This window comes from Apodemus sylvaticus, chromosome 2 (genome assembly GCF_947179515.1).
Source record: "Apodemus sylvaticus chromosome 2, mApoSyl1.1, whole genome shotgun sequence".
Lineage (NCBI taxonomy): Eukaryota > Metazoa > Chordata > Mammalia > Rodentia > Muridae > Apodemus > Apodemus sylvaticus.
In genome coordinates, this window is record NC_067473.1 from 22,253,642 (window position 1) to 22,320,362 (window position 66,721).

The following is a 66,721-nucleotide window of genomic DNA, read 5'->3' on the forward strand; positions in this document are numbered from 1 at the left end:
GTATGAATTTTCCAAAAAAACAAAAAATCAAATAAAAGAAAAAATCCAAAAGGAAATGCTTAAAATTCTGATTAAAACAACTCTGTTCTAAAGTATTTTTAAATCAGATTATGAGTTATATAGTGAGTCATGTGTGACTTTGATGAGTAACACGAACAATTCTCCGGTGCTGCTGACATTAGGGGTTTGCCTACTTTCATCTTTAGAGAAGCACATTCCTGGGAAAGTGTGTTCCTCTCCTAACAGAAATGCTAGTATTTTCATGCAGTACTGACCTCTGGATGATCCCCTGGGTCACCTAATGCCAGGTTTTAAAGTATTTAAATTATATGTGCATGTGTTCAGGGTTGAGGAGGGTTGTGCACATGCACGCATGAACACACACACACACACACACACATCTGTGTGATGATATATGCATATGAGATATGAGTGCAGGTGCTTTCATCAGCCAAAAGGGGGGGGGGCGTCAGATGCCCTGGAGCTGTTATTACATGATCCTGGGTATTAGGATGGCTTCTGGTCTTCTAGAAGAGTAGAAAATGCTCTTAACCAATGAATCATCTCTCCAGTCTCACCTCAGGTCAATTTTAATAGCATTTTTTAGGAGAGTGAGTTTAGAGATTTAAAAGGTTTCTTCTACTATCTTATTATCAGAATTATAATAAAATATCCTTGCTCTGATAATGTTTTGTTTAAGGTATAGGTATTTTTCCTTTGTTTACATCATCAATGGTCCTTAGCATTTTAGATATCAATGTCTCATTTATATTTTATTTATTGCTATTATACTCTGTGTATGTTATGGGAAAGAGAATGGGCCTGTATTCAATAATCAGAAATAAACATTAGAAGGTGTATCCATTAGGCTAAACATTCTGCATAATTCAAATGGCAGCAAATTTTCTAGATTTAACAGGAAAAGTATGATAACAGCAACTTAATATTCTGGTTTTTAAGTATATTGGTTGAGGCTAACACCTGAATTGACCTGATATTTAGGTCAATATTGAATGTTAGCCTACATAAGTTAAAACCAAACAAACACCTGACTGTTACAGGCTAAATGAAAATGACAGCTTCAAAGTCCAGTAAATAAACGAATCTAGATAGAGCAGTAGTTTCCACACTGTGTACTTCCAAATAGGTTTCTTTAATAAGAGTTGAAGAAGCTGTCCTATTAAGGTATGGAAATGTGGGGAATAAGATAACAGAGTTAAAAAACTAGTAAAAAATGAAGTTGTTTTAATATACCATTCTGCAGAAAGGGATGCCAGCATAGAAAAGGAGTGAAAAATGTCTAATTTTGGCTAAAGTGAGTGATTTGGCTCAAGAATAGGGTTTTTAGTTTAGTTTAGTTTTTTGTTTTGTTTTTTTGTTTGTTTGTTTGTTTGTTTGTTTGTTTGTTTTAAATCCCTTGGTCTGGAGAAATTCCTGCCCTCTCTTCCCATATTCTAGGACTCGTCCCTTTCCCAAATTCCCCATTCATTCTATTGTTTAGGGTGCAGAACCTTATCTAAATGAATTGGAGCCCTGTTTTCTAGTCTAGGACTCAGGCATGTAGCAGATTACCTGTAACTACATTTTTCAGAGTTTCAAGACTAGCGTTTGCCAGGTTCCAGCTCGGGAATCGGCCTTAGAGGCTTAGGGCCTCGGGCTCTCTTTAACTAACTTTGAATGTACCTCATACTGAAAACTGAACATAACAATTTCTTACAGTTACTCTCGGCTGCACTGCCCTAGCCAGTGACCGTGACTGAGCTGCATTTCGCCAAGGATTCTAAACCTAATAATTCTAGTGATAGAAAATAATAAAATGAGCAGTGTAGGGAGACCCCTCCGGTATGCTTGCATGCATTTTTCACCCAAAAAACTTGGCAGAAAGGTGGTGAAATGGGCCTGCCATTTGATGATCTTTTCCCCAAAACTGGAATGTAATCTCTTGTGTTCTCACAAGGACAGCCTTCAAATGATAGGTGAAAACTCTTGGCTGAGTCCAGGTTGGGGTTTATGTTTGCCTCCACTGCACTCCACTCATGATTCTTTGTAGAGATCTAGATCATCCGTCCGTTGCACTTCTTTCAATAGTTCTGTGCTACAAGTTTTAAGTGACCAGTTCCTAAAGTTAAAGCCTTGGCTAAAAAAACCTACTCAAGTCATCACCCATAAGGCTCTCCTGATAGAGGGTTTTTTTTTTCAACGTGAGAAAATCCTGTCACCTCAGGTTCTTCAGCTACTATAAAAATGTTTGGCCAGGCAGTGGTGGCGCATGCCTTTAATCCTAGAGGCAGAGGCAGCAGATTTCTGAGTTCGAGGCCACCCTCGGCTACAAAGTGAGTTCCAGGACAGCCAGAGTCATACAGAGAAACTGTCTCAAAAAACCAAAAAAAAAAAAAAAAAAAAAAAAAAAAAAGTTTGTTAGGCAGGTCAGTCTCCAATGCATAGAGTTCAAAACGTCAACTCCAGAGACTCCTACCCTAAGCCCTGCTGTCCCTTGCACACAACTTACAGGAATCTCCACTTTGCACTCTCCTTCCTGCACCAGGAGGCTCAGGAGTGCCTACAAAGCACACGCCCACCTTCCGCGAGTGCTCTGCACCACGCACGCGCGGATCAGCTGAGACGTCACCTCGGCGACCAGTAGTGACGTCAGAAGGCGCGCCGGACCGAAGTTTGTCGGGATTCTGCAGGCGAGAATCCTGCCCCTTGGAGCTCATGGTGCGCTGCGGTAGCGCGTTGCTGAGAAAGGTCCGTGTCGGGGATCGTCCCCCAATCTTCAGTGTCTCTTACTCTCCTCCTGGGTTGTCGTTCCTCGGTTCCCGCTGTCCTGGGAGGAGACTGTGTCTCTGTGACACGCTTACTCCCGTTTGGGGTCCAGCTTTAGGAAATTATTCCCCAAAGCACATGGGAGGCTAGTTGGGGTACCTGCCTGCGGTTTAGACAGGGCATTACGGTGCACGTGCTGCGCAGCGGCTTTTTTGTTTGTTAGTTTTGGTTCTCATTGTTTAAAAGAGCGCTCATAAGCTGCTTTTATACATTTCTCCTCCTTTGCACTGTTTTTACTATCTTTCTGAAGACTTTTTTTCTGGAAGCCAAAGCGTGTAATCACTGTGCCTCGTACAGCGATATTATGTTAGTTTTTATGCAGTGCCTGTTGTAGAATCCATTTTTTTTTATAACAATCAGCAGCCAACTGCTTTGATTTAAAATAAACCACCATGAGCTAACTAGCAACGGTTTGTGAAACTTAGAAGTCGTCTTACATGCATAAACTGTTGTTATTAACAACCATGTATGATAGATAGCCCTTGTGAATGATATTCCCCAATAAATAGATAAATCACATATTGAAAACAGCTTAAAACACCTTACTAAGAATATCTCAGGGTGGTCAACCTATAGTTTTTTAAAACCCACAGATATTTTTTGATACCCAAAACTATTGCAGATTACCAAAAATGCAAATATGAATTTCAACGATTACTCTGTAACTTGAAAGCCTGGGATTAAAACATAAGAGCTTTGTAAGAAGTTACTTATTTAGTGAGGGAAGCTACCAGAAGGTAAAATACCAGAAAGTATAATACAATGTCTAGGGAAGCCCACAAAGTCAGAAAGAGTTTAATAGACTGATATTCCAAGGATGCCTCAAATCATAAAACCATAAACCTTATTTTAGTTGAATTTGACGGTACATTGCAACTGACACCAGAAAATGGGTTTATGATAGAACAAATGATAATCCACACAGAGGAAGAAATGTGAATATAGAGCAGCAGTGAGTGTGGGCAGTGCACAGAAAGAAAATAAAAAGAACCAGTAAAGCTATTACAAATGATAACCATCCTGGTGAGATCCGGTGAGGGCTTTGAATCCAGCACTGTGAACTTTATTATTTCATAAGAAGTAAAAACCCCAAAGTCGTCATTGTTTCTGAGTAAAGAGAAACATAGACATCAGGTTCATTCAAGGGGGAAAAAGATGCTCTTGACTCATGGTGTTGGATGCGTTAAGAAGGAAGGATGAGACACTGAAAGACCATTTGGAGTTAACAGTCAAGATTCTGCGTAGATGGTGGTCCTGGAAAGGAGTTTGGCTTCTTGGAAAGCAAAAATTACAGGGAAAAACCATCCATGTATTCAGTCTTGGTGAGCAGATGAGCTTTGATAATTAACTGAGGGAACAGATTCTTGTTGTTGCTGCTGCGGCTTTTAAAACATTTTGTTGTGGAGGGAAACAGCCACTCTATGGATACCCACCAACAAGTTACTTTTATTTAAAGGGTTTCAAATGTAAGTGAAAGGCAGTTCTGCTTTCAGTTGTTTTGAACTTTAAAAGCTTAACATTTTCCCTGTGTGGAGCAGGGGTGGGTGGGGCGGGGAGTTACTAGTACCTACTGAAATCACCCTGGAGAGAAGGTTTGGAATGAAAGCAAGAGAAAGGGCAGAGACCTCAAGGCTGAAGCAATTGATCATTGAGGGAGAACGTGGGAAAGAACATAAAGGGCTATACAGTGCTAGGCACACAGCTTTGGTTCTTTTCTGAAAGAAACCTTAATAGAATCAAACTAGAACCATTTAAGTTAATAGAATTTTTGATGTATAAATATCCTCTCTCTCTCTCTTTCTTAAGTATGGAAATTTCATTGATAACCTCAGAATCTTCACCAAGGGAGGAAGCGGTGGAATGGGTTACCCTCGTTTAGGTGGAGAAGGTGGAAGAGGTGGTGACGTCTGGGTTGTGGCCCATAAAAATATGACCTTAAAACAACTTAAAAGCAAATATCCTCAGAAACGGTTTGTGGCCGGAGGAGGGGCAAACAGTCGGTAAGTGTTTGTGGGATGGTAAGAGAAGTCAGACACTTCTGGGGAAACCAGAATAGAGAACTTTACTAGTAACCCACATTACTTTCTGTATTCTCATCAAACAGAAGTCTAACATGACTCTCTTGGTAGTTTTTGACCTTTGTCCATCTATTCTCCCCATGTCCCTTTTGTACTTCTTCCTGGGAATAAATGCTATCTGAATCCCTACTTTGCTCCAGATTTACCTTGGACAAACTTTAAGTAATACCCCAGCAACTCCCCACTATAGAGAGATTTTGATTTATAATTCTTCCACCCACATATAACCACTATTTGCTTTGACTTGACTTTTCTAATACAGTATGGTTTTATAAATGTAATTATGTGTTTGTGTATTAAGTCCAGCCTAAAGAAATAAAATACCAGAGCATAGTATTTACAATGCCCCCCCCCCTTTTTTTTAACTTAACCTGTTCATGCCTAAAAATTATTCAGGGAACTGTGATTCACAATATCAGAGTAATATTTTATCACTTGCTAGTTTAGGCTAGTGTTGGTACTGTCCTTTTTTTTTTTTTTTTAAACTGCCATAGCCACAATGCTTTAATGATATCCTGTGAGGATGTTCTTTACATGTTTAATTTTTTTGATAAATTTCTACAAGTGGAGTTACTGTTAGAAGACAGTTAAGGCCAGCTGTTTAGAAAAGTGATACTCATTAGACTTGCTGGGCCTTTCTACTTGATTTGTATTGTAGAAATAATCTTTGGATTTCAGATATATAGCATGTCAAATTGAAATGACTTTAGTGGTTAACTTAGTTTGAACTTACTTCCATTTTTATAGGACACGTTAGTATAAAATGTAAAATCTAGGAATAATCTGGTTTTTTTTTAACGTTTTAATATCTCTTTCAGTAAGAAGGACTGATTGTTAGTGATTGTAGTTGTAAGTCATTTAATTTAGTGGTGCTTTGTTTTGTTTTGTTTTGTTTTATAGAGTTAGCGCACTGAAGGGCTCCAAGGGGAAGGACTGTGAAGTGCCTGTTCCTGTGGGTATCTCAGTAACTGATGAACACGGCCAAGTGCTAGGTGAGGCTCTGCGCCTTCTACGCCTGTGAGAGACTGAGCACATTTTCCAAAGTTAGTGCAGGAAATAGCATACAAGCTCCCTAACTTGTGATGAAAATGTTCTTCAGTATTAAAATTACATTGTTGATTTTGTGCATTGGGAGCCCGACAAGTGAAAGTTGGAGGCCGATTTACAAGAATCAGTTCTCTCTTCCTCCCATCCTGTAGATTCTGGGGATAAAACTCAGGCCATCAAGGTTGGTTGCAAGTGCCTTCACACATTTCACAGAAGTCATTTCATAGAAGAAAGTCTCTTAACATTTATAACTTTAGCTACTGCCTTATTAAATATTTTTTAATGTATATATAATGTATTCAAAGACTTACTGCTAGATTTAAGATGGCTTTAAAGAGGTAAGGATACTTACTTGGTTTTAAAACATATAATCAGCTTTCTTTTAGCTGTGTACAAAAGTGTTTTTCTGGGGTATTTATTTGCCTTGTGTCAATGACAGACAAACACTTTACCTCCAAGCCAGCCCTAGAGAGTTGCTTTTACAAGTGTTTTGTTTTGTTTTGTTTTGTTTTGCTTTGTTTGTTTTAAGAAATTTAATCTTACAGTTTATCCCTTTAGATTTTTAAATTGGAATTTCTTGACATATTTATGCAACAAAACAAAACATACTGGTTTTATTTATTAAATTTTGTTGTCTTTCCTCTTAAAGGAGAACTCAATAAAGAAGAAGACAGGATTCTGGTTGCTAAAGGTGGCCTTGGTGGTAAATTACATACAAACTTCTTACCTTTGAAAGGCCAGAAGCGAATAATTCACCTGGACCTAAAAGTTATAGCTGATGTAGGCCTAGTAGGGTAAGTATCATTTATATTCTTGTAATATGCCCATCAGACAGTTCAAGACTACAAAATAAATGTAAATAATAATTTGGGGAATAATAAAACATTCCTAGTTTATGTAATTTGTATATTAGTACTTTGTGCTAAAAATACAGTTAACCCTTAAAAATTTAAGAGTTGAGGTACAAATTTCATCACTATATTCCTGCACTAAAAAGTCTGTATACAATTCCTTTTTTTCTTCCTTCCTTCCCTTCCTTTCCTCCATCTCTCCCTTCGCTCGGTCACTCGCTCACTCGCTCGCTCGCTTGCTTCTTGGATCTCTATGTTGCACGTGTTGGTTTGGAAAGTACCATACAGTTCTGGCCAGCCTCAGACTCACAAACCTGCTCTCAGGTGCTGGGTTGGTGGTTTTAAAGAGAACAGTCCTCATAGGTGCATATTTGTATGCTTGGTCCTCAGTTGGTGGAACTATTTAAGAAGGATTAGGAGATATGGCTTTGTGGGAGGAGGTGTGTCATTGGGGTACAGGAGGTGGTGCTGGTGCAGCTTTTAAGGTTTCAAAAGGCCACACTGCTCCTAGTTAGTTCTCTTTGTGTCATGTAAACTCAGATACTCCTACGGGCTGCCTGCTGCCGTGCTGCCTGCCATGATAGCCGTTGATGGTAATCTTTTGGAACCGTGAGCCCCAAAGTAAACTTTTTTTTTTTAATGAATTGCCTTGGTCATGTTTTGTCATGGCAATAGAAAAATAACTAAGACAACAGGCAGGAGATGCACACATATGCCCACCTGGGCCTCTCCCACTTTATACAGTCCACGAACCAAACCCAAGGAATGGTGCCACCCACTTTCAGCCTAGGTCTTTCCTTATCAGCCAGCACAATCAAGACAATCCCTCACAGACTTACTACAGGCCAACGTAATGTAGATAATCCCTCACTGACACTCTTCTCAGCTGACTCTAAAGTGTGTCAGGTTGACAATTAAACGTAAACCGCAGTCAGCATGCCTGGATCAGTGTATAATTGGATTCCCAGGAAACTTAATTGCTAACAGCCTGTGGTTGACTTTTTAGTTCTTCTTTTGTGTTGTTTGCATGTTACATGTTATATATACTAGATGTGGTAAACATTGCATACATTCATTATATGTTTTATACTAGTGTGTGTGTGTGTGTGTGTGTGTCTTGACTGGAGAGCTGGATTGGTGATTAAAAGCATTTGATGTTCTTACAGAGGACCTGGCTTAGTTGCTAGATCCCAGCACCCTCATGGTTGCTCAGTTCATTTTCATTTAGTTACAGGAAATTATTTTTTCTTATTTATTTGGCCCATTCACCATTCACTAATGAGTTGTTTAATCTTTATGAGTTTGTGTATTTACTAGAGATTTGTTTGTTGTGCATTTTAAATTCATTTGTTCATTCATTCATTCATTTGCTCTTTGGCTTTTTGAGACAGGGTCTCCCTGTGTAACAGCCTTGGCTGCCCTAGACTCGATTTATAGACCAGGCTAGCCTCAGTCTTACAGTGATCTGCCTGCCTCTGTTTCCCTAGTGCTAGGATCAAAAGCTTGCGCTACTGTGCCTGGTGAAATTTTAAATGTTATTGCTCTATGATCACATAGACTACAAGGAATTATTTCAGTCTCTTTGGATTAGTAAAGATTCGTTTTGTGTCAAGGGATATAGAATGGTTTAGAAAGGCAGTATGCTGCTGAGTAGAATGTATATTCTTTTGTGTTTGAGTGAAACACTCAGTAAATATATGTTAAGTCCATTTGAAGTATGATGTGAATTAATTCTCATGTTTCTGTTTAATTTTTGTCCAGATGATCTGTCTAATAGAGAAAATGGGGCATTAAGATCATCTACTATTAATGGACTGATAAATCCTTTAAATCCAGAAATATTTGTTATGAAATTGGCTTCTCCAACATCTGGTACATACATGTTTAGGATAGAGATGTGTCTTGGTTAGTTCTTTCCCTGATCAGAATGAAGTGCCCCTTTTTATCTATTCTGACTAGTATTAGGTTGAAGTCTATTTTCTCAGATACTAGGATAATGACTCCTGCTTGCCTGGTCCTGTTTGATTGGGATGCTTTTGTCCATCCTTTCAGGCTATGCATTGCATATTTTTAAAGATAAGGCATGTTTCTTCTAAGCTACAGATGGATATTGTTTCTTGACCCCTTCAGTCAGTCAGCCTATGTGTTTTGATGAAGAACTGAGGGCAGTGATATTTAGAGTTATTACTGAAATGTGTGTGTTGAGCAGTCATTGTGTGGTTGGTTTGGGGCTTGTTTGTGTTCTCAGTGGTGTTTTATGGCTTCATATTTCCTTTCACAGTCTCTCTGCTGTGCTCATTCCTCTCAGCAGCTGCAAGTATTACTTCCCGTATTCTCTTTAGGCTTGGATTGTTGGATATAATTTTTAAGGCTGTTTATATCATGGAAAGTGTTTCTTTATCCTTCAATTATGACATAGTTTTGCTGGGGCTGTTATCTAGCCTGGCCTTCACAGTCCGTTAGGACTTGGAATGCATTGCTCCAGACTCTTCCTGGCCTTCAGAGCTTCCCTGAGAGAGCAGCTGTCACTCTGTTGAGTTTTTCTGTACATGTGACTCGTGCTTCTTCTCTTGCAGCTTTCAGTGTGTTCCCTTTGTTCTGTGTATGCAGTGCTTTACGCTGTAACTGTGCTGTGCCATGGAGGCTTTCTTTTCTGCTCTCGTTCATTTGTGTTCTGTGGGGTTCTTGTCTTTCTATGCCTGTGTCTTTTCTTAGTTTGGCAAAGTTTTCTTGTGTTATCTGATTGAAGCTCTAGCCTATCTAATTGATTTGGGATTCTCCTCCCTTATCAATACCTATACTTCAAAAGTTTGGCATTTTTTTATGGTGTCTTGTATTTCCTGTGTTCCTTTATACCCTCCTTCCCCGTCTGGTCTGTGTGTGTGTGTGTGTGTGTGTGTGTGTGTTTTAATTTTTCATATTTCTTGCCTATTTCATTTAGTTCCTTAATTTTATCTTCCATTCCTGATTCTTCCCTCTGTTTAGTAATTCTGCTTTAATGGCTTTCCTTTTAGCTTACTAGTTGAGTTGCTGGGTTTTTCACTTCCATCATCATTTCAGTTTGATCCTCTTCGAGTCCTGGGTTGTCTTGTCTGCTCCATCATCTTTGCTTTTCTGTTGCCTTGGGCATCTCTCAGGTGCTTAGTCCCCTTTACTTCTTTCTTCTTAATTTCACAGAGCTGTTAATATTTTCTTTAAACTCAATTGACTTCTTTGATGAAGCTTATGGTTGTTCTTTTAAATTCTGTGTCCTGAGGCTCATCTACATAACTCTTACTGGTAAACATTTCTAAAGGACTAGTAGGTTTTGGAGTGAAAATACTGGCTTGATCATTTCATATCATTGATATTTTTGCAATGAAATCTATGTATATAGATTTTTGTTGGTTTAGGCATGTGGACTGTATTAGTCAGGGTTCTCTAGAGTCACAGACCATATGGGCAGTCTCTATATAGTTAGGGAATTTGTTGATGACTTACAGTCTGTAGTCCAACTTCCCAGCAACGGTCAGCAGCAGCTGTGGATGGAAGTCCAAGGATCTAGCAGTTTCTCAGTCCCACGAGGCAAGCAGGCAAAGGGAATGACTCTTCCTTCTTCCAATATCCTTATGTAGGTCTCCAGCAGAGGGTGTGGCCCAGATTAAAGACTGTGCCTCCGTACCTTTTTTTTTCTTTTTTTTTAATTTATTGATATATTTATTTACATTTCAAATGATTTCCCCCTTTCTGGACCCCCACTCCCCGAAAGTCCCATCAGTCCCCTTCCCTCCCCCTGTTTTCCCACCCAACCCTTCCCACTTCCCTGTTCTGATTTTGCTCTATACTGCTTCACTGAGTCTTTCCAGAACAAGGGGCCACTCCTCCGTTCTTCTTGTACCTCATTTGATGTGTGGATTATGTTTTGGGTATTTCAGTTTTCTAGGTTAATATCCACTTATTAGTGAGTGCATACCATGATTCATCTTTTGAGTCTGGGTTACCTCGCTTAGTATGATGTTCTCCAGCTCCATCCATTTGCCTAAGAATTTCATGAATTCATTGTTTCTAATGGCTGAATAGTACTCCATTGTGTATATATACTACATTTTTTGCATCCACTCTTCTGTTGAGGGATACCTGGGTTCTTTCCAACTTCTGGCAATTATAAATAGGGCTGCTATGAACATAGTGGAACATGTATCCTTATTACATGTTGGGGAATCTTTTGGGTATATGCACAGGAGTGGTATAGCAAGATCTTCTGGAAGTGAGGTGCCCAGTTTTCGGAGGAACTGCCAGACTGATTTCCAGAGTGGTTGTACCAATTTGCAACCCCACCAGCAGTGGAGGAGTGTTCCTCTTTCTCCACATCCTCGCCAACACCTACTGTCTCCTGAATTTTTAATCTTAGCCATTCTGACTGGTGTAAGGTGAAATCTCAGGGTTGTTTTAATTTGCATTTCCCTAATGACTAATGAAGTTGAGCATTTTTTAAGATGTTTCTCTGCCATCCGAAGTTCTTCAGGTGAGAATTCTTTCTTTAACTCTGTACCCCATTTTTTTAATAGGGTTGTTTGGTTTTCTGGAGTCTAACTTCTTGAGTTCTTTATATATATTGGATATTAGCCCTCTATCTGATGTAGGATTGGTGAAGATCTTTTTCCAATTTGTTGGTTGCCGATTTGTCCTTTTGATGGTGTCCTTTGCTGTACAGAAACTTTGTAATTTTATGAGGTCCCATTTGTCAATTCTTGCTCTTAGAGCATATGCTATTGGTGTTCTGTTCAGAAACTTTCTTCCTGTACCGATGTCCTCAAGGGTCTTCCCCAGTTTCTTTTCTGTTAGCTTCAGAGTGTCTGGCTTTATGTGGAGGTCCTTGATCCATTTGGATTTGAGCTTAGTACAAGGAGACAAGGATGGATCAATTCGCATTCTTCTGCATGCTGACCTCCAGTTGAACCAGCACCATTTGTTGAAAAGGCTATGTTTTTTCCATTGGATGTTTTCAGCCCCTTTGTCGAGGATCAAGTGGCCATAGGTGTGTGGGTTCATTTCTGGATCTTCAATCCTGTTCCATTGATCTTCCTGCCTGTCACTGTACCAATACCATGCATTTTTTAACACTATTGCTCTGTAGTATTGCTTGAGGTCAGGGATACTGATTCCCCCAGAATTTCTTTTGTTGCTGAGAATAGTTTTAGCTATCCTGGGTTTTTTGTTTTTCCAGATGAATTTGAGAATTGCTCTTTCTAACTCTGTGAAGAATTGAGTTGGGACTTTTGATGGGTATTGTATTGAATCTGTATATTGCTTTTGGCAAAATGGCCATTTTAACTATATTGATCCTGCCGATCCATGAGCATGGGAGGTTTTCCCATTTTTTGAGGTCTTCTTCCATTTCCTTCTTCAGAGTCTTGAAGTTCTTGTCATACAGATCTTTCACATGTTTGGTAAGAGTCACCCCAAGGTACTTTATACTGTTTGTGGCTATTGTGAAGGGGGTCATTTCCCTAATTTCTTTCTCAGCCTGCTTATCCTTTGGGTATAGGAAGGCCACTGATTTGCTTGAGTTGATTTTACAACCTGCTACTTTGCTGAAGTTGTTTATCAGCTGTAGGAGTTCTCTAGTGGAGTTTTTTTGGTCACTTAGGTAGACTATCATGTCATCTGCAAATAATGATAGTTTGACTTCTTCCTTTCCAATTTGTATCCCTTTGACCTCCTTATGTTGTCGAATTGCCCGAGCTAGTCCCTCAAGTACAATATTGAAAAGATAAGGAGAAAGGGAGCAGCCCTGTCTAGTCCCTGATTTTAGTGGGATTGCTTCAAGTTTCTCTCCATTTAGTTTGATGCTGGCTACCGGTTTGCTGTATATTGCTTTCACGATGTTTAGGTATGGTCCTTGAATTCCTGTTCTTTCCAAGACTTTAAGCATGAAAGGATGCTGAATTTTGTCAAATGCTTTTTCAGCATCCAATGAAATGACCATGTGGTTTTTTTCTTTGAGTTTGTTTATGTAGTGGATTGCATTGATGGATTTCCGTATATTGAACCAAGCCTGCATCCCTGGGGTAAAGCCTACTTGATCATGGTGGATGATCGTTTTGATGTGTTCTTGGATTCGGTTGGCAAGAATTTTATTGAGTATTTTTGCATCGATGTTCATAAGGGAGATTGGTCTGAAGTTTTCTTTCTTTGTTGGATCTTTGTGTGGTTTTGGTATCAGCGTAATTGTGGCTTCATAGAAGGAATTGGGTAGGGTTCCTGCTGGTTCTTTGAGAAAATCAACAAGATAGATAAACCCTTAGCCAGACTGACCAAAGGGCACAGAGAAATTATCCAAATTAACAAAATTAGAAATGAAAAGGGACATATTACAACTGAAACTGAGGAAATCCAAAAAATCATCAGATCCTACTACAAAAGCCTATAGTCAACACAACTGGAGAATCTGGAGGAAATGGACAATTTCCTAGACAGATACCAAATACCAATATTAAATCAGGACCAAATAGATCATCTAACAGTCCCATAACCCCTAAAGAAATAGAAGGGGTCATAGAAAGTCTTCCAACCAAAAAAAAGCACAGGACCAGATGGTTTCAGTGCAGAATTCTATCAGACCTTCAAAGAAGACCTAACGCCTCCCGTACCTTTAATCCCATATGACCTTGAACTCAGAGATCACCCTCTCTTAATCTTCCGGAATTCATAGCCACTGTGCTTCAAGATCTCCATGCCAAGATCCAAGTCAGAAACTTGTATCTCTCAGCCTCCAGATTAGGATCATAGGTGAGCATTCTAATTCTAGATTGTAGCTCATTCCAGATATAGTTAAGTGGACAACCACTTCATGGACTTTGCTGTCTAAGTCTCATAGACAGAGCAGGTTGGGGGTAGAGAAGAGGATGTTTGAATGAGCTGGGCGTGGAGGCTGGAAATGGCTTGAGTGGGATAGTCAGGGAGATGAGCGGAGTGTACTGGGGCAGTATATAAGATGTACCTTTGGTGCCTGTTTTGGGGGCAGGGGAATAGGAGTAGATAGGCCTAGATGGGAAAATTGGGGATGGCATGGGAAGTTGTTGGTTGGGGGCAGGGGCTTGTCAGACGACTGCAGAGGAAAACAGACTAACCTGGGCCACGGAAAATGTGATCCAGGCTACCTGTGTCTAGCTGGGGGAAGGCATGAATGAGGAAGTCAGTGAGACTCACCAGGCTAGACCCTGGAGAAGGAAGGTCTGGCTGGGTAGAAAAGTTAGATAAATCACAGAAGGAACCTGTGGGTGGTAGCATGTAGGACAGATCATTAGAAAATCTTTTTTTTTCCTATATTCTTTGTTTACATTCCAAATGATTTCCCCTTTCCTGGTTCCCCCCTCCCCATAAGTCCCATAAGCCCTCTTCCCTCTGCCCATTCTTCAATCACTCCCCTCCCATTTCTCTGTCCTGGTACTCTGCTACAATGCTGGATCAAGTCTTTTCAGGACAAGGGCCCTCTCCTTCCTTCTTGTGAATCATTTGATATGTTAATTGTGTCTTGAGTATTCAGAGCTTCTGGGCTAGTTAATATCCACTTATCACTGTCTGCATTCCATGTGTATTCTTTTGTGATTGAGTTACCTCACTCAGGATGATATTTTCTAGGTCCAACCATTTGCCTAAAAATTTTATGAATTCATTGTTTTTAACTGCTGAGTAGTATTCCATTGTGTAAATATACCACATTTTCTGTATCCATTCCTCCATTGAGGGACATCAGAGTTCTTTCCAGCTTCTGGCAGCTTAAGGCTGCTATGAACATAATGGAGTGTGTGTCCTTATTACATGCTGGGGAGTCCTCTGGGTATATGCCCAGGAGTGGTATAGCAGGATCCTCTAGAAGTGTCATGCCTAGTTTTCTGAGGAACCGCCAGACTGATTTCCAGAGTGGTTGTATCAGCTTGCAACCCCACCAGCAGTGGAGGAGTGTTCCTCTTTCTCCACATCCTCACCAACACCTGCTGTCTCCTGAGTTTTTAATCTTAGCCATTCTGACTGGTGTGAGGTGAAATCTCAGGGTTGTTTTGATTTGCATTTCCCTAATGACTAATGAAGTTGAGCATTTCTTAAGGTGCTTCTCAGCCATCCAAAGTTCTTCAGGTGAAAATTCTTTGTTTAGCTCTGTACCCCATTTTTTAATAGGGTTATTTGGCTTTCTGGAGTCTAACTTCTTGAGTTCTTTGTATATATTGGATATTAGCCCTCGGTCAGATGTAGGGGTGGTGAAGATCTTTTCCCAATTTGTTGGTTGCTGTTTTGTCCTTTTGACAGTGTCCTTTGCCCTACAGAAACTTTGTAATTTTATGAGGTCCCATTTGTCAATTCTTGATCTTAGAGCATAAGCTATTGGTGTTCTGTTCAGGAGCTTTTCCCCTGCGCCCATGTCCTCAAGGGTCTTCCCCTGTTTCTTTTCTATTAGTTTCAGTGTGTCTGGTTTTATATGGAGGTCCTTGATCCACTTGGGAGTTGAGCTTAGTACAAGGAGATAAGAATGGATCAATTTGCATTCTTCTGCATGCTGACCTCCAGGTGAGTCAGCACCCTTTGTTGAAAAGGCTATCGTTAGCTGAGCAGTGGTGGCATGCGCCTTTAATCCCAGCACTTGGGAGGCAGAGGCAGGCAGATTTCTGAGTTCGAAGCCAGCCTGGTCTTCAGAGTGAGTTCCAGGACAGGCAGGGCTATACAGAGAAACCCTGTCTCAAAAAACAAAAAACGGAAAGGCTATCTTTTTTTCCACTGAATGGTTTTAGCTCCTTTGTCGAAGATCAAGTGACCATAGGTGTGTCGGTTCATTTCTGGGTCTTCAATTCTATTCCATTGACCTACCTGCCTGTCACCGTACCAATACCATGCAGTTTTTAACACTATTGCTCTATAGTACTGCTTGAGGTCTGGGATACTGATTCCCCCAGAAGTTCTTTTACTGTTGAGGATATCCTGGGTTTTTTGTTTTTCCAGATGAATTTGAGAATTGCTCTTTCCAGCTCTATAAAGATCTGAGTTGGGATTTTGATGTGGATTGCATTGAATCTATATATTGCTTTTGGCAAGATGGCCATTTTTACTATATTAATTCTGCCAATCCATGAACGTGGAAGATTTTTCCATTTTCTGAGGTCTTCTTCAATTTCCTTGTTCAGAGACCTGAAATTCTTGTCATACAGATCTTTCACTTGATTGGTTAAAGTCACACAAAGATACTTTATATTGTTTGTGGCTATTGTGAAAGGTGTCTATTTCTCTAATTTCTTTTTCAGCCTGCTTATCCTTTGAGTATAGGAAGGCTACTGTACTGGCTGGTTTTGTATGTCTACTTGACACAGGCTGGAGTTATCACAGAAAAAGGAGCTTCATTTGAGGAAATACCTCCATGAAATCCAGCTGTGGGGCATTTTCTCAATTAGTGATCAAGTGGGGAGGGCCCCTTGTGGGTGGTACCATCTCTGGGCTGGTATTCTTGGGTTCTATAAGAGAGCAGGCTGAACAAGCCAAGAGAAGGAAGCCAGTAAGGAACATCCCTCCATGGCCTCTGCATCAGCTCCTGCTTCCTAACCTGCTTGAGTTCCAGTCCTGACCTCCTTTGGTGATAAACAGCAATTTGGAACTGTAAGCTGAATAAACCCATTCCTCCCCAACTTGCTTCTTGGTCATGATGTTTGTGCAGGAATAGAAACCCTGACTAAGACAGCTAAGTTGTTTATCAGCTGTAGCAGTTCTCTGGTGGAGTTTTTTGGGTCACTTAAGTGATCCTTATTTTTAATTCTTATGCTTAATGTTTATATTTAATACTTAATACAAGGTGGGCCCTTAAGGGAAATATATCAATAAAGTCAAAAGCCTTTAAAGTGATCACATATTTTAAATAATATAGACATGTATTACAATAAAGAAATTAAAGATACAAAGATTTAAGATAATCACTATATTGCAGTCTGTTTTTCAATTTTTATTTTATGTGTGGGTGTTTTTCCTTCAGGTATATCTGTATACCCTCAGAAGCCAGAAGAAGGCATCAGATCCCCTGGTACTGGGATTACACATAATGTGTATTTATTATTACATTTTTTTGTAGAAAGAAAATAAAAGAACAATTTAGCTGTTCTACCACTCTAAATATCAGTGAAAAGTATATATTTCTCCAGTTATGTACATATTTTTATCACATTTACTTGTTTTTGTATATATGTTTGGGGGCATGCAATTGTCACAGCACATGTATAGAATCAGAATAATTTTCAGGAGTTGGCCATCTTCCTTCACCTTGTAGATCCCAGGGACCAAACACAAGTTGTAAGGCTTGATTCACTGAGTCATCTCAGTGACCTCTCAATGGCTTTTATATACATATTTTTGCAATATGTATATTTGTACATATTTATAAAAAATTATACATATTTATACAAAGTTATTTATAATTGCAGCAAATTAGAAGCAATATGAATGTCATTAGAAAGTTGGCTGGATAAGTTGTATATTAAGCATTGAGAAGTTGTTCTTAATATCATACAGGTTAAAATAGGTCACTAAATTGTGGAATATCTTTCAAAAAATATCAAGGCATATTTTATTAGTCAAGGTTCTCTAGAGGAACACAACTTAAAATCCAGGGCAAAGGACTGTGTTAAATGAGGCTGTCTAGGTACCTGGTAGCAGAAAATTCTGAACTGTAGGAAAGAAACCCTGTGGGCAAATGACCCAGTTTCTTTAAAAATAAATTGCAAAAGAGAAGCAAAATAGAAGGTAAGTGTATATGAAAAAGATTTCAGAGCCACAGCTAATTTTAATTCCAATGCTTTATTTCAGTTTATATCCAAACAATCAGACTTTAAAAATTGAAGACCCCTGAGCTGAAACTGATCAGAATGCTTCCTCACTGAGAGCTAGCTTTCATGGAAACAGAAAGCACAGTGTAAGCTTCCAAAGGAGGAAGGACACCCAGTCTAATCCAGCTATGACGTACATGAACCTATCAGTAGCCAGCATAGCCTTATGACCCTAAGGGTGCAATAGTGGCACATACACATTGGCAGCAACCAACAGGGCTCTAGTTGGACTTAAGACAAACTTAGCATAGCAACACTTGGGAGGCAGGGGTGGGTGCAGCTCTATGAGTTCCAGGCCAACCTACTCTACATAGTGAGTTCCAGGCCAGCCAAAGCTACACAGTGAGACCCTGTCTCAGGGTGAGAGATACCATGTCTGGTACTAGAAACCTAGCTAACTACTATCTGTATGAAAACATACATACAAGGAATATTATATGGATTGAGCAGATTTGGTAATGCATTTGTGTGAGTGTACAACATGCATACAATACAATAGAGGCTGTGAATTAGAAAGAGAGTAGGGAGGAGTATATGAAACAATGTGGAGGGAGCAAAGGCAAGGAAGGGAAGTCTTAGTTGTATTATAATCTCAAAAAATGAAAAAGTAAAAATTAAATAAATAAAAATGATATTGATAGTATATTGTAGCTATTAATAGTAATTGAAGCTAATGTTCACAATCCAAAAATCATTAAACATTAAATAATGTTTTATCAGTCAGTGTTTGTCTAAAGATAGTGAATTGCAGGACTAAAGAGCTGGCTCATCAGTGAGGAGCACTGGCTGTTCTTCCAGAGTATCTGAGTTGAATTGTCAGCATCCAGATGTTACCCACCACTGTCTGTAACTCCCAGGGTCTCCAGTTCCCTCTTCTGGCCTCAGCAGGCACCAGACACGCATGTGGTGCACAGGCATACAAGCAAAGCACCCATACCCAGGAAGACAAATTAAGAGAAAGGAGAGAGTGAATTGCAAGGTCTTGAGCTTTAAGAATTACTTTTAATTGTGTGTATGCACATGTGTCTGTCTGGGGTGAGTCCAGTGCGTGTGGATCCTTTCAGATCCCACTGAAGCTGGACTTACTACAGGCACTAGTGGGCTGAGAATGGATGCTGTCTGCAGAAGCAATGCATACTCTTCTTAACCCTCAGCCATTCTCTCTCACCCTGAATGTGTTTACCTAAGTTAAAAAAAAGAGATACTTTACTCTCTTAAATATTAAATTCATACTTTTACTTAATTCATAAGTATATTTTTTCTCAAGTATTCCAAAATTATTTTAGGCTTACAATCTTGTGGAAAGAGACTGAGGAATTAAACTCCTATACTTCTTGAATGTAGAGTACACATTTTACTATTGAGGTGTAATCCCTGTATTCTAAACATAGTTCCAGAAATCCTCAAGAAATCTACATTTGGGAGGGGAGGGCTTGGATGCAGAAGCAAGCAAATCTCTGTGAGTTTGAAGTCAGTCTACAGAGTTCCAGGACAGCCAGGACTACACAGAGAACCTGGTCTGGAAAAACACAAAGCAAGAGCGGTATTTTCTATTAGCCCAATGGTCCTGGAACTCTAGACTGGGGTGGTGTTGAACCAGCCTCTGCTTCCCCACTGCTGGGATGAAAGGTGTGTGCCATCACCACCTGGCAAGGAATCTACTTCTTTTCAGAACAGAGTCCAAGGATGGAGTAAATGAGAATTCTGAGTGCTTGTGAGAAAACATGACTCTTGTGACCCTAGTTTCTTTGAAACAAAGAATTGTTCTTGGAATATGTTTTCACGCTCCTTCCAGGGGTAGCGGACAGGAGTGAGTTTTCTTCAGCTGTTGTTATTCACATGCCTCTATGGAAACATGTGTTTGCCACATGTGACTTAGTCTCATGATTGAACACCTTGCTCATGTGATTCTTTTTAACCTCCAAGTATAAATGTCCTGATGCTTTGAATAAAATTGGCTATTGCTTGAGACTTTAGTCCACCTCATTTTTAGCCCCTGCTCCCAGGTTCACACCACCAACTAGAGTAGTAAACACTTGAAATGTTGAGTATTCAGAAACATGCATCTAATTCTGGTATTTGTTATAATGCACATATATAATGTATTTCAGATTCCCAAATGCTGGAAAATCCTCCTTACTAAGTCGGGTTTCCCATGCAACTCCTGTGATTGCAGATTATCCATGTAAGTATAGTTGGTGTATTTTAATGTGTGAGGTAAGTTTTCTTTGCATAAGACTAATACAAGTCTGAGTTTAGCTTTAATTTGAAAGCCTTCAGCAGTTAGAGTCCATGCATTTCTTTTTAATCTTTCAGACCACTACAGTCCTCACCAAAGCTTCTTGGCCTTGTTAGGAACATTGCTGCCTTTATTTCTCGGTTACACATCACTGACTGGGTTACTGTAGGATTGTCAGGCTACTTAGGTCATGTTATGCATCATTGTGCTAAATACTGGGAAGACAGAGATAAACATTTTTACTAGTTTTATAAGGATTTATTTCTAGGAACCATATTAATATGGCTATGCTGCTAGAAAAACTGGTAAGCAATGTTGTGACATTAATTAGAGTAGGGAGAAAGGAATGTGAGTGTGTGTATGCATACCACTGATAAATATAAGGGAAGGAACATATTAAAGAGCAAAAGTCACTGCTGTAGGTAGACCTTCCTGAGGGACTATGCCTGGGCACAGAGATGCATGATAATTATGATTAACCAGAGCTTTACAATAGAGGTAAAGGGTCTTTACATCATGAAAGGAGCTTATGCACACACTGCTCAGTAGTTACAGGGAATGTGTTTGTCTAGAGAACATGAAGTAAGAGTCGGGGGGAGGTGAGATTAAAATCTGATCAAGTTCCATAGACTACATGGGTTGTCTTTCATCTTATTAAACATCTTAAGAATATTTAGAAGACTTTATGGAAGGGATAAAATAGACTTTCTAAAGTTCTCTTGGCCTAGACTATAGAAATTGGTTGGTATAAAGCATTAAGGAATCTGGAGAGAGCAGTTAGTATGCTAGTGCATAGCTAGATGAGATTCAGTAAAAGATTAGGTTAAAGGTATTGAGTGAATATGATACAGTATTTGCCATTATTGAACAAAATCCCACAGAATGGCAGTCAAGGTGACAAGCCAGATTAGCCTTGATAGAAGGAAAGACAAAAAGTCCTAGGAGTGGGCTATAAGAAACGGAAGGAAGGCATAAGAACAGCTCAGATGAGAACTTGACCAGGCTCTGTGTGGTGGCTTAGCACGGAAAGGTGCTTGCAGGTAAGCCTCCTGACCGCTCCGTTTTACATGTGTGGAAGGAGAGAACTGAGTCCTGTATGAATTCTCTGACCTCCACATGCAGACCATTCCATGCACAAGTCCTTCCCCAAAATAAATAGATACATAAAGGTAATGAAGTCTTTGAAAGAAAAATTTTACTGCAGAACCAGTGATTGTGATCAGAACCTAAATTCTGAGCCCTTAAAGCATTCTCAAGCTGCCCTGGTCATGCAATAGGACTTCAGGCCAAAGCACAAGTCTTTGTCTTTTTAAAAGTACAAGTGACTGACAGAGATAACTGTAGTACCCATTTCAACAAATTAAAATGGAACTAAATATTCAGCAAATAGGTAAGGATTCAAGTTATATATAATGTTGACATTTTTTCTGGAAAATTTAGTCTTTTATTCCTTCCTTAATTTACAGCCATTTCTCCTTTCAGTTACAACACTAAGGCCTGAGCTTGGAAAGATTATGTACAATGATTTCAAGCAGGTTGGTAGTTTTAAATTAAAATATAGTTGGTTTTGTTTTGGGTTTTCCTTTGTTTTTTTAATATTTTAAAAAATATTTATGAATATGTATATATGTCTTCATATGAAGTCAAATGGGTCTCAGATTCACTGGATCTAGGGTTACAGGCAGTTTTAAGCTATCTGATGGTGTGCTAGGAATTGAACTTCAATTCTCTGCCAGAAAACATATGCTCTTAATTACTGAGCTATCTCTTGCCTGTTAGTAGGACTTTTATATTTACATGTGTCTATGGTCTTGAAGGAAAACACAGAGATTGTTGTTGTTGCTACTGTTGTTGTTTGGTAAGTAAAACTATAGACAAAGTAATTCTGCTCAACATTATTAAAATAAAACAAGAATTTAATTTCTTCACTTTCCAAGTGTTATGCTCACTTCATCTCTACAGAATTATGTCTTTGTTATGTCTTCCCTAGTGTGTATCTTCTCAGTATATGTCTTTTTTTTTACTACCCCAGTGAATTGTTAATCTCCGGTTCTTAAGATGACTTTCTATAGAAACTATAGTACTTCTGTGAAAAATGTTTAATTCCAAGTTTCTGATTCTGAAAAGGGGGAAGGCAGGCAGTTCATTGTTGTTTGCTTTATATTCTTCTTAAGGAAGAACTATAGTTGCTTTATATACAGAGAAGCCTGCATGTCTATGTTTCTAGCAGCTTTATTCATAATTACTAGACCTTGGAAATAATCAAGATTCTCAGTATGTGAATGAATTAACTGTGTTATATCTAGAGAACAGAATAGGCAGTTTTAAAAATTAATGGATTATGAAGCTGTAAAAGATAAGATCTTGAATACATATTGCTCATGGAAGAAGCCAGAAGGCTATCTTCTTCCAGTGTTAACTATCCGCTTTCTAGTACAAGAAAACTATGACAAAAACAAAAAGGTCAATTTTATCAAGATAAAGAGAAATGAGACATGCGTAGAGGAATCCCAGATCATTCTTAGGATAGAGAAACTGTTCCATGTGATACCATTACTACTGATGCCTTCATTTTTCAAAACCTTCAAAATAGACAAGACCAGGGATGAACCCTGTGTAAAGTAGGGATCTTAAAAGGTAATGGTATGTAAGTGTGTCCATGAAATTCTCAGACACAATAAAAAGATCTGAGTAGTGATGTAACATAAAAAATAAAACAATTAGTATAGAGTATAAAGTGCTCAATATACTTATAGTATATAGTGTATGTTGAACATAAGGACCAATATTTAGAAGAAAAGAACATTATTTATACCTAATGTTTAAAGGCGATCAATAGAGATTTCTGAAGGGGATTTAGGATGTGAGACCCTTGCTGTGCACACACCTCTGTCATATAGCAACAGCCTCCTTTAAGACTCAGGATTCCTTTTAAACATGGGTGACAGTGCGTTTCCTTCCTCACTCATCTCAAATCACCTGGGTGGGCTAGGAACTACAGTGACAAATGATGCCTGGTCTCCAGAGACTCCAGACTAATGGCTTATGGATTGCTTGGTGATTTGTTTGTAATAGATGTTCCTGATGATACAGCAGTGTATGGTGCACAGCAAGGCTTGAAAAGTGTGAAGCAATTGTTAATAATTATCACCCATAGGAGGACTATGGGACACTTGCTGCATTGTCTCACTGTGTAAGAATAGACTTTCATCCTGCTGGCCTGTCGTGAACAGAGAAGAGCAATGGTGCCATTTACAATTGGAATGTAAAACTTAGAAAATCCAAGTAGATTTGCTACAGGTTGTCAGCTCTCTGCCAGTAGGCCTAGGCTGGGAGGAGAGAACCGGATCTGTCTGGAGAATAATCACCCCAGCCCGAAGCTGGAACTCTTTTTAATTGTATCAGTCTCTTGTTTATATAGGGTTGAGGAAGGAGGTGGGGATTTCTGGTGGGGTGAGATGATGTGGGGGAGGGAAGGGTGACAGGGTATGGGGTGACTGACAGGGCCAATTAAGTTATTCTACATCAGCAGTAGGTAGACTAGGGCAGACTTAAGCAGGTCGTGCTGAGTCACTCCAGTACGGAAGTGACAGAAACAGGTCTCTAAAACTCCAGCAAAGGCTCACGCTCCCTCACTAGGCCTCAGTATCCAGCCAAATAAGGTCCAACAACATAAATGTTAATGAATTCTGCTTATAAAAGTTACAGTTTTATAAAAGAATTTATAAGCATAATACAGGGGTAAAATTAAAGACTAACAAGGCTCTGTAGGTAAAGGAGCTTACATCCAACCTGATGACCTGAATTCAATTCCTGGATCCCACAGGTGGCAAGAGAAAATTGACTACTGAGAGTTGTCTTCTGCCCACATGCAAGTTCTGGTTCATGTGTGGCTGCACACATTCACACATATGATGTACACACTAGTTATATACACACTTTCATTAGTAACCATTAACTAAATACTAAACTAACTTCCCAATAACTATAATTTGAAATACTAATGAGTTAAAATGGGATGCAGATATATGATAACAAAAGATTTTAGCAAAGATGTCATAGAGTGATTAATTAGAAACTATATGAAGTTTGAAAATTTTGGAAAAATTGACCTTGGTTTCATTTTGTTCTTTTTCATTAGATTTCAGTAGCTGATCTCCCAGGTTTGATAGAAGGCGCTCATATGAACAAAGGCATGGGCCACAAGTTCCTCAAGCACTTGGAGAGGACCAGACAACTGCTGTTCGTTGTAAGTCATATGCACATCAACTTGTTTTTCCTAAAAAGACTTTGTAAGATTAAAGTTAATGTGTCACAAAATCATGTTTTCATCATTGATAAATGCTGTTCCATATCTTATGGTGGTACCAAAAGATCTACACCCTGGTGGCACCACAGCCCTCTTAGACATGTGATCATGCTCTGTGAGATCACAGTGATAAAATCATTGGCCATGTTTTCAGAATGAAGTCCTGGTATTAGATAGTACATGACAGCACTAGTAAATATTACTCCTGTAAGTCTGTTGCAATGGCGGACAAGTACAGTAGATAATGCTTGTTTATAATATGGGGATGCAAATACTATTGCTATTGTTTGGTATGTATACTTGGCCAGACTTAACCAACACTTAATTCCTTGAGATCTTTTATTCCTTGACGTAATATCTCTTTCAGTCTACTTGATATGCTTGAGTCAAGCATGAGATTATCAATATTGATAACAGTTATCTATACTAGTTTTTCACTAATGACTCACTTTATAGTAATGTCTATAATATAGTAGTCATCATGACAAGGCAGTTTGTTATTTCATTGAATGACTGAATTATCAATTCAATATTAGATTGAGAAATTATTCCTTGTTGAAATTATTGAGAGAAAACATTTCTAAGCACAAACTGAATAACTAGTTTATGTTCTGTGTTTTCTCTTTAGGTTGATATTTCTGGATTTCAGCTTTCTTCTGTAACTCCGTACAGAACTGCCTTTGAAACTGTAATACTTCTTACAAAAGTGAGTTTTTCTGGTTCACTGTGTTCTGGATCTAGTCCACCAAATAGACATGTCACATAGTAATCAGAATAGCCACCTTTTTTAAAGATTTTATATCAGTTGAAAAGTTAAGGTTGCTGTTTCCAAATCTTCAATATTCACCCTTTCCTCCCACTGTGATGCTGGCAGCCCTCCCCTGCTCCACATCCCCTCACATCTTGTCTGGCTTCTGCTCTGGCATCTTTCCTGAACCATTGTCCACTTAGGAACTCTCCTCACATTCTTTTCTCTGTTGGAGGGTCCTGAGGACCAAACCATGACTGCTGCCCAGCCTTCCGCCATGAGCTCTGCTCCAGCACTCTCCTTACCACATGAGCACCATTGCTGAGAGTACTGAATAGTCTGACCTTACTGCCCTTGACAGCTCAGTCTGTAGCTCATAGCCATCTTCAGCTTCTGCTTTAGACTGGATACTTACAAGGCGTCTGTGATTGACTGCCACGTTAAACACTGAAGGAAGGAGGAGGAGGAACGAGCCATAGCCTTTTCTGCTTTAATTCTGCTGCTATCCCTACAGTATGGAAATTACACATTTCCCAAGACTACAACAGATATTAAATCAGCTGTTTCTGGCAAGTCGTGTGAGCTAACATCCCATTAATTGGTTTAGCAAAAAACATTGTTAACCTTATCATTATTGTGATTTTTTTGCTTTGTGGTGGTATGAATGGGCTGTAGAGTTACCAGGTTATTGAAGATCATCCTTAACCTTCATACTGTTATTTGTTTTTTCTTTTTATTTAAAGGAGTTGGAATTGTACAAAGAAGAACTGCAGGCAAAACCTGCACTCTTAGCAGTTAATAAGATGGACTTGCCGGATGCCCAAGTTAAACTTGATGAACTGATGGAGCAGCTCCAGAACCAGGAAGGTAACGCCTTCCCTTTACCTTCCTCGAAGGGCCGTTCACGTCCATCTGTTCCGCAGTGCTGGCTGTGTACAAGACTGTCAGGGAGTCTTGATTTTAGTCGGGGGTTAAGTTCTTGAGACAGGGTTTCCTGAAGCCTAGAATGGCTTCAAGTTTGTTGTTTATCTAAGGATAAAAATTTATCTTATCTAAAAATAAGAATTTCTGCCTCTACCTCCCAGGTGCTAGAATTATAGGTATGTACTACTATGGCAAATGGTAGGAAAAATAAATGGGAAAGAAAACTAGTGTTTTGTACTCTAGAAACTCTATATTTAAAAAAAGAACACCTAATGTTGACGCACTGGAATAGCATTGGCCAGGTCTCAGAATGAGTACGTTAAGTTAGAGAAAGAAAAGAAAGGCTACTTTTGTCCAAAAAGGTCAAGTTTCATTTTAAAAAAATTAAAAATAAAAACTAAAATTTATATGGACCTGTAAAGGGTGCGAGAGAGGAGGGCCTGAAGAGATGGCTCAGTCATTGAGAGCACATGCTGTGCTGGGGGAACCAGGGTTACTCCAGCCTTCATGTCACATCCTCACAACCACATCCGGGAATCTGATGCCTCTCGTGTTCACACACAGCTCTGCACCCAGACACTCATTCATACATTTAACTAAAGATGGAAGTTTTTGTTTCTTGACTTTGCTTTATTTTTTGGTGGTCTCATAATGTAGCTCTGGCTATCTGGAAATCATTATGTAGACCAGGATAGTTTTGAAATCATAGAGATCCACTTGCGTCTGCTTCTGAATACTGACATTAAAGCTGTCTACCATCATAACCAGCTAAAGATAAAATAAATCTTTAAAAAGAAAACAAAACAAAACCACCCAAGATATGTGTAAAAAGAGAAAATTCAGCAACTACCTGTAGAGCATAACAGTTCTGTCACAGTTCCTTCGCCAGCCCTAGATCTTTGTTTCACTGGTACACACTGTATTTTAACAAACCTGGTAAGGTTTTACTTTTTTTCTTGTTTTGTTTTTTGAGACTTTACATACATATGGGTTTTCATTTGCATGTATGTCTGTGTACCATGTGCATGCCCAGTGGAAGGCATCAGATTTTTGAGGTCTAGAGTTACAGACAGCTATTTGCTGCCGTGCTAGAACTGAACCTGTTCTCTGGAACAGCAGCCAGTGTTCTTAACTGCTGAGTCAGCTGTCCAGCCCCCAAAGCTAGTAGTTTTAAAGAAGGATTTATTTTTATTGATGTTGTTTTACTAAAAGAACATGTAGTTCTGTGCTTATGTGACATAGAAAGTAATATGTATGACTAATGTCTGTGACTAAAAGGATATGACTGAAATTTCTTAAATGGAAATATTTCTACTGTATAAAGAAACCTAGAGGAACTGACTTAGTCACTATTCTATTGCTGTGAAGAGACACCCTGACAAAGGCAACTCTTGTAAAGGCAAGCATTTGGCTTGCTTACAGTTTCAGAGTCTTACATTATCATCATGGTGGAGAGCGAACATAGCCTCCCTCATGTATGGCGCTACATCCTGAGCCACAGGCAGAGACAGACAGACACTGGGCCCAGTATGGGCTTTTCAAAGGATTGAAGCCCACCTCCAATGACACACTTTCTCCTAGTCCTTCTAATCCTATCAAATAGTGTCACTTCCTGCTGACTAAGGATTCAAATATCTGAGCCTAGAGGGGCTATTCTTATTCAAACTACCATTTTGAATTCTTATTCATTCTTATTCACAGTGTAGCAAACTGAGGGTTGTGGAACACTTTTATCCTGTGGCGATGTGTTCTTTTGGTGTCTAGAAGAGGACCTCATGGCAATTGGCTCTCTGCTTTTGAAGAATACTGATTTCATTCTGTTGTTGGAACAATAATTGGAGAAAACAGACTTTAATATCCTAAGATTAGCAGACAGCAACAAGGTCATTTTTCTTTTCTTGAAAATCATTCCCCTTACATAATGCACATGTAAGAACTGTCTCTGAATTAATATAAGTTAGTTTTGGGTCATAAATATTCCGTAAAGGTCTTCATTCATTAATATCATTTGCCTTATCAGGTCAGTAGTTCACTTTGCTTATTGATCTTGCAGATGGTGTACTAGAATTGAGGCTAACTCAAGAGCACATATGTGTTCTGGACCACCACAATTCTTGAGTTTATCTCTGGGTTTTCTTGGAGGTTTAGAAGTCAGGATGATTTCAATCCACCCATTTTAGTTGTTTGGCAGTGGCCCATGCATTCAGTTTGCTGTCCTCCTCTCCACCTGCCTTAGTGTTAGGGAAAAGATAAGGCTGTGCAGCATTTGTTGTCGCCTGAGAGATTGACTAGACCTTGATAAAGTGATCTGCCCTTGAGCTAATTGGCTTCTTGGTGCAATTTTGATTGTGGATTCTCACCTCCATTTAGATAGTGATAGTACTGTGCCTGAAAGAAGTGAAAACTTACATGTGTACTAAGGGAAGCCAAGTGTTCCAAGAGACACCACTGTTTTTATAGAAACTTTGCCTCATTTTCTCCTCAAGCCATTTTTTATTTTTTCTTTAAGTATTGTCATGATTTACTAGTATTTATTCTTCATTTTGTTTAAAATAAATTTGCCCAACAGTTATTTACTAAGTACTTACCATGTGCTAAGAACCACCTTTGTCAGTAGTAAAACAGATCCCAAGGGCGTGTAAGGCGGGGCAGAGGAGGGAATGAGTCCAGGTGCTGAGCTGTCAGCTTCATAGTTTTGATAACGCCACCTGTTCTTGTTTCAGATTTTCTGCATTTACTTGAAACAAAGATGATTCCAGAGAAGGCTGTAGAATTCCAGCATATCATCCCCATCTCGACAGTCACTGGTGAAGGGATTGAAGAGTTGAAGAACTGTGTAAGAAAAGCACTGGATGAACAGGATGACAAAGAAAATGATGCGTATCATAGCAAACAGTTGCTTAATTTGCAGAGTTCTAGTTCAGCATCTTAGACTAAGCCACATTGAAGTGTGTTGCTATTGTTTCCGGAAAAGGCAGCATTTAAACCTAGTATAGCGTATTGACGGAATACTATTTGGTTCTAAGGAATCAGAAAATCATGTTTAAAACATGGACGAGCCCGCGATGTAATGTTTTGAGAAGCCAGGCAGGCACAGCCAGACAACTATCAATGATTTCACATGCGGAATCTTAAAATGACAAATTTGAACTGAAAATGATAATTATTTGAGGTATAAATAAGAGCTAGAAGATTAAGAGATGTTGGCCAAAGTTTCAGTTAAGCTTTACAGATCTGCTATGTACCTTGTTTATAGAATAATGTATCATATTTTGAAAATTTGTAAGAAAGTAGGTTTTAAGTGTTCTGACCACATTTTATTGAGAAAAATATATATTTTAAAATCGATTGACTCTGTGTTTCAAAATATGTTCTGTGTGATAAATATGCATAATTTTATATCAGTTAAAAATTGTATTGAAATTACATTAATTTGAAAGCTTTCCTTCATTTTAGTATTTATGTAGTATTTTTGATAGGTTTCCCCATATATGTGTCATCATTCAGAAAAATACATTTTTATCTTCCTTTTCTTCTGGTTTTAGCTCAGCAGGATGATTCCTTTTTTGCATAAGGTGTACAGAAGACCAGGCTAGCAGCACACTGAGACCCAGGCTGGCAGCACACTGAGACCCAGGCTGGCAGCACCTGAGACCCAGGCTGGCAGCACCTGAGACCCAGGCTAGCAGCACCTGAGACCCAGGCTGGCAGCACACTGAGACCCAGGCTGGCAGCACCTGAGACCCAGGCTGGCAGCACCTGAGACCCAGGCTAGCAGCACACTGAGACCCAGGCTGGCAGCACCTGAGACCCAGGTTGGCAGCACACTGAGACCCAGGCTAGCAGCACCTGAGACCCAGGCTAGCAGCACACTGAGACCCAGGCTGGCAGCACCTGAGACCCAGGTTGGCAGCACACTGAGACCCAGGCTGGCAGCACCTGAGACCCAGGCTGGCAGCACCTGAGACCCAGGCTGGCAGCACCTGAGACCCAGGCTGGCAGCACACTGAGTCTAGCAGGGCTCTTATGTTTTATTCCTGATGTGGGTGGTGACTGGGTCCTATCCCATTGGTGGGGGCTTGACTTCACAGTCAAAGGGCCCTCACTGGCTAACCTGCTTTGATTTTCAAGTTTCTTACAACTACCACCTCTTTATTGCATTATTTTTCAAATGTAGGCAGTTTATGTTGGCCATCTAAAGTCTCTAGGAAGAGGAAATTACATAGTCAGTGGGGAAGCCCACCTTCTAAGATGGGTTTTATTAATTCCTGCTTAAAGCATTTAAAAGATACAAATAGAGACTGTTTTCCTTTAGGTGAAATGTGCATGCTCACTTCTAAAATATACATTCCAGCAGTATATGGGGGTATGAGGCAAAAGACATTTCTGTCTGCTGAGACCTTCAGTGTTAACCAGAAAGTTACGGTCCATAGCTTATGTTTTTATGGAAAATGTTAACATTTTTTTCCACAAACAAGTTTACTGTAATTGTCTCTCTCTCTTTTTTTTTCTTTTTACAAAGTAGCAGCAAGTTAATGAGCTTTAAAAACTTCCTTAGCCAAGCATGCTGGTGTAGGCCTCTTCCCACACCACGTGGGAAGGAGATGCAGGGGATTTTGGGTAAGAAGGCCCTCCTGGGCGACATAGCTGGTTCTAGGTTGCTCTGGATTTCGTAATGGGACCGCGTTTCAGAAATACTGTTTTTTAATAGTATGATTATTTTATTATTGTATGTGGTTTGCTGTTTTGTCTATGTATGTAAGTCTATGTACCGTGTAACCATGTGAATGAAGTGACTAGCAGAAGAGGGGGTCAGATATCCTGGAACTGCAGTTCTCTACAGTGGTGAGCCGCCATGCCAGTGGGTGTGGGAAATCAGACTCAGGTCCTCTGCAAGAGCAGCCAGGGTTTTTAACCACTGAGCCCCTTCCTCTAATAACACTTTTTTATTTGTTAAAAATTATTTAATAATTTATTGTTTAGTAACAGTTGTAGTCATTGACCCTTTTTTAAAAATCCTTTTTTAATTGTATGTTGATTGGACTTAAATTTCTTCTGACTTAATAATGTGTATAGTTTGATAACATATGATTTGAATTTTAATCTAGTTTCTGTTCCCAATGCCCACCTCACTCTCATTTTAGTGCATGGACTAGTTTTTTTTGTATCTCTTTTTTTCTTCATTACAGAGGAATTTATTGAACACTGTGCAGGCTGCTACACATGCAGCGCTACAAAGAACAGGTAGAACTCTTACCCTGCTCGTACTGCACAGCACAAGCTGCAGGGAGCTGCCATGGCCTACTTCATAACAAAGAAGTACAGCTGAGGAAAACCACAATGAGCTTATACTGGTCAGCCTACACGACTGAAGCTGGCCTTGTTAGACACTTTGTCCCACCAGTGCCCTTTTCACATCTTTTCTACCGTCAATGCATAGCAGTGAGGACAGCTCCATGAGGTGAATTCAAGAGTCTGCACTTTGATCTGATTTTGGCTCAGTGCTGGTCTTAGTTACATCGTCTTAGGTGGGTGTCTAAGGCTTCATTGCTGTGAAGAGACCATGACCAAAGCAACTCTAATAAAGGACAACATTTACATGGAGCTGGTTTAAAAATTCAGAGGATCAGTCCATTATTGTCAGTGGTGGGAAGCAGCAGTATCCAGACAGATATGGTGCTGGAAGAGCGAATAGATGGCAGCCAGATGGAGACTCTTCTGTGGGCAGCCAGGAAGGGGGTGGGAGTCTCTTCTGCATTGGGTGGAGCTTGAGCACTGGAGATTGAAAGACTATCACCATGGTGACACACTTTTTCCAACTCCAACAAGGCCACACCTCCTAATAGTGCCATTCCCTGGGCCAAGCATATCCAAACCACCATATTCTGCTCTCTGGCCCCCATAGGCTTGTTCAAATACATGAGTCAAAACTGTGGGGGCCGTATCTAGCCATTAGCATAAAGCAAAATACATTTAGTCCAACTTCCAAAGTCTGGTAGTTTACAGCTCTACAAGCTGACCTTGAACTCAGATATCTGTATTCCTCTGGCTCCTAAATGCTGGGATTAAAGGTGTGTACCACCACACCTGAACCTGTGCCTTTCTTTACCTTTTCACAAGATCTTTATAAGTTCTAGGTTGTGGTTCATTCCAGATGCAGTCAAGTTAACAAGCCAGAATAGCCATCATAATTCATCCCTTGTCATTTTAACACATATCTCCTTATGTAAAAATGAAAGCAATAACCAGGCCATCATAATGCCTAACATTACTATCCCTTGTTCAACTGTAAATGCATAAGCAATAAGCTTAACTGGGTGGAATCTTGCCCTGAGGTCACCACTCCCTTAATTCCATTTAATATCCCCAAACACAGGATTTAGCTCCTTTGCATTTCCTGGTGCCCCTTTAATACTTGAACCATGTATTAAGCTTTTTATGCTTGGTCAGAATGCTCCTCATAAGAGTGAACCACAGGACAGTCTAAGTTTAATTGATGTGATACTTCCTTTGTCAATGCAATTAATCTGAATTTCTTCACCTTAGCCTCTGTCAGAATTCCCAGAAAAGAGCAAAAGGCAGCCATATTTTTCACCAAAACATCCTAATAATGATCTCCATGCAACATACTAAAATTCATTTCCCTGAAACCTCTTAAGCCAGGCCCCAACAGGTGAAATCATATTCAACACAAATGTCTTTCATAATTCCTACTGGGCTAGCCCATTAAGCTACACATAGAGTATTCCATTGCTTTCCAAATCCAAAGTCCCAAAATCCACATTCCTCCAAACAACACCATCCTCAGTCCTATCACAATACCCCATCCCTTGGGACAAATTCTGTCTTAGGGTTTCATTGCTGTGAAGGGACAACACGACCAAGGCAACTAAGGAAAACATTTAATTGGGGCTGGCTTACAGTTTCAGAGAGTCCATCATCATCATCATGGTGGGAGCACATAGGTAGACATGATACTGGAGGAGCTGAGACTGCCACATCTTGGCCTGAAGGCAGCCAGATGGACTGTCTTCTGCAAGCAGCCAGGAGGTGGGTCTCCTCTGCACTGGGTAGAACTTGAACAACTTTAAAGCCCAACTGCACAGTGGCATGTTTCCGCCAAGGCCACAACCACTTTAACCTCCTAATAGTGCCATTCCCTGGGGCCATTCAAACAACCACAGGGTTTGAAGTTGAATGTTTGTGAGTGACGCCTAGGCTACTACTAAAGAAATTCATGATTTATTATGTAATTATTAAAATGTTGTTGAAGATGTAGTCTATTTACATATTTTAAAAGCTGTTGGTTTTTTTCTGAAACAAAAGGAGAAAGACAATTTAGTGTGCATGTGCACATGTATGCATGTGCAACAATGATGCCTTAGGTGGGATCCCCATGAGCTGCAGTTTGCAGACATTGCAAGAAACCAGTCTTGTTTGCATGAGTGCTGGAATCTGAACTTTGATCTTCATGATTGAGTAGCAACTCTGGTTCTGAGCCTTTAATGGCTGAGCTGTCTCCACACTCCTAGATTCATGTTCTGCTTCATTAAAAAGAATTTTTTAAAGTGCATGTTCAAGATACTGGGTTTGACCTCCAGCATTGTTGTTAATTAATTTGCATTGAAGTACTTTGTTTGTTTGTTTGTTTGTTTTTCGAGACAGGGTTTCTCTGTATAGCCCTGGCTGTCCTGGAACTCACTCTGTAGACCAGGCTGGCCTCAAACTCAGAAATCCACCTGCCTCTGCCTCCCAAGTGCTGGGATTACAGGCGTGCGCCACCACGGCCTGGCTGAAGTACATATTTTAAGATTTCCTGAAATAAATTTTACCCAAGGGTATTCATTTTACCTTTCAAAATAGTTACATTTAGAATATAATTACTAATGCAATAACAAATTAGGAAAGGCAGGTTGAAAGAAAGAAAAAATAAAGTAGCTCAGAACCCTATGAGACAGTTCAAAAATGAGAGTTGTATGCCATTGTAATATTAGCTTTTCCAGAGTCTCTTAATATAGTTACTGATGCAATATGCAGAAAGAGTTGTTTTGCATATAGAAATCACTGAGCATATTCAGAATGATTCCAAATTGATTTCACTGTTTATTCAATTATAACAAGTGATCAGAAATAGAAATGTATTGTATGTAACACATAACAGATCCCGTATGGGTCTTTGAGGTCCTCTAGCACAACATAATGAAGTTGATCAGCTACTGATAGGAATTGTGCTAGAGGCTTCAGAATTTCATTTTTAAAAACTCGCCATGTTAACAGCAAATGTTTAAAGAAAGAATTATCTATCACTTAGCAACAGTCTAAGTAAGTTCTAAAGAAATATCCTAGTTGTTCTTTATATAGCCAAACTTCAACACCTGCAGGAAGTAACCCTAAAGGTACCCAAAAAATTAAATTTGACAAGTGGGTGTGTTTCATTTCACAGAGTTTGGTAAACTACAATATGTGCACCATGCTATATACATATTCAAGATCTCACCAGTTTTATCTTCTGAAAAGGCTGATTCTGTAGTTACGCATTTATTACAAGTTATGGCCATTACGGAGATACCTGTACAAATTAATACTAACAATGCTCCAGCATGTCTCTAGGAGAATGATGCAGTTTTTACACACATACACATAAACACACACATACATACATATAAATCCATATTTATATGTATTTATTTATATATAAACACTTATATGTTTATATATAATATATATTTTATTAAATTATTTTATTTACATTCCAAATGATGCTCCTCTTTCCAGTTCCCCTCCCTCAAGTTCTTCGCCCCATACCCCCTCTTTTGCTTCTGAGAGGGTACTCCCCCACGCACCCACCCACCCATCCACACTTCACTCCCAACAACATCCTTCTTCCCTGGGGCATGAAGTTTCTACAGGATTAGGCACATCTTGTCCCACTGAGGCCAGACAAGGCCTGCTACATATGTGCTGGGGGCACACACCAGCCCATGTAGGCTCTTTGGTTGGTGGTTCAGACTCTGGGACCTCTGAGGGGTCTGGTTAGTTGATACTATCATTCTTCCTATGGGATTACAATCCCCTTCAGCTCCTTCGATCCTTCCCTTAGCTCTTCTGTACGATTCATCAACCTCAGTCCAATATTTGGCTGTAAGTCCCTGCAACTATCTTAGTAAATTGCTAGTAGATCCCCTCAGAGGACAGCCATTCTAGGCTCCTGTAAGCCTAGCAAGCACTACATGGCATCAATAATTGTGTCAGGGTTTGGTGCCTGCACAAAAGATAGATCCAAGTTGACCCAGGCACTGGATAGCCTTTCCTTCAGTCTCTGCTCCATTTTTGTCCCTGCATTTCTAGGAACAATTCTGGGTCAAAAGTTTTGAAGATGAGCGGGTGACTCCATGCCTCAGCTGGGGGCAATGTCCATCTACTGCAGGTGGTGTCTTCCAGTTCCATCTCCCTACTATTGGGCATTTCAGCTGAGGCATCCCAGTTGAGTCCTGGGGAGCCTCTCACATCCCAGGGCTGTGGGACTTTCCAGAGGTTCCCTACACCCCATACCCACTACTCCTGCATATTTCCGTTCATTCTCATGGCCCTCTGGTCTTCTATCCTGTCTCCTCCCCCCTCCCAAACTGATCCTGCCCCCCCCCGCCCCCGTTTCCCCTCCCTTTCCTTCTATTCTTTCCAACCAGGTCCGGCCCTGACTCTGCCTCTCATGATTATTTTGTTCCCTCTTCTAAGTAGGATTGAAGTATTCACACTTGGGCCTTCATTCTTGTTAGGCTTCATATGGCCTATATGACTTGTATCTTGGGTATTCTGAGCTTTTGGGCTAATATCCACTTATCAGTGAATCACTGTGGTATGGTGGAGCATCTTTTGGGTATATGCCCAGAAGTGGTAGAATATGTAATACAAATTATTTGTTGTGTGTGTATATATATGTTTATATAAATTATATATAAATATATATGAATTTATATTTTTACATTTATATAAATATATACATACATACAATCCTTTAGGACAAGCAATTATGGAGTGATTCAATCATACTTTACAAAAGATGCTTAACATACAGAAAGAGGTAACAAAAACCCCCAGAGATAGATTACACAGTGATTTAACTTTGAATTTTTTCTTTTTTATTATTTTTATTAGATATATTCTTTATTTACATTTAAATGATTTCCCCTTTCCTGCCCCCCACCCCAAATCCCATAAGCCATCTCCCCTCCTCCTGTTCCCCAATCAACCCTCTTCCACTTCCCAGTCTGTTGTATTCTGTAGCTGCCTGCAGCTACTGTGAACTGGATTCCTGGAAGAGAAGCTAAGGGATGGATGGGAAAGGGGCAAAAAGAAAGAGGCCAGGATGATAGTTACCAATCGGTGCCCCAACTTTAATGGCGGTCAGACCATTTAACAGTTTGGGCAAGTCCCTCCCCCCAGACTCTGGGCTGAGTTCCAGGAAAGTCACCTGGCAGTCCTTGGCTCCACTGCTCAGGCAGCTGAGTTTGTCACCTGCTTAATTCAGGAATTCGTAGACCTGGAGGAACAAAGAACTTCACCTTCACTCTGAGCACTCCACCCTAGGTGGAGCAGGATCCTGACTAGCATAGAAATCTGTGCTCAACATAGGCTGGGAGAAGTTCACCTTGACCAATGTCAAGTACACTCTGAGCATTCCACCCTAGGATAAAAATTATCCTGCTGTAACCTACTTCCCTATTATACCCTAACTTTAGATTCCTGCGGAAGCCCCTGTCCTTGGCCAATGTCAAGTTTCTACCATGTGGCATGACACCCCAATATGGCTCTGTACACCTGTCCTGTTTTCCCCTACAGTGCTGCATAGAGCCTTTCAGGGACTAAAGGGCTCTCCTCACTTTGGTGTCCATGAAGGCCATCCTCCACTGCCTATGCATCTGGAGCCCTGGGTAACTCCATGTGTACTCTTTGGTTGATGGTTTTATCCCTGGGAGCTCTGGGAGTACTGGGTAGCTCATATTGTTGTTCCTCCTGTGGCTCTGCAAACCCCTTCACTTCCATGGATCCTTTCTTTAGTTCTCCCGTTGGGGACCCTGCGCTCAGTTCAATGGCTGGCTGAGAGTGTCCCCCTCTGTATTTTTCATGCACTAGCAGAGCCTCACAGGTGACTCCCAGGGGTAGTCTCTGGATGATCTTTCCTTCAGACTCAGCTCAACACTTTGTCTCTGTATCTCCTTCTGTGGGTGTTTTGTTCCCCCTTCTGAGAAGGACCAGAGTATCCATACTTTGTTCTTCCTTCTTGAGCATCATTTGATATGTGAATTGTGTCATGGGTATTCCAAGCTTCTGGGCTAATATCCACTTGTCAGTGAGTGCATACCATGTGTGTTCTTTTATGACTGCGTTACCTCACTCAGGATGATATTTTCCAGTTCCACCCATTTGCGTAAAAAATTCATGAATTCATTGTTTTTAATAGCTGAGTAGTATTCCATTGTGTAAATATACCACACTTTCTGTATCCATTCCTCTGTTGAGAGACATCTGGGTTCTTTCCAGCTTCTGGCTATTATAAATAGGGCTGCTATGAACACAGTGGAGCATGTGTCCTTGTTACATGCTGGAGAATCCTCTGGGTATATGCCCAGGAGTGGTATAACAGGGTCCTCCTGAAGTATTATACAAAGAACTCCTACAGCTGATAAACAACTTCAGCAAAGTGGCCAGATATAAAACTAACTCTAACAAATCAGTAGCCTATCTATACTCAAGGTATAAACAGGCTGAGAAATTGGGGAAACAACACCCTTCACAATAGTCACAAACAATATAAAGTATCTTGGTGTGACTCAGACAAGTGAAAGATCTGCATGATAAGAACTTCAAGTCTCTGAAGAAAGAAATCAAAGAAGACTAGAAGATGGAAAGATCTCTCATGCTTGTGGATTGGCAGGGTTAATATAGTAAAAATGGCCATCTTTCCTAAAACAATCTACAGATTCAATGCAATCCCCATCAAAATTCCAACTCAATGCTTCATAGAGTTAGAAAGAGCAATTCTCAAATTCATCTGGAATAACAAAAAACCCAGGATAGTGAAAACTTTTCTCAACAGTAAAAGAACTTCTGGAGGAATTAGTATCCCAGACCTCAAGCAGTACTATAGAGCAATAGTGTTAAAAGCTGCATTGTATTGGTACAGTGGCATGCAGGTAGATCAATGGAATAGAATTGAAGACCCAGAAATGAACCCACGCACCTATGGTCACTTGATCTTTGACAGGAGCTAAAACCATCCAGTGGAAAAAAATAGCCTTTTCAGCAAATGGTGCCGATTCAACTGGCAGATAGCATGCAGAAGAATGCAAATTGATCCATTCTTATCAAATTGTCCTGTCCAAATGAATCAAGGACCTCCACATAAAACTAGGCACACTGAAACTGATAGAAAAGAAACTGGGGAAGAGCCTTGAGCACATGGATACAGGGGAAATTTTCCTGAACAGAACACCAATAGCTTATTCTCTAAGACCAAGAATCAACATATGGAACCTCATAAAATTACAAAGTTTCTGTAAGGCAAAGGACCCTCAATAGGACAAAAGGGCAACCAACAAATTGGGAAAAGATCTTTACCAACCCTGCATCCGACAGAGGGCTAATATCCAATATATACAAAGAACTCAAGAAGTTAGACCCCAGAGAGCCAAATAACCCTATTAAAAATGGAGTACAGATCTAAACAAAGAATTTTTATCTGAGGAATATCGAATGGCTGAGAAGCACTTTAAGAAATGTTCAACATCCTTAGTCATCAGAGAAGTGCAAATAAAAGAAAAAAGCACTGAGATTTCACCTCATATCAGTCAGAATGGCTAAGATCAAAAACTCATGAGACAGCAGGTGCTGGCAAGGATGTGGAAAAAGAGGAACACTCCTCCACTGCTGGTGGGATTGCAAGCTGATACAACCACTCTGGAAATCAGTTTGGCGGTTCCTCAGAAAACTTTGAATGTTTTAAGAGCTAGCCAACAGAACACTACAGCTACTGAGAGACATTGGGTTATAGAAAAAAAACCTGCAAAACTAAACTATCTGGATCATTTTAAAGATTTCATAAACTTGAAATAGAAAACAGAAAATATATTATGATGGAGAGGTCACATCTATGTTTCCACAGGAAAGAAAACTGTGGATTCCTTCCAAATTGACAAAAATCATATATGACAGGAGAGACGTCCTGAAGATCTCTGTTAATGACAACAAGAAGAAAACCAAGAAGACCAAAAGAGGTAATGTATATGTTGGATCCCTCTTTTTGGGAACAGCTCTAAAACTGACTGGGACTTAAATATCCATATGTAGTCGATAAATCTTGGCTACAAAGTTCATAGGACTTAATGTACCTTTCTTTTAGTGGCATAGATAAAAATTCATATTGCACCATCTGTACCCAAAGCTAACACTGTACTACAGCTTACCATACCCAAATCCCACCAGAGAGAACTGGTCTCCCAGGAGTGTTATCACTCCTAAGTTCACAGGTGAGACCACCACTTTTGATCCCATAATTGGCCAAAGAGGGACCCACCATGAGCCCACAGGGTATAGGAACTGTAAAGCAGCCAGAGACAGGATCCTTCCAGTTTCCATCAGCACTGTGACACAGCTTTCCTTACCCAAATCCTGACCAGAGAGAACTGGTCTTCCAGGAGTGCTGACACACCTAAGATCACAGACTCACAAACTCACAGGAGGGACAAGCTTCAGTCAGAGATAGCAAGACCAATTAACACCAGAGATAACCAAGTACCCAGAGGCAAGCACAAAAAGGTAAGCAACAGAAACCAAGGCTACTTGGCATCATGAGAACCCAGTTCTCCCACTACAGCAAGTCCTAGATGTCACAACACACAAGAAAGATTCAGATTTAAAATCACATCTCATGATAATGATAGAGGACTTTAATAAGGACATAAATAACTCCCTTAAAGAAATACAGAACACACTTAAACAATAGAATCCTTTTAAGAGGAAACTCAAAAATCCCTTAAGAATTATAGGTAAACACAACTAAACAGGTGAAGAAATTGAACAAAACCATCCAGGATCTAAAACTGGAAATAGAAATAATGAAGAAATAACAAAGGGAGATAGAAAAAGAGAAAGAATGGGAAAGAGATCAAGAGTCATAGATCCAAGAATCACCAACAGAATACAAGAGATAGAAGAGAGAATCTTAGGTGCAGAAGATACCATAGAAAACACTGACACAATAAGGAAAATGCAAAATGCAAAAAGCTTCTAACCCCAAACATCCAGGAGATACAGGACAAAATACGATCAAACCTAAGGATAAGTATAGATGAGAGCAAAAATTCCCGACTTAAAGAGCCAGTAAATATCTTCAACAAAATTATAAAAGAAAACCTACCTAACCTAAAGAAAGAGACGCCCATAAACATATAAGAAGCCTACAGAACTCCAAATATATTGGACCAGAAAAGAAATTCCTCCCATCATGTAATAGTCGAAATACCAAATGCACAAAACAAAGAATGAATATTAAAAACATTAATACATAATATCAAAATATCACTATTTGCAGATGATATGATAGTATACTTAAGTGACCCCCAAAAGAATTCCACCAGAGAACTCCTAAACATGATAAACAATTTCATCAAAGTGGCTGCATATAAAGTTAACTAAAACAAATCAATAGCCTTCCTATACTCAAAGGATAAAGAGGCTGAGATAGAATTTAGGAAAATGACAACCTTCACAATAGTCACAAATAATATAAAATATCTTGGTGTGACTTTAACCAAGCAAGTGAAAGATCTATATGACAAGAATTTCAGGTCTCTGAAGAAAGAAATTGAAGAAGATCTCAGAAGATGGAAAGATCTCCCATGCTCATGGATTGGCATGGTTAATATTTTAAAAAGGCCATCTTACCTAAAGCAATCTACAGATTCAATGCAATCCCCATCAAAATTCCAACTCAATTCTTCATATATCTAGAAAGAGCAATCTGCAAATTCATTTGGAATATCGAAAAGCCCAGGACAGCGAAAACTCTTCTCCACAACAAAAGATCTCCAGGGGGAATCACCATGCCTGACCACAAGCTGTACTACAGAACAATAGTGATAAAAACTGCATGGTATTGGTACAATGACAGGCAGGTAGATCAATGGAATAGAATTGAAGACCCAGAAATGAACCCTCACACCTTTGATCTTTGACAAAGCAGTTGTAATCATGCAGTGTAAAAAAGACAGCATTTTCAACAAATGGTGCTTGTTCAACTGGAAGTCAACATGTAGAAGGATGCATATCGATCCATTATTATCTCCCTGTACAAAGCTCAAGTCCAAGTAGATCAAGGACCTCCACACAAAACCTGATACACTGAAACTAACAAAAGAGAAAGTGGGGAAGAGCCTTGAACACATGGGGACCAGGGAAATTTTCCTAAATAGAACACCAATGGCTTATGCTCTAAGATCAGGAATTGGCAAATGGAACCTCATAAAATTGCAAAGCTTCTCTAAGGCAAAGGACACTGTTAATAGGACAAAACCGCAACCAACAGATTGGAATAAGATCCTTACCAACCCTACATCCAATAGAGGGCTAATATCCAATATAGACAAAGAACTCAAGAAGTTGGACTCCAGAGAATCAAATAACCCTATTAAAAATGGAGTACAGAGGTAAAGAATTGTCTACTGAGGAATATTGAATGGCGGCAGAGAAGCACCTAAAGAAATGTTCAACATCCTTAGTCATCAAGGAAATGCAAATCAAAACAACCCTGAGATTCCACCTGACACTAGTCAGAAGTAAATAAAAACCAAAAAGCCAGCCCTGTTTAAGGTCCAATACCTTATATGAGAGTTGAAAATATTTAGACATAGTATGCTGTAACAAAAATATCCTTAAATTTTCTATCAGTATACAAAGATTCTTATCAATTAAAACCTTAAACCTATATCACGATACAATAATCCATATAAATGTAAACAAAAGTAATCTTTTTTGGGAGTAGCAATAGCTCTAAGTTGAAGAGTATATTAAATAATCTACCCTTTTATCCTATTATTCCTACATGATATTCCCCCCTATTCTTTCTAACCCTGTTCCCTTTATCTAATGAGAAAGAAGAATAGAGAAAAAGGAAAGTGAAAGAGAAATTTCTGAGCTTAAGCTCTTACACTTTGTTTTGTTTGGTTTTTTTCTTTTTGATTTTTATACTCAGAATCATTCACAACTTGCAAACACCCACCTAAATCACAACAAGCATCCATAACTCATAAATGTCCAGACCTAATCTCATCTTAAGGGAATTGCACTTGATCTTAGCAAAAAGGCAGAGAAGTGATCTCTTAAGGGAATTGGATGACAGTCTTCTTGAAATTGTTTCCTGGTGATTTGGGTGTCTCAGTATCCCCAAGGTTGTTCAGATATGCTATGAATAGATAGATGGTCTTCAAAAACCTCAGAGACTCACAGAATATGGCATTTAAAGATGGTTTTGGTAGCGGTGAATTGTTAATTTACACTGAGCTTCAGGCAGGTCGAGCATATCCTGCACCATCCAAGAGCTCTGGATTCATGAATGAAAGACACACGGGCAGTGACATTTTTAACATGCCTTACTAGCTCAATGGCTGGGTCACTCCTGAACCTCCCCTCTGCTCGCACACTCCCCTCTGGTTAACACTTTCGAAATCTATATTTTATCTTTGCTGCTCCAGATCCAGTCAAGGGAGTGCCCCCTTGGTCACTTACCCTGATTCTTACATGTCAGGGAGATCTTAAGTCTGATCTCTCTGCTCCCCCATCATGGCCATTCTGTCTGTCCTTCTTCTGCCCCAATCTCTTGCCTGTGCAATCCAAAGTCCTGATCATTTTTTTTAAATGTTGGCAGGGGCAAAAATGCTTTATAAAAACATTGTGAGAAGCTGGGCATGGTGGCACATGCCTGAATCCTAGCAGAGGCATTGAGTGTTTATGAGTTTGAGGCCAGCCTGTTCTACCTACTGAATTCTAGGTCAGCCTAGGCTGTATAATGAGACTGCCTCACTATTAGTAAGAAAAGAAAATATCACACGTCTCAAGCCAATTGTTAAAGACATCTGGAAAAAAAATTGTGTGTCTGCTTTACAAAATTTTATTATGTGGGATTAAGCCAGTGAGATAGTAGTTGACATTTAATGTTAGCAGTAAAGACAATACACTTGTTACTGCAAAATCAATGAAAAGAAAAGTGTTGTTGTTGTTGTTGTTGTTCCTCCCCTTAAAGAGGTGTCTTGTTTCCTGACTAGGGCTTGGCAGGCAGTGGGAACAAAATCACCAGGGATTTCATTTGTATCTTTTCATGCATGTGGTTCACTAGGTGAAGGAGAATAAAAAGCAGGCAATATAAATGGCAAGTGGGGGTAGAAGAAAGATAATTTTGGATATTGTAATTCTCTTATGGATACTTAAGAGGAACAAGCAGGGTCATTGTTTCTGTTGGCTCTGATCAGGAAAGGGAGATTTCAACTATTTCTGATGACATCCACCAACTCATTTGAGGCAAATTATAAATTTAAATGCTTTTCTCCATGTGAATTTATTAATTGATAATTATCAGGTACTTGAAAGACTATAGAGGAAGTTAACCCCTTTGTACATAGCATTAAAGTGTCTACAGTAGAAATTATGTCTATGGGATACCCAGATACCAAGCTGTGTGAGGCTGTCTGAAACATGACCTTTGAAATACTTAGAATTCAAAGAACAGGATATGTAGTTTATATTATAATTAACTTTAGAGCAATATATGACAAAGCCTTTTTTTCTATTTGTTTTCTAAACTCTGAGTGTGTTCAAAGTTGAAAGCAAAGGACAAAAGCTTCCTTTGTTCATGACCACAGATTTCAGTGTGTTTTTCTGAAATTGCCAGTGGTTTCTAACCAATGAATTCATTTTTATAGGTCATCAAACATTATTTTGGTATTATTTCTATATGAAAAGCCTTAAGAAGACTTCAGTATAATTTTATTGTATTAAGCAAAAGGATATAATTGTACAGCTAAAATATAGCTTTATTTATGTTGGTATATGATTTTCTAAAAATTACAGGATATGAAGACTTTTAAATCAAGGACAGATGTTGAGTAAAAGCTTCTGACTAGGTTTGAAACATAATTAAATAAAATCTCAAAAGCCCCTAGTCAGTTGTACCATGATGGGGAAAACAAGAATACTATATAATAATTGTACCTCAGCTTCGAAATCAGTCTTTCCCAGAAGTGGTGCCATTTGGCATCAAGAACAATAGTAAGAACTGTACGATGAATACAGATGGACTTTCCTATAAAGCATGAGACCATAAAAGCTAATCAGTTTCAAATAACCAGATAATGATATTTCCAAATCTGCAATGTAGTCCTACAGAAGTTTAAGGCACAAGTTTCCCTTTTAAGAACTGAAACCCGGATGTCCCTCAACAGAGGAATGGATACAGAAATTGTGGTATATATACACAATGGAATACTATTCAGCTATTAAAAACAATGAATTCATGAAATTCTTAGGCAAATGGATGGAACTAAAAAGTGTTATCCTGAGTAAGATAACCCAATCACAAAAGAACACACATGGTATGCACTCACTGATAAGTGGATGTTAGCCCAAAAGCTCAAAATAAACAAGTTACAATTCATAGACCACAGGAAGCTCAAGGAGAAGGAAGACTGAAATAGAGGTGCTTTGGTTCCTCTGAGAAAGGGAACAAAATACTCACAGGAGCAATTATGAAGACAAAGTGTGGAGAAGAGACTGAAGGGAAAGGCCACCCAGAGACTGCCCTACCTGGAGATTCATCCTATAAACAGTCACCAAACCCCGACACTACTATGGACAACAAGAAGTGCATACGGAAAGGAGCATGCCATGGTCGTCTCCGGAGGGACCCTGCCAGAGCCTTACACATACAGAGGCAGATGCTAGCAGCCAACCATTGGACGGAGCGTGGGGTCCCCAATGGAGGAGTTGGAGGCAGACTGGAAGAGCTGAAAGAGTTTGAAGCCCCATTAGAAGAACAAAGATGTTGGCCACCCAGATGCCCCAGGACTCCCAGGGACTAAACCATCAACCAAGAGGTACACATGGTTCCAGCCAAAACCATGTGGCAGAGGAAGGCCTTGTCAGGTATCAGTGGGAGGAGAGGTCCTTGGTCCTGTGAAGGCTCAATAGATGCCCCAGTGTGGGGAAATTAAGGGAGGGGTAGGTGGGAGTGGGTCGGGTGGAAGGGCATATACTTGGAGGCAGGGGGTGGGAGGAGGGGTTGGGAGTTTTCAGAGAGGGGGGAAACCGGGAAAGGTTTTAGCATTTGAAATGTAAATGAAGAATATATTCAATTAAACAACAACAACAACAAACAATAACAACAACAAAAACAAAAAACAAAAAACTTGAAACCAGGGCAAGAGATCATGTTTACACTGAACAGCTTAAAAACCAGGAAACAGTTGGTGAGATAGCTCAGCGTTTAAGAGCACTGACTGCTCTTCCAAAGGTCCTGAGTTCAAATCCCAGCAACTACATGATGGTTCACAGTCATCTGTAATGAGATCTGATGTCTTCTTCTGGTGTGTCTAAAGACAGCGACAGTGTACTTACATATAATAAATAAAAGGTACAGGTACAGGCAAAGCTTTCATTGCTTCACTTCTAGACAAACCCTTCCGGATCATCTCCTGTCATTCCTTGCCTCGCAGATAGCAACTATTAAAGAGTAGAAACTTACTGCAGGTTTAGTAGGGCAGTTTTGCAACCCCAGTGTCAGGAAGTCAACTTGGGCTACATAAAATCCTGAGAATCCGGGGATATCACTTAGTGGCAAATTGCTTTGCATGTGTGAGGCTCTCAATATCACAACTCATAAAAAGAAAAGAAATGAGCTGTCTTGCTTCCTGTTACAGACTGTACTGTGGATTCGTAACTGGTTTTGAAAATTATCAAGAGCAAAGTTTTCTCTTTGCATGTGCTGTGTGTGTGTGAGTGTGTGTGTGGGTATGGGTGGGTGTATGTGTGTGTGTGAGTGTGTGTGTGTGTTAGTGTGTGTGTGAGTGATCGTGTGTGTGAGTGTGTGTGGGTGTGGATGGGTATGTGTGTGTGTGTGTGTGTGTGTGTGTGTGTGTGAGTATGTGTGGGTGTGTGAGTGTGTGTGTGTGTGTGTGTGTGTGTTACTTGACATTCTACACTGCTCAGGATGCTTTTTGAATTGCTGGACTGAAATACTCCTCCAGTCCTTGTTTTCTTTGTCCATTACAGGAGGACTCCAGATGTGGTTCCTAATTTAAATAGAGTATAAAGAAGACATCCATAAAAATGGGTACCAAAGTGAAACTACTCACATGCTAAGGTTTTGCATATAGGAGTACAGTTAATTTGTGTTAGCAAAGGCTGAAGTTGAAGCAAGAGCAGAAAAGCATGTGGGATGGTAATTATATACTAAAGTAATGGCAAGTCTGGGCCAAAGATGTGGTTTTGAGAAAATCGGCTGCTCTGCTCCAAGAAAGTGTGTTGGCTTTGGGAAGAGCAGAGGACCTACCTAGCCTGTTGTTAATTACACTGGAGATTGGGAAGGAGAAAAGGAAAGGAAAGGTTGACTGGAAACTAACTGGAGACATTACTGCCACATCCAAGGAAAAGTTTTTGGAAAGTGGTTAAAGAACAAAAGTGGAGAAAATTAAGACTCAAAAACCAGATTTTTGGACTCAGCTTGGAAGAGGTTCTTGGAATATGGTAGACAGAATGAGATTTTATAAAGTCAACTACAACCTTTTCTGAATCTAAACATGTTATGTTACGTGGCACGGGGTGAGGTAAGGTTTTGGGTAAATTTAAAATTACTACTAAGGTCCATAAAACTGTGACATCCTGTATTGTCTGGGTATCCTCAAGTAGTCAAAGGGTTCTTAGCATGGAACAGGAACAGAGGAAAGAGGGGTCTACATTGCATTTTTCAATGTACTCTCACAAAGTACTCAACATGAACATAGAAAGAAAGGTTCATTCTGGCTTACATCTGAGAGTACAGCCCATCACGATGGCACTGCCATGAGAGTGGCCATGAGATCTCTTGTCCACACGCAGGAGGCAAAGAAGCTGGGGTCAGAAACAGGACCAGGGTGACAAGACTTGCGTGCTAGAGACTCACTTTCTCCAGTTCTCCTTGGGGGCTGACTTTTTCTGGCCTTTGATAGACTCGTTTGCCATCTGAAGCAATATGGCCATCATGAGAAAAGGTTAGCAGTGGACAGATAATAGACCTCCCCCCTTTTCTAACAGTCCAGTTGTTACTATAGCAACACAAAATGGAAACTATTAATAGCCAAGTTCTTGTTCTGCGTGAGATGCTGTTGTACTTTTCTATGTTTTCCTTATTATAAGGTTTAGATTAATTTAATTCTCATAATTTTCTGGTGCAACACACTGTTCTATAGATGGAGAACATAAGACCCAGCGAGTCTTCTTGTCCAAGGTTAACAGCAAGGCAGAGCTGAACAAGAATGGGTGGGATTGTTTACAGACCTGTCAACTATGAGAACTGTATTTCCTTTTTGAGAAATTGCAATTGAGAAGCTACAGAACATTTAAATGAATTATAAAAAAAATTGTGTACTTGCTTAGATTCAAAAGTTGTTCCCTAACCTAGAGGTTCTTTGCAATTGATACCTACTAGAGGTCAGTTTTATCCAAAATGACATCAACCACAGGAGCAGTTGACTACTGCAAAACAAGACTACACGTCTTTTGTGTGCTTTTTGTTTTGATTTGTTTTGGGATTTTTTTTTTGTTTTATTGATTTTGTTTGTTTGATTGAGTCTCATGGGCCTTTTTTGTGTTTTGATAGGTAACATGAAGTTGGGTGGGTAGGGTGGTGGGAAGGATCTGAAAGGGCTTGGGGGAAAGGGAGATATAATCAAAATTTGTATGAAAAATTAAATAATAGAAAACTTGTCATCACAGACACCTGGGATATGGGAGGCATCCAAGAACCAATGGTGGTGATCTTAGCTGTGACAGCATTGGGGATTTGGAATCTGGAGCGCCCACCTCTTGTAGCTGAAACTCTGCTGGAGTGATAGGGATATCAACCCACCCACAAAACTTTCAACCCCAAATTTATCCTGTCTACAAGGAATGCGGGCACAGGGGATGGAGCAGAGACTGAGGTAATAACCAACCAATAACCAACCAACGTGAGACCTATCCCACGGGCAAGCACTAATCCCTGACACTATTAATGATACTATGTTATGCTTGCAGACAGAAGCCTAGCCTCTCTCTAGCAGCTGACTCAGAAAGATGCAGATAGCCACAGCCAAACAGTGGATGGAGCTTGGGGACTCTTATGGAAGAGTAGGATGAAGAATTGCTGTGCCCTGAGGGGAATAGGAACTCCACAGGAAGATCAACAGTCAACTAACCTGGACCCTTGGGGCTCTCAGAATCTGATCCACCAACCAAGAACAAACACAGGCTCCTATGTAACAGATGTGTAACTTGGTCTTCAAGTGGGTCCTAAACAACTGCAGTAGGAGCTGTCCCAAAAACTGTTGATGTAAGTGGGATATGTTCTAGCTGGACTGCCTCATCTGGCCTCAGTGGGAGAGGAAGCACCTAGCCTTACAGAGACTTGACGTGTCAGGAATGGTGGAGGCCTCACCCTCTCAGGAGAAAGGGATGGGGATGGGGGAAGGACTGTGGGAGGGGAGATGACTGGGAGGGGGCCAGCGTTCAGGATGTAAAGTGAGTTAAAAAAAAAGATAAAATAAAGAAAAAAGTTGTCAACATCGACCAGTTTTTGCTTCTCCATTTTTGGGTATGAATATGGTGGGATGGAATCACTTGGAAGTCATAGGCATCCGCTTTTTCTTCTTTAAATCTAATAAATACTGTATATGAATCGTTTAACATACTGATCTGCACAGGATGCACATATAAGAAGATGAGAGAGGCTAGCTGATGTGTAGATAGTCAAATTAAACACGTAATGGCTATTTTATGTATGAACTTTTGCTGCAGTAGGTTATCTTTTGCCTATAGATAGCCACAGAAGTAACATGCAAAGCGCCCCCTTTTAAACCTGTGTGGCTATGGTTTTAGACCCCATTTTGCATTTAATGAACATTTGATCGAATACCCTAAAGAATTTCAAAATTTGTCCCTCATTATTTATAATAGCCAGAAGCTGGAAAGAACCCAGATGTCCCTCAAAGGAATGGATACAGAAAATGTGGTATATTTACACAATGGAATACTACTCAGCAATTAGAAACAATGAATTCACAAAATTTTTAGGCAAATGGTTTGATCTGGAAAATATCATCCTAAGTGAGGTAACCCAATCACAAAAGAATACACATGGAATGCAATCTCAGATAAGTGGATATTAATTAGCCCAGAAGCCCTGAATACCCAAGGCACAAATCGCATAACAAATGAGTCCCATGAAGAAGTATGGAGAGGGTCCTGATCCTGGAAAGGATTGATCTAGCATTGAAGGGGAATATAAGGACAGAGAAAATGGAGGGAGGTGATTGGAGAATGGATGGAGAGAAGGTTTATGGGACATATGGGGAGGGGGGATCTGGGAAAGGGGAAATCATTTGGAATGTAAACAAAGAATGTAGAAAATAAAAATATTAAAAAAAAGAATAATAATAAAAAAAAAAAAAAAGAGTAAAAGCATTCTAAACCAAAGCCCCAAACTAGCTCTAACAAGGTGCAAGAGGAAGCGAGGAAGGCGGGACCCAGAAGAAGGAGGTGGTCTCAGGCTATGGCCCGCGGCCAGTGGCCCGATGGATGCTGGGAATTGTAGTTCCCGGCGGCCAAGGTATTCATTCCCGAGCAGGGCCGGGAAGAGCCTGACTGGCTCCCTGAAGCCTCGGGGCGGCTTCACCGGAACGCACTTCCGCGGTCGCGGAGGGAGACCAGGAGTCGCGGGTCCAAGTGGGCGAGCGGCAAGCCCGAGCCGTGAGGAGCCGGTAGGTGTAGCCAGGAACTCTCCCGTCTCGGAGTATTTTGCAAGTAGTTGAAGGTGTTGCGTGAAGCGGCGAAGTGGCCGCGAGTCGGCATTTGAAAGGTTGCCCACATGGGTGGATGTGGAAAGTGGCCGAGGAGGTACTGGGTACGGCGTCGAAGCCGCGTTCGCTCCCTCCGAGGAGCGTGGGAATGTGGAGCCGCGTTGCCGGGGCAGCTCGGGGCTGGGGGCGGGGGTGTGAGGCGCGAGCGGCGAGCTGCGAGCTGGTTGCTATTTCCGACCCAGTGGCTGACGGAGCTGGTTGTGTAACGCTGACCCGCTCCCGCTCCCCACGCACGGGGCAGCCTGGGCTGGCGGCGAGCGTGCGGGGCGGACTCACGCCATTGGCTGTGCGCAGCCGCCCCCTCCTCCGCTCGGCCACTCGGGGTCTCCTGAGGACGCGGCTCCCACCGGGGCCGGCAGCGGCGGGGGCGGGTGTGCGGGCGGAGCTGGCCGAGCTGGCTGCGCTGTCCCCGGACACTGCCCCGGCCTTCGGAGGGGCCAGGATCCACGTCGGTCCGAGACCCGCCACGCTAGGTGACCTCCCTGGAAAAGGTTGCCCAGGGCTCGGATTGGTGTCACGGATCAAGGAGCCCTTCTAACTTTGAAAGCAATTTTGCTTGATAACAACTCAAGAATCGTAGATAGGGAACCTCGATCGATCGATGTCAACACCCAGGCCACCTCCTGCCTAATTACTGTCCTAGGACCAGCGATAAACGCCGCGATCCAGGAAGCTTCCAGGCGTTTATGAGTTTTCACTCATCCTACCTGTTCGAGTTAAATAGTATTTAAAGAGGAAGTCACTCCCCTTGAGAGATGAGAAAATATAGCAAATGGCAGGTTGAGCCAAGGACGGTACCACACAGCACAAAGTAAAAAGGACATACTAGTTGCAAATAGTAGGTCGTGCAATGCAGATTAGTTTTGTCTGGTTTTATTGTAAATACTGTTCTCTAACCATTTTAGAGAATAGTGCATTTCTTTTCATTCCAAGACAACTGCATAGTGCTTTCATCGTGCTTGTTATGACTAGATAGGCAGGAACTACTGGATCTTGAAAAAAAATTCATTATTGTTTTTTTTTTTTCTTAGCTTTCTAGCCCAGTGAAGTGATTTTTAATTTTAGCCGTAATTATCCTGAACTTACAGATCACAAAATAAAGAGTTCTTTTTCTTTTGAGGCTCACATCTAGCAGTGAATATAAGAATAAATTGCCTGCGTTATTTTTTGTTGTGTTTTTGTTTTTGCTGTTTCGTGGCACTGGTATTTGAACCTAGGGCCATCTACATGATGGGCAAGCATTCTAATACTGAGCTACACCCTTAACCTTAAACTGTCTTTTTGAAAAACTTATTGTTTTGCTGTAGCATTTTATTAAGTCTAGACAATTACTGCCCCCCCCCCAGTTATATGTGAGTTAGTTGCAAGAGAAGGACTGTAGTAATTTGGAGCATTTATTCTACTTTGGAAGGTCCAGATTATCTCTGCTTTGTGTGCAGATGTGTTCCTGATTCATCTGAGTTCTCTAAGCTGATTTTCGAGGCTCAGGTGCATTAAAGGGTAAGTACATGCCTGTTCCTTGGTTATATAATGATTCTGCTGTTTCAATCAGGAACGCTGCTTTTCTTCTCTTCTTCAGCAAAATAACAGTGTAGGACCTTTGTGGGTACAGTGATTGATGGTTACAGTTTCCAAGAACACCAACATTATATGTAGAAGGGATAGCCACTGTTAGCATCGGACATGAATTTCGTGGCCATGAGACATACATTCTTTTGTAGTGATTCCTTGGAGTTGTCTCTGAAAAAATTATAATGGTTATAATAAAATTATAATAGTTATAAAAATTATAATTAAAAAATTCCAAAAGCCCTTAGCCACTATTTCTGCATCAACTTTCTTTAAACTCTCTTCAAAGCCAGAGAAAATACTCTTTTCAAAATATTTTTATTCAAAATGATACCACCCATAACATTGATGTACCACATTTTCTTCTCTGAAAGTCACTCTGGCACAGACGACAAATGTGGAGTCATTGTTTTGGAACAGAGTATTTGATTTGGTCATTAACCAAGCCAAAACATTGGAGAGACTTTTGGCCAATAAGGAGCAGAAGCAGACACATAATCTAGAAACAGCTCCAGTGTTTCAGAGATGAGGGTGTGGTGACCTTTGCCAAATGAAATGAATTCAAGTTATGCTAAACCAAATTTATAATTTTCTCTGTATCCCACTATGTATTGATTCCTTTAGTCAGTAAGTAATGGAGTACTGTCTGTGTGTCAGTAGGAGACACAATGAACAAAACAGGGATCTCTGTCCTGAAGTTCTCAAGCTGTTGGTAAAGAAGGATATATAAACAAGGAATTAGTAAGCATTATCACTGCTACCGAAGAAAAAGTAAAACATGGCTGTCCACATCACACAGCTGGGGATGGAGGAAGGCTGTGAGTCTCCCCAGCAGTGTGACTGCGTATCAGTTACAGAAGATGGTGGGACTGAGGAAGTTCTTAAAGGGTTGAAGCACTGGCTTAGCAGTTTGGAGCACTTGATGCTCTTTCAGAGGACCTGCTTTGGTTCCCAGCACCCGCATGGTAGCTCACAACCATCTCTAACTCCAGTTTCAGAAGATCTGACATCCTCTTCCGGCCTCAGACGCTGCATGCATGTGATGCACAGACACACAGGCAGGCAAAACATCCATACACATAAAAATAAAACTTTAAACAAAAATAGTTCAGGAGAATACCATGTGGCCTAGCTCTTAATTAAATTAAAAAGTAGGAAATTTGGAAAGTTAAATGGAAAGTTAATTGGAAAGTTTAGAAAGGATAAACAGTGGTTGCATAGACAGCTGTGTAAGGTAAGAGGGGCTGAAAAAGGGGGGAAGCCAGACGGGTGTACACTGTGGGGAGACTCGAGGGTTTTAGAGCCTTCATTATTCAGGACGGGGGCAGCTGTTGAGTGGAAAGAGGTGAAGTGACAGATCTGCATCTCAGAACATTATTCTGGATGCAGAATTCATCGACATAGCACAAGCGTCTCAAATTTGATTAAGTCTTAATTAAGTCAGCAATATTGTTTTAGTTTTAGTACTAAATATATCATTTCATATTATTTCCTCTGTCACCCTGTGAGACGTTATCTCACTAGTGGGATGAGACTTACTAACAAATTATAGATATGTAGAGTTAATAACAGGATGAGGAGTGAAAGGACCAAAGGAGGTGGTTACAAGATGCTGAACATTAGTTTCAGCACTTGGGTTGAACCTGAAGATTGAGATCACTAATGTTCTTTTTCTGAAACACAGTTCATGGTGTCTCTGTTGACTATAAAACCGTAAGTCCTTGAGAGTTTAACTAAGCATGCGTCACCATACCAAGCTCAGAGACCTGATGTAAAATATAGCTATAAATTCACTTTGCACTAGAATAAATGCTTGGTCTGCCCATGTTCACTGATACTGTTTGATTGTCTGTAGGCTAAGATCGCAGGAAAGGATTAATAATAAAGCTATATCTCCTGATCTTGTTCCTCATTGCCTTTGGGTTGCAGGAGTCAGTGGCATAGGACAGGCTGTTTGGAGAAACACTAATTACTTTGAAATTGTGAGTATTCATCCACTATCTCTGGAAGTAAGAATGAAACTGATTGAGTTGAGAGTTGGAGAGTATTTGCTGATGGAATCTTGAAGCTTTAAAAGAAACAGGAATAACCTTTTCTCTTACTGCTCCATCTTTACCTAACCCAGGGCAACAACCTTTCAATAAATGTTTTACTGACTTATGTTGCTTAATATAATAACAGTGATCACTTAATACATGGTAATTATGCAGTTGGTTAATCATCAGTATTTTGATTTTGCATGAAACAGCATATTTTTATTAACACACTAGACCAGTGTCCTCTCAGGGCATTTTCCATATGCATCGCATGCTACAAATACTTGTTGCATGACTGACGTCTTAGTCATAGCTGTTTCTTTGTCTGGCCCACATTTGTGAATACATTGTATGACCTCGTGGTACATGGTCCACTTCTCATTCATATAATCCTAAAATGATTCCTGTGCCACACATTATGCAAATTTCCCATCATATATGGGAAAGCAGGTCAAATAAGAACTAGAACTGAATTGTGGAGCTTGGCATCCTTAAGTATTTCTAATGTAAGTATTCCCAAACCTGAACAAGGTGTTGGTTCTGAACCAAATTCTTTGTTGCTAAAATTAAGCAAGAAAGGTAGACTTTTTTCCTAATTTGCATGAAAACTAACCTATATTTTTGCAATTTAATTCTGAAAATTTTCTGGGACAGTTACAACTTCTGATACTGACAGAAGGCAACATAATACGTAGTGAATACTATGGGAAAACTTAGAACCACCCATGTTTAATTTGAAAATCTAATTTAAGGCCAATTGTGTCCAAGCTCTGCTTTCATATTGTACCCTTAATGATGTATTATTTGAATACACAGACCTAGAATTTTTGTCAGTAAAACTGTTCCTAATTTATGTGGCTGTATAACATGACAGACATTGTTTTCCACAGAACATTGTGTTTGCTTGCTGAAGCTTGTGCTAACCTAATTTCTTAGCATTTCACCATGATTATCTTTCTGATCCTGGCTTCCTGGGAATAATGTTCCTGTACCATCTTCGTAGAGAATATCTGATTCTGGAAAAGATGATGGATTCTGTGAACATCATGATATTATATCAGATTTAAACGTCACTGTCAACTCGCCCCTTCATCTTGCTTTAAACAACAACAAAGTAAATGTACCCTTAAAAGTTGTCTGCTCTGTTGCCTCATGGTGGAAAATGTGCTTCAGTGGTGCTTTGAGGCGCATTATAAACTCTGGAGAAAATTAAATCTGAATCAGATGCTGCTTTATGGGGAAAGAATACAGCCTTGTAACTTGAGGAGAGAGAAAGGCTGTGCTGTCCTTTCCATTACAATGGCAAGGTGTTCTGAGGGTGTTCTACTTCAGAATCTGCATTTATCGCACACTAACATTAAGAGCTTTATAAATACCAAGTACTAGAGATTTCCCTGAAAAGCACTTGAGTCAAATTAAATCATCAGAAGGTAAGTAAGCAGAGATTCTAGGGCCTTTTGTTCTCTTCAGATTGACTGGAGATGGGCCCATTTCATTTCTAATAACTTCCCGGTATGCCAGAATCATAGTAGCGAGATGAGTTTGCTTTTTCTCATGCAGTATTCATCCAGTAAATGTTGCTTAAAGCACCCTAGGGTGCTGGGGACTGAGCACTGGCCAAGCAGGAAAGGCAGTCGCTCGTGCTCATGCCCAGCATTTGCCTTACACAGTGCTTCATGTGTGCTCTAAGCATGTGACATTGCATCTGTCAGCCAGGTCAAGAGGCAGCTGTCCTGCTGTCCCGCCGTGCTTCTGCGTGCCTCTGCCTTTGGTGGACCAGTCACTCACCTCTGCTTGGGTCTCACTTTACATTTGCTTGAGCGCTTACGCTGGGGTTGTAGAAGACCCCGTAGCTGTTAGTTATTGTGTTCTAGCCCGTGCTACAATTTGAATAATTTGTGATTTTTTTCACTGAATACCTGATAGGCAGAGTGGTCCATATATGTATGCTGAGTGAATATTGACAGCCAATTTTAAATTTCAGGTGATGTTACTCTCTAATTATGAAGACAAATAATGATGGCTAAAGATTTTGGTGGCTGTGTGACAAAGTGATGACAAAGCCACATGTGTGCACTTGATCTGGGACATATGTGTTCATGTACATTCATATTGTACAGGGAGGAGACAGGGGTTTCCATCTCCTTCCTTCATCTCTCTCTCTCTCTCTCTCTCTCTCTCTCTCTCTCTCTCTCTCTCTCTCTCTCTTTGTGTGTGTGTGTGTATCTGTCTGTCTGTCTGTCTGTCTGTCTTTGTTGGGCGGGGTAGGTGGTGGTGGCAGGGTCTGGTCTAGAACTCAGTTTAGAGACCAGGCTGCCCTCAGACACACTGCAGTCCTGGTGCCTCAGAAGCTAGGATTGCACGAGCTAGCTCCCTCTCTGCACTGGCATTTCATTTGTACATGTGCTGCCAGTTGGTGGCAGATCTAGGTGTGCTCTCCTACCGTGCCTGATTTGTCCTCTGTGTGTCATCCCCCAGACTGACCACACAGCCCAAGTCCTCCTGCCATGGGCTGCCGAGATGTCCATGCAGCCACGGTCCTGTCCTTCCTGTGTGGGATTGCCTCTGTAGCAGGCCTCTTTGCGGGGGCTCTGCTTCCCAACTGGAGGAAGCTGCGGCTGATCACATTCAACAGAAACGAGAAGAACCTGACGATTTACACGGGCCTGTGGGTGAAGTGTGCCCGGTATGACGGAAGCAGTGACTGCCTGATGTACGACCGTACTTGGTACCTGTCAGTTGACCAGCTGGACCTGCGTGTCCTCCAGTTTGCCCTGCCTCTCAGCATCGTGATCGCAATGGGTGCCTTGCTACTCTGCCTGATCGGAATGTGTAACACGGCCTTCAAGTCCTCCGTGCCTAACATCAAACTGGCCAAGTGTCTGGTCAATAGTGCAGGCTGCCACCTGGTGGCTGGACTCCTGTTTTTCCTGGCAGGTACCGTGAGCCTCTCTCCATCCATCTGGGCCATCTTTTATAACAGCCATCTCAACAAGAAGTTTGAGCCAGTCTTTACCTTTGACTATGCAGTCTTCGTCACCATTGCTAGCTCGGGGGGTCTGTTTATGACGGCTCTTCTGCTGTTCGTTTGGTATTGTGCATGCAAGTCTTTGTCCTCTCCTTTCTGGCAGCCACTGTACTCTCATCCTCCCGGGATGCACACGTACTCCCAGCCCTATTCATCGCGGTCCCGCCTCTCCGCCATTGAGATCGACATTCCCGTGGTCTCGCACAGCACTTAACAGAGATCTAATTAGCTGTTCAGAGGATGTCTTGTGGCCTCGCAGCCCCCTGCATATGAGCCTTTTTAGACCTGTGTACATTCTTCCTATGTTCCTTACCACTCGGTGGAGCCAAATTTGTATATCTCAGTAGAATGACATGCTGCTAGATTTTATGAGGTACCTATTACATTCTTCTAAATGTGAAACATTCCTTTTATCTTGCTTCTAAGACTAGAAGGGTCTTTAGCCTCCTTGTTGATGTCTGATCAATGACTTATATGAAAGGCCCCGTGATAACGACTGAGGCAATGAAAACAGCATATCGAACAATGCTGTTTGATCCTTACCGATATATTTCAGATTGTGCGTTGTCTCCGATGACTTAAAAGTAAAAGGGGCAGTTTCAACTTTAAGACATTTTGGTCCAATAAGGCCAGTTAGTAGTTTGTCTTCAGAACTCTACCAGCTTGAAGGTATAATTTCGTTCTCTCTTGGGACTAATTGAATAGGCATCAGTATCCTGAAGATTACTATCTTCTACCTCATTCCAGTGAAACGTAAAACTCATTTTAAATGATGACAGAGTAAGGCTAACATTTAAATATGCTTAACATTTGACTTCTTTGTTGGTTTCAGACAGGGTCTTGCCGTGTGTAGCTCTGGCTGGCCGAGAAATCACTCTGCAGACCAGTCTGTACTCAAACTGTCCTCCCGCCTCCTGAGCACTCACTACAAGGCACGCCCAACTCCATCTAGCACCTCATAAGTTTTAGTTACTGATTATATTGCTGGAGCTAAAAATGTGCCAAGAGACAGTATGTTGTTCCATTTGAAGCAAGAATCCCTGTCCAGATACCCCAGTCAGGTGGTGTTCATGCACTGTACAAGCTCACCGTGCCCAGGACAAATGAGGACGAGGTTGGTGATGCCGATGGTTGTCTCCTCAGGCACCGGAGTCTGTTCTTCAGTGTCAGCGCCGAAGAGTCATTTGGTGGCTACTATCTGAGTAGCCATGGCTCTACTCTGTTCAGTTCCTGCTTCAGGACTGAGTGCTTGCTTCTAACACTGCTTAACACTTGAATACTTATTTAGAGGATACACAAACAGGAGAAGTAGCCATGTCTATGTAGGAATTTTGATGTAGTACATTTGATAACCAGTGGAATGTTTGACTTTATGGTAGCTGGTAAACTTGTCAAACATTGACCCAGGAATGTATTTCACCTGAAATGTGTCTTTCTGACACAGACAGTCTGTGGTGTACCAGCAGAGATAGTCTGGACCCTGGAAATTCACTTTTGTTAGGTCTCCTCCCATAGCTCACAAGCCGTAATAATGGTCTCAGAGCATGAGAATGGGCAAGATGGAAGAGAGATTAAATTATACCTGTTCTACCTCTGAAACTAAGATGATACATTGAAGAGGGACAGATTTTAAGAATGTCTCTTCTGATGTGATATCAAATGGTTGAAACCATGTAAGTACTGACGTCCCACTTTGACACTGAGGGGTGCTGGGTCTTAACTCTTAGGGATTTGAGCTGCTCATTAATTAGTATCATGTCCACTTACTAGCATTATGTTCGTAAGGTTTATAGTATATTATGGTTATAGATTTTTACAAGCAGGTGATTTTATCTTAACAGTTTATGATGCCTCTTTTGCAAATTTGAGTATTCCTGTAGAGATATGTAGTGCTTTTCCGTAAGTCCAACACTACTGTATGTAGGCAAGTAAATCCAATTGTATAATTTTTAAATGCCGTCAATACAGAGCATGCATATCAATGTTTTTTTTTTTTTTAAATTATGGCTTCTAGTCTTTTCCACCTTTGGTTCTTCTCATCCGTAAATAGAACTGAGTGTTGGTCATTCCGAGACAACAGCATCTAGAATCTTGAGACTAATAATAGGTTTTTTTCCCTTTGTTAACTAATCTTAGTTCTTCTCTCACTAAACTGTTTTCAGAAAGATTAAGAATTTTGCCATGTCTCGGTGTTAGTATAAAACTAGGGCCAGCTGTAGTGGCGTTTGACTTTAATACCAGCACTCACGAGGCAGTGACAGGCGCATTTCTAGACATTCTGGTCTCCATAGCAAGATCCAAGCCAGTCAGAGCTACACAGTGAGACCCTGTCTTAAAAAAAAAAAATTAAGAAAAAAAAAGTGGACTCGGCAATGAGAATCCTAGACAGTTTTCAGCTCCCAGGATTGTAACTACAAACATTAATCTTTCTTATGAGAGTCTTTTGGCATTATCATCTATAGCCTCCAATTACTGTTTATTATGAATTCACTCAGGAAGAGAAACAGCTGTTTCTGTATTATCTTTTTAGTGTTCCAGATTGGGCATAAATAGCTGTTTTTTTTTAAAGCCATCAAATGAAAGCATGTATTTACAATCCTTCTGAGTCACTTGAGCACTCCTGGGGCTGTTACTGAGATGGGGTGGGTAACTTCTTTTGTTGCTGAAGAGCCGTTGGTTTTAAAGGAGCAAGTTTGGCAAACAACCTTGACTGTGAGATGGTGCACAGAATTTGTGTTAGCCAGCTTTGGGAGAAGAATAAATCTGAGATCCCGAGTTCATTATGCTTGTACATATGCCCTATGATGGATAGTGTGTGCTGTAAACCGCAAGGTAAAAACCTCAGTGGCTGTGCTGTGCTGCCTCATGTTTATTAAAAGATGTATTTTTACAAGTTTGTCTCTGTTCTTTTCTCAGCGTTAAGGTTAAATATTTTGGAAAACGTTTGTCATGTGTAAGTCAGTGAAAATAAGGCACTCCCAAAGACCATGGATGGGGAGCTGGGGCCTCTGCAGAACAAGCCATCGTTCCTTCAGGTGGATCACACCCTCTATTCAGTGGGCTTTTACCAGTCCACAAAAGAACACTCAATAAAGCCGTCGGCCAAATTTTCTTTTATCAGTGAACTTATGTGGGTAGGCTAGTGATTGGGAATTTGAAATATGTAGGTAGTGGCAACTTTCCTTATTTAAAGCTTCAGGTTTATGGGAAAGTTCTGTCAACACTTTTTAAAGCCTGTGATGAACCTTTAATTTTGAATTACAGCCATCTACAACCATTCCAAAGACAAACTCCCCCACTGAAACTCATGACTTTATTATGCACTATTAGGTAGCAGAACCATACGTTGCACCAAAAATTAAAAACAGCTTCAAATAGAGCATCCCAGCTAGTAACACTAAAGTGTACTAATCCAGACTCTGCATCCAGCTCTGCAGCTTTGTTGAAGTTGATCAAATACTAGACAGACATTTTATGCTAACCAGATCACAAAAATCTGGGCTTTAGCCAGAAGTGAAAAGACACATCATTTGCATTCATTATCTAATGAATAAGGCATTTCAGGGCTATTTGTGTGCATAAGGCTATTTCAGGGTTGGGACCAGACAGCTCACTTGCCCTAAGAAAAGGCTCTGAGCGCCTTGGAGGTGGATTAAACAGCAGCGAACTCAAGGAACTCCCACTAGCCAAACCCAAAGCTCTGAGCATCACAGTGAAAAACAGTAATGGGCTTGCAGTTCAGTAAGGTCAGCTGTGTGACCATACTGATAGAAATGATGGCAAAATTTTCAGTATTTAAAAAATACTGAAAAGAAAACCTGATAAATCAAGATAGGCCACTGACATCTTTAAGTGGGGTTCTCTCTTCCCATATTGCTGCTATTTTTTATTTTTATGTATATGAATGTCTTTCTTGCCTGTTAACCACTTGCATGCCTGGCTGGAGCCTTCAGAAGCTTGAAGGAAGCAAGCGTCCGATCCTTTGGAACTGGAGTTACAGATGGTTCTGAGCGGATGCATGGGTGTTGGGAATGCAGCTAGGGTCCTCTGGAAATGCAATGAGTGTTCTTAGCTGCTGAACCACTAGTCCAGCCCCTGCCCTTACTCTTTTTCTTGTCTGCACTTATGGTAAATAATCTTGTGAAGTGGAAAGACCAGAAGCCTGTCACAGACCTGGCAGCCCTCCTCTCAGATAAGCAGGTGTCTGGAAGGCTCATTGTGTCCTTTGTTGGCCATAACTATGCAAGCCAGAATGATCCCAAACTCACATAGACCTGCCTCCCTCTGTCCTCCTAGGCGTGATTAAGGGATGCCAAGACACCAGGCTTCTGGCTGCTACTTTAAGAGCTCAGAGGCAGCAGTGGCCAGGTTCCCTGAGAACCAACTGTGCATCGCTTCCCAGCACACCGAGGAGTGACATATTGGTAGCTTCAAATTGGCTGTCGTAGGAACATTTGCGCCTCCAAAATTGCCAGACGCTGCAAGTGTGCGCTCTTCTTTCTGCTGACAGTGGCTTACTGCACATTTGCCAGAGTACTGTTCCCCGGAAGAGATTAAATTGCTGGGTTTGAGATTAGTAAGGAAATTAGTTGGCAGTTGTAAAACTTTGTTAACTGATGAAGGGACTGTCTGAAAAGCCTCTTAACTGGTGTTCCTGTCTCCACCACTGCTCTAGCCCCATCCGTACTAGGGCCTGGCTCATCCTGAACACAAGCAGAAATATCTAAGAAAATGTACCCAGCCTCTGCTACTCAGCCATGTTTGCAGTCAATTACACTATTCAGTTACGGGAGCAGTAACCATTTCCTATCTTTAAAACACAGTTCTAATATAATCACCTGTATCTGGGGTCCTTCTTTTAAGAAAGTAACATGGCAGGCTGGAGAGATGGCTCAGTAGTTTAGAGCACCGACTGCTCTTACAGAGGTCCTGAGTTCAATTCCCAGCAACCACATGGTGGCTCACAACCATCTGTAAGGGGGTCTGATGCCTTCTTCTGATGTATCTGAAGAGCAATGGTGTACTCATATACATAAATAAATAAATAAATAAATAAATAAATAAATAAATAAATAAATCTCAAAAATAAAACGTACGATAGCTGTTTCTTCATCCAGAAAAGGGAAATTGCTTTTTCTAAAACTCATTAGCAGTTGAGGTAGCCAGCTTTCCTCTGGTTAAACAAATACTCTAAAAGCTTGTGAGCAAAGGATTTAGAGGAAGAAGCTGAGACATTGTGATTTAGTAGGGAACATTTAATCTGATTGTTTTCCTAACATCAAATCAGATGATTTCACATGCCAAAAGAGGACACAGAACCCCTTGATGGGAGAGTAAGACAGTGGAACAACCACAGTGCCCATGGTAATAAGCTGGCTCGGACAAAGAACAGAACAGAAATCAAGGAATTCCTAGCACTGTGGGAAGGGAGATTATCTTGTGACTTAGCTCAAAGGAAATCTGTAAATCTGTATCCCAAAATGAATGATGGATGCAAATTCCATTTATTCCAAGAACAAAAAGCAAGAGTTAAGGAATCAAGGAATCAAAATTTAAAGTTATTTCAAATTCAAATGGTGAGGAACAAAGTCCTGCCCTTGTTAGTTTTTTGTTTGTTTGTTTTGTTTTTGTGGTTTGTTGTTTATTTGTTTTTCAAAGCTCCACTGTCTTCAGTTACATGTCAAGAGTGTGGTAGCCTGTGTTTCTACATTGAAATATTTGTTTTAGTTTTGACAGATGCCTCTGAAGTCTATTTTAGAAGCAAAGGCACTCATTCTGCCAAAGAAATTAGCAATGAATGACACAGCGTGAATAATGCCAATGCCAAATACAAGCACTACTACACACGTCCCTAACTCTGCTGGAACTGTCTCTCTGGGGGCTGTATGACACCAGGACAGGACCAGCATCCTGGGCATTGTGCAATCACAGTTTAAGGATTCTTAGGTTGTCTATATGTCTTAGCTATTATGAATAGAGCACCAATGAACATTGTCTCTGAGAAACACTTAAATGTTCAACATCCTTAGTCATCAGGGAAATGCAAATCATTGCAACAGCCATTTTTCGTATAAATGTATTCAGTAAATTAATATTGTGGCTGTTTTTACTTTTTCTAGTTAATTTCCCAAGAACAACAGAGATACCAAGATTTAGTCAAGTTTTACTGCAATACTGGGGCAGTCATTGATCCACCTCAGCTAATCTGGCTACCCTTCCAGCCCAAATCCCTGTTAACACTTGCTCCAGCTGAACCCTCATGATGTCTTCTGTCTCCTCCTCCCTCCTTGTGGTTCAATCTGTTTTACAATTCTCTCTTTCCCTCCCCTGACTGGCGGAAGTCCCGCCTTGTTCTCTCTTCTGTCCAGCCATTGGGTGATCACCTTTTGTGACAAAGGAGAGAACAAATGGTAAGCACTGTTTCCACAAACTTGAGACAGGAGATTCTTGACAGAGGCATTACAGTGTCATGTCCGGACTGAAACAAGATAAGGAAGAAGATAAATCAAAATTTGAATAACACAGGTATAATCTTTATGTAGCACACAAAACATTATGTCTACAGTGATAAGGGGAAACACTCCTCCCTTGCTGGTCGGAGTGTAGATTTGTACATCCATTGTGGAAATCAGTATGGCAGTTCCTCTAGAAGATGAGAATTGATCTACCTCCAGACCCAGCTATACTACTCTTAGACATACACCCAATGGATGCTTCATCCTGCCACAGAAATACATGCTCAACCATGTTCACTGCTGCTCTATTTATAATAGCCAGAAATTGGAAACAACCTGGATGTCCCTCAACAAGTGCATGAATAAAGAAAATTTACCTTTACACAATGGAGTTTTGCTCAGCTGTCTAAAAAATGAAATAATGAAAGTCACAGGTAATTGGAACTAGAAAAAAAAGTCATTCTGAGCGAGGAGGTAACCCAGACCCAGACAAATGTGACATTCGTTTTATGTGTGGATATAGTTGTAATGTCACTGGTAACCAAGCTACAGCGTGTAGAACCACAGAGATTAGGTATAGTGTAAGGGACTTGGGAGTCGGGGAAGAAGATCTCATTAGGAAAGGTTAAAAGAATAAAAAGTTATGGGTGGATGGGAGGGGGTGGATTGGGACAGGAGGATCAATGAAGAGTGGGAGAGAAGAGAAGATGAGACGGGGATACAGAGAGAGCTAAAAATTAAGGGCCAGTTGAAGGGTAGTACAGAAACGTAATAGAGTAGAGCTTCCTAAAATATCTACTCATATGCGAAGGTCTAAGCAGAATCACCAATTAATGGGAGACAGAGCCCCAACTGGCCATCTCTTGTCACCAAGGAAAGTTTCCAGTACCGGGATGGGGTTATATCTAATTGAGTTGTTGGTCAAAGGGGTCTGATGGAAACCCCCCAAACAACCGAGGCTGTTGTCAAGTCTATGGGTTGTTCTCCACAAACTGATTGCAAGGCACCATTACTGATGCCAACACTTACACAACTCAGTGATCATGGAGAAGTCAACCTTTTGTATCCATAGAGCCTTCAGTCCTAAGCATCATTGCTACAAGAAGAAACTGCATTCTATCAAACGAGAAACATAAACACCAGCCCAGCCACAAACACTTTGATCTACAGTGCCATCTTGTCTGCAAGATATCCTAGTACAATGGGGGCACAAACTTTCTTGGAGTAGTCACCCAATATCTGACTTGAATTAAGGTCCACTTCACGAGATGGAACTCAAACCCAACATTGCTTGGGTGACCAAAAACCTGAGACTAAATAGTTCAGAGACCTAGGGTAAACCCAAATACTACTGTTTAAAAAATAGCAATTAAATGACTCCTAATAAATTAATACCGTGCTCAGCCATCATTAGAGAAGTTTCTTCAAATCTCTCCACCCAGGGATCGGGGAACTTTCTGGAAGAGGAAATAGAAAGACTGTAGGATCCAGAAAGGATAGAGGCCACCAGGGAAGCAAGGCCCTCTAAGTCAGCAGTGCACATTTGAACGCACAGCCTGAGACAGGATGCCAGTGGCTCGCATGGATTTAGACCAGATGGGGTCCTAAGCTGAAAGTAGCGGACACACTCCGCCAATCCCTAACCCAGAAGCTATCCTCAGTTGATAAGAACTTGGAAATGAAAGCTTGTTTCTTTCAAGAGGGTCACACCAGGAAAAGGAACTACTGTTAAGGGTAGGCTGCATGCCCTGCCTGCCATAAATGCCTGATAGAAAATGAGCTCAAGGGCTCAGCCGTTAAGAGCACCCACTGCTCTCCCAAAGGTCCTGAGTTCAAATCCCAGCAACTACATGGTGGCTCACAACCATTTGTAATTAGATCTGACGCCCTCTTCTGGTGCATCTGAAGGCAGCTACAGTGTACTTACATTTAATAATAAATAAATCTTCAGAAAAAAAGAAAAAAATGAACTCAATCGCATCTTTGGAGGTTCCTTGTCTCATAATATCATGTGAATGCTTTTCCTTTATTTACCATATAATTTTATATATATTTATATTCTCTCTTTTTTTTATCCTTCAGGTCCTTTGAATATATATGATGGCTTCCAGTTTAGTGTTTTTATGGGATTCCTGAGTGTTTGAATGACAGGGTCTCCTTTCTTGTGCCTTCTCTTGGGCTCTTTTTTCTAATGTTATTTGTTTTGTCCAGTTCTGATATGTTGGTATTGTTCTATCTTATAGTTTATTTTATTATTATCCCATAAAAAAGAAAAAGAGGTGGGGGAGGGGCTGGGAAGGAGAGGGAGGGGTTGTGGGAGTGAGTACCCCTACAGTACACATGCATGAAGTTATCAAAAAACTAGAAAGTTAATCAAAACTGTAGAGTCCCAGACTCCAGCCCCTCTAAGGGTCCTGTTGCAATCTCGTATGATAATTATTTCTGAAGAGGTAATGAATTTTCATTTTGACCAGGGATGTATGAATTATAGTGAACTATTTGTGTGAAGAGATTCTGGGGAAAATAACGTATAATGCTTTCGAACATGCAGACCTGGGATTCGAACCAGACTTCTTCCCATACATACTGTGCAATGCAAAGGCTATTTATCCCACCCTCATCTGCAGCCAGTAAGATCCCAGATCCTCCTGGCATAATTACAAAAGACAGACATCTGCATCGGGGATGCAGAAGGGACTTGAGGGAGAGTGAATCTTAATTATGGTTGTTACTAATAAAAGCAAGTCTGTGTATTAAGCCCCACAGATGTTAGTGCTGGTCACAAAACACATACCTTTAGAAAAATAGATCTCTGTTTTACAAGGAGCTGTGGACTTCCATTGTCAGTACTATCGCAAGAACCTCCATAGCTTCTAATGACCATAATATCAGCTATAACGGAGATGAAGAAAGTTAACGGTCCTTTTAATGCTAGCTGCTTCTTGTAATGCAGTTACCATTAATGACTCGTTTAGACAAGTGTGGAAATAAGAGAGTGAATAGAAGGAATATGAGATTCGATGTATATGTTTATGTCTGTTCCTTTTCTGGCTGTCCAGAAGATTTCCCCACTGTTCCCTTAATCAAAGCTGCAGCTTCTCCTGAGGCCCCTGCTCATTTTAAACCTGCCCCTCCCCCCAGATGTTTGCAGCCAAAGAGAAACTGTCGTATGGTTTTTATTGCTGCAATGAAGCGTCATGACCAGAAAGCAAGCTGGGGAAGAAAAGGTTCATTTGGTTTATGCTTCCTCACCACAATCATCAAAAGAGGTCAGGACAGGAACTCAAGGAGGGCAGGAACCTGGAGACAGGAGCTGATGCAGAGGCCGTGGAGGGGTGCTGCTCTGTGACTGGCTCACCATGGCCCAAGCAGCCTGCTTTCTTAGAGATCATAGGGCACCAGCCCAGGGACGGCACCACCCACAATGGGCTGGGCCCTCTTCCATCAATCACTGATTACGAAAACGCCTATAGTTCTGCCTGTATCTTACGGAGGCATTATCTTTTTTTTTATTCGATATATTTTTTATTTACATTTCAAATGATTTCCCCTTTTCTAGCCCCCCCACTCCCCGAAAGTCCCGTAAGTCCCCTTCTCTCCCCCTGTCCTCCCACCCACCCCTTCCCACTTCCC

At 40.6% G+C, this 66,721-nt stretch overlaps 2 protein-coding genes and 1 long non-coding RNA gene across 3 annotated transcripts; 2 read left to right on the plus strand and 1 right to left on the minus strand.

Moving 5' to 3' along the window:
• The first annotated feature begins 2,651 nt into the window (after positions 1-2,651).
• Gtpbp10 (GTP binding protein 10) lies at positions 2,652-29,211 on the plus strand. The gene is made up of 10 exons (XM_052173162.1): positions 2,652-2,748; positions 4,633-4,826; positions 5,805-5,896; positions 6,601-6,745; positions 19,755-19,828; positions 21,365-21,417; positions 24,024-24,131; positions 24,820-24,897; positions 25,683-25,806; positions 28,587-29,211. The coding sequence occupies exons 1-10, from the start codon at positions 2,716-2,718 to the stop codon at positions 28,793-28,795; spliced, it is 1,110 nt and encodes a 369-aa protein (XP_052029122.1). The 5' UTR covers positions 2,652-2,715; the 3' UTR covers positions 28,796-29,211.
• A 255-nt stretch (positions 29,212-29,466) lies between these two features.
• On the minus strand, positions 29,467-29,879 carry LOC127678310 (uncharacterized). Its single transcript, XR_007976549.1, has 3 exons — positions 29,803-29,879; positions 29,601-29,690; positions 29,467-29,533 (listed from the first exon to the last, which is right to left on the minus strand). It is a non-coding gene; the product is annotated as an uncharacterized LOC127678310 (long non-coding RNA).
• A 19,872-nt stretch (positions 29,880-49,751) lies between these two features.
• On the plus strand, positions 49,752-59,526 carry Cldn12 (claudin 12). Its single transcript, XM_052173163.1, has 4 exons — positions 49,752-49,901; positions 51,412-51,500; positions 53,499-53,551; positions 56,084-59,526. Exon 4 carries the CDS (start codon positions 56,113-56,115, stop codon positions 56,845-56,847), a length of 735 nt encoding a protein of 244 aa, XP_052029123.1. The 5' UTR covers positions 49,752-49,901; positions 51,412-51,500; positions 53,499-53,551; positions 56,084-56,112; the 3' UTR covers positions 56,848-59,526.
• Positions 59,527-66,721: the final 7,195 nt, after the last annotated feature.

Bases quoted from the DNA above. Each gene is read 5' to 3' on its own strand.
- Cldn12 (XM_052173163.1), top strand. From the start codon at position 56,113: ATGGGCTGCCGAGATGTCCATGCAGCCACGGTCCTGTCCTTCCTGTGT.
- Gtpbp10 (XM_052173162.1), top strand. From the start codon at position 2,716: ATGGTGCGCTGCGGTAGCGCGTTGCTGAGAAAG. The intron at 6,746-19,754 runs GTAAGTATCATT...AATGTATTTCAG, and splicing joins GCTGATGTAGGCCTAGTAGG to ATTCCCAAATGCTGGAAAAT. The intron at 24,898-25,682 runs GTGAGTTTTTCT...TTTTATTTAAAG, and splicing joins CTGTAATACTTCTTACAAAA to GAGTTGGAATTGTACAAAGA.